The sequence below is a fragment of the Taudactylus pleione genome, unplaced genomic scaffold (genome assembly GCF_031769625.1).
Source record: "Taudactylus pleione unplaced genomic scaffold, aTauple2 ptg001034l, whole genome shotgun sequence".
NCBI classification, from domain to species: Eukaryota; Metazoa; Chordata; class Amphibia; order Anura; family Myobatrachidae; genus Taudactylus; species Taudactylus pleione.
Genome location: NW_028285435.1, coordinates 17,026 through 89,114, shown reverse-complemented (window position 1 = coordinate 89,114; position 72,089 = coordinate 17,026). Strand labels below are relative to the sequence as shown.

Sequence of the window (72,089 nt, the reverse complement as noted above, 5' to 3'; positions counted from 1 at the left end):
GGGACAAAAGATTTGTTGCTCCAAGGGTAAATGCCACTCAGTTATTGATGGTAGGGACTCTGGACCTCATTCAGAGGCGGTCGCTAGGGCACGATCGATCACAACGAGCGATTTTCTGTCATGTGCGCATGCGCAAGCCAGTTCTTGCGAGCTATATGGAGTCAGTCATCAGTCACTACTTGTTGTAGCTCTGATTGACAGATAGTTCCTTTTGTTGGTGATAACAGGGGAAGCTGCATGTGAACGCAGGCGTGTCGGTCGTAAAAAGAGAGATTTAAAGGCGTGCATAAATTACTGAGCGGGTCATCGCACACGTCATACCGCAGCCTTTGAGATGTTACTTCTCGTAGTGCTTGAGTGAGCCCAGGGTCTACCTCAAGCACTGTGACTGCAGGCCATGGTTTCTGCCTCTGCCGATGTCTGGAGTCAATGAACAAAGTAACAGGTGTTTGTCACTGCAATGTATATTAGCAAAGTGATTGCGTTAATTGGCTTTTTTTTCTTTTTAAAAGGACATTACATTTGTTTGCTCTCGGTATGTGATATTTATATTACATTTGTTTGCAAAACCATTTAAAATACATTTAATAATCATAATTCCCTTTTTTTGGTTCAAATGCTAAATACATGTTTTGTAGAAGTGTTTTTATATTTTTTTAGGTTTGTGGTACTGCACATCCCAGCATGCTTTGTTTTTGTTTTTTTAAATAATAAAGCCCATGGTCAGATTTCTTAAACCAAACATCAAAACACATCCAAAATTTACATGAGAAGAATAGACAAAAAATAAACCAAAGCGATTACGCGCTGCTCGCATCCGCATCGAGATAGGCAGAAGAACCATCGAAAGTGCAGATGTGGAAACTTGACTCTGCCAAAAAACCACGACGGTTTTGGCGCCAGTGACCGACAAATTTCTGCGACTGTAGTCCTCGCTTACCCCTTTACGAGACTCAGGAGGTGTGTTTTCATTGTGATGGGAGTTTCCTTGCCTACGAAGTGCGCTGCAATTTTGCACTTGATTTGTATTTTCTCGCTCATTTATGATACGATCGATCGCGCCCTAGCGACCGCCTCTGAATGAGGGCCACTATTCATAAGAACCTGTATGTTTAAATATCTATCTTCTCTAAACAATCCTAAGCTAGAAGGACAATTGAAGGTGGATTATAATACCAGAGAGTGGTTTATAGGGTAAGATAAACCTAGACCAATTCCACCCCTTCACATTTAATTATCTACTCTTTGTATAGTAAGTGCCCCTTCCTCTCCTGATATTAGGCGATGTGACAAAGGGTCTCACGTGCTCACCACTCCTGGCTGATAGGGCTTTATCAGGGTTACTTCATGTGGCTGTGATGGTAGGCTGGCTGCTATCAGTAGTGCTGCTTCTATACAGTCACCAGACATAGCTCCACCTGGCAGGCAGATCTCACAGCAATCTGCACCTCCTGTCTCACACTCTGGGTCACGGATCAGCCCCTGCCCTGAATTCTATAGCTGACTGCAGCCGAGGTTTACACTACCTCCGTCACCACCGCTCACCGCCGCCAGCCGAGGTTTACACTACCTCCATCACAGCCGCCATCCGAGGTTTACACTACCTCCATCACCACCGCTCACAGCCGCCAGGCAAGGTTTACACTACCTCCATCACCACCGCTCACAGCCACCAGCCGAGGTTTACACTACCTCCGTCACCACCGCTCACAGCCGCCAGCCGAGGTTTACACTACCTCCGTCACCACTGCTCACAGCCGACAGCCGAGGTTTACACTACCTCCGTCACCACCGCTCACAGCCGCCAGGCAAGGTTTCCACTACCTCCGTCACCACCGCTCACAGCCGCCAGCCGAGGTTTACACTACCTCCATCACCACCGCTCACAGCCGCCAGGCAAGGTTTACACTACCTCCGTCACCACCGCTCACAGCCGCCAGCCGAGGTTTACACTACCTCCGTCACCACCGCTCACAGCCGCCAGCCGAGGTTTACACTACCTCCGTCACCACCGCTCACAGCTGCCAGCCGAGGTTTACACTACCTCCGTCACCACCGCTCACAGCCGCCAGCCGAGGTTTACACTACCTCCGTAACCACCGCTCACAGCCGCCAGCCGAGGTTTACACTACCTCCGTCACCACCGCTCACCGCCGCCAGCCGAGGTTTACACTACCTCCATCACAGCCGCTAGCCGAGGTTTACACTACCTCCATCACCACCGCTCACAGCCGCCAGGCAAGGTTTACACTACCTCCATCACCACCGCTCACAGCCGCCAGCCGAGGTTTACACTACCTCCGTCACCACCGCTCACAGCCGCCAGCCGAGGTTTACACTACCTCCGTCACCACCGCTCACAGCCGCCAGCCGAGGTTTACACTACACCTCCGTCACCGCCGCTCACAGCCGCCAGCCGAGGTTTACACTACCTCCGTCACCACCGCTCACAGCCGCCAGCCGAGGTTCACACTACCTCCGTCACCACCGCTCACAGCCGCCAGCCGAGGTTTACACTTCCTCCGTCACCACCGCTCACAGCCGCCAGCCGAGGTTTACACTACCTCCATCTCCACCGCTCACAGCCGCCAGCCGAGGTTTACACTACCTCCGTCACCACCGCTCACAGCCGCCAGCCGAGGTTTACACTACACCTCCGTCACCGCCGCTCACAGCCGCCAGCCGAGGTTTACACTACCTCCGTCACCACCGCTCACAGCCGCCAGCCGAGGTTTGCACTACCTCCATCTCCACCGCTCACAGCCGCCAGCCGAGGTTTGTATTTCTTCCGTCTCCACCGCTCACAGCCGCCAGCCGAGGTTTGTATTTCTTCCGTCACCACCGCTCACAGCCGCCAGCCGAGGTTTACACTACCTCCGTCACCACCGCTCACAGCCACCAGCCGAGGTTTACACTACCTCCGTCACCACCGCTCACAGCCACCAGCCGAGGTCCACACTACCTCCATCACCACCGCCAGCCGAGGTTTACACTACCTCCATCACCACCGCCAGCCAAGGTTTACACTACCTCCATCACCACCGCTCACAGCCGCCAGCCGAGGTTTACACTACCTCCGTCACCACCGCTCACAGCCGCCAGCCGAGGTTTACACTACCTCCGTCACCACCGCTCACAGCCGCCAGCCGAGGTTTACACTACACCTCCGTCACCGCCGCTCACAGCCGCCAGCCGAGGTTTACACTACCTCCGTCACCACCGCTCACAGCCGCCAGCCGAGGTTCACACTACCTCCGTCACCACCGCTCACAGCCGCCAGCCGAGGTTTACACTTCCTCCGTCACCACCGCTCACAGCCGCCAGCCGAGGTTTACACTACCTCCGTCACCACCGCTCACAGCCGCCAGCCGAGGTTTACACTACCTCCGTCACCACCGCTCACAGCCACCAGCCGAGGTCCACACTACCTCCATCACCACCGCCAGCCGAGGTTTACACTACCTCCATCACCACCGCCAGCCAAGGTTTACACTACCTCCATAACCACCGCTCAGAGCCGCCAGCCGAGGTTTACACTACCTCCGTCACCACCGCTCACAGCCGCCAGCCGAGGTTTACACTACCTCCGTCACCACCGCTCACAGCCGCCAGCCGAGGTTTACACTACCTCCATCACCACCGCTCACAGCCGCCAGCCGAGGTTTATACTACCTCCGTCACCACCGCTCACAGCCGCCAGCCGAGGTTTACACTACCTCCGTCACCACCGCTCACAGCCGCCAGCCGAGGTTTACACTACCTCCATCTCCACTGCTCACAGCCGCCAGCCGAGGTTTGTATTTCTTCCGTCTCCACCACTCACAGCCGCCAGCCGAGGTTTGTATTTCTTCCGTCACCACCGCTCACAGCCGCCAGCCAAGGTTTGTATTTCTTCCGTCACCACCGCTCACAGCCATCCTGGGCTTTATAGGTGGGTTAATCCCAGTCTCCCATGCGCCCCTTCTAGAATATTCCCATTGAAATGAATTGAATGGGGGAATTTTTAATCACCCTCTCTAGGGATACAATCCACCCTCTTACATAGAGTATGATGCACATAAGGAGATATATATATATATATATATACACACACACACACACACACACACACACACACACACACATACCTGGGTTACAAAAATAAAAAAATATTTTCCATGTCTCGAACCCCCGGGACAGGCACTGTAATAAGGCGATCACCTATCACTAGCCCACAAGCCAGCCATATCAAGAGCTGTACATGTGTATGTGATGTGACATCTGCAAATTACAGCAGGCAATGTGTACTATGAGCCTCCATACGTCACAGAATAGTGCGACAGGCATATGGAATGGCTCCACTGGGCATGCACCAGATATCCAATTGCAACCCCCAGAGCTGGCAACCACCACATCGCCGACGTGCCGACAGTGCCACAAGTGTGCGGATTAAAACCCCACTTTCAAACAGCTCATTGCTAGTTTTTAAAGTCATGAAATCACTATCACAGCGCCGGCAGTGCTGACATTGGCGCAAGTGTGTCAGTTGGTCATATAGAGACCCCTCTTTCAAATAGAGCCCACTACTAGTTCCTAAAGTCATGAAATCACAGTCTGGGACAGCACCAACATTGACACAAGTGTGCAGCTTTAAACGCACAGTCAGGGTGTTATACAGAGCTGTGCGTGCGTGTGAAATATTTTTATATAAAAGTATAGAACCCGCACACTTAATGTAATGATTTAAAACTTTATTACACATTATTCTATAGCTCCGATTCCATGAGGAAAATGCTGTACTATAGTGTACCAAATCACAGATTCTGTTAGTCAATCAGCAGGCGGTGATACAGAACATGCATTGGAAATCTGAAGCATGCGCTGTGTAGTTTAGGAAAAATTACATGTGGTGGACAAAAAGTTGCAATACATGCTATGACTTTTTTCCATTGCTACGCTATGTTCCATTACGAAACATTCTGTGTGGCGCGACTCAAGGCGTAGTGTGTGGCGCTAGATGCATGGAGCGCTACATGGCGTATGGAGCAACAAACTACCTGGGCCCATCTGTACTGCTGCTGAGTTACTGTTACGATTCCTTGGCGGAATCAAAGCTGAATATAATAGAGTGGAGATTTGTGCAGGGATGATGGTTGTGGTACCCTGTGAGTATAGAAGAATAGATGAGGTCACTGGCTGAAGGAGGAATTGATTGTTGATTATTGGTGTAGTCACTGGCTGAAGAAAGAATTGATAATTGATAGTTAATAGATAGTTGATAATTGATGGTTGATAGTAAATATTGATAACAGTCACCCCTTCAGCCATGAGATTGTTCCCATACAGCAGTACATTTCACATATAAAAGGGGATTGTTTATGTCTGAATGTATGGTGGATAGGAAGATATTTCAGATACAGGATGTAGGGGTCCAATTGGTCAATTCGGTCAGGGAATGGTGGGTTCTGCTAAACATTACACGGGACTGTAGTGATACCCCAGACATGATGCAATTAACACCTGATCCAGAGAAGAGCAGAGATCTTTTGGCCAATGTATACACTGTGGTGGCTAATTTCCATATATTCTTCCTGATGATGTTTATTACCTTTGTGGGAGAAAATCCTAAAAATTGTTGCCCTATGGGGGATTTGGTAATTGTACATTGGGATGTTTGATCCCCACCACATTATTTACTGATGGGAATCAAGTTAATACTAAACAGATATAATTTGTTAACCAAGAGAGTAGTGCGGCCTTTATTTGATGTGCCTTTGGTGAACAGATGTTGCATTAAGAAGGTATTTTCATTTATAATTGATTTGCCTATTGGATAACATCACTCAAATATATGATGAAACATTTCACTTAATGCTCAAGGAAATGCAACTGTTAAAGCGGAAATTACAGGTTCATCGTTTGGTTCTCATTTACCTCACTGCAAAAGAAGTAGGTATGTGTATGGTAGTGGGCACTGCCTGCTGTAATTATATAAATCAGAATTATGCTATTGAAGAGGCTATAGAAGATCATTTAACTCAAGTCCAAAGTTGGAAGGATAATTTTGCTAAACATCATGAGGACAATTGGTTACGATGGTTCAACCCTGCAAATTGTTTTTTAGGAATAGGGGGTTGGTTTACTGGTTTACTGCACATGCTCATCTATGGAATCATAATCATAGTATGCATGTATTTTGGGATCAAGGGACTATTTGTTTGTGCAGGGAAATGTTGTAACATGTTAGATTCAGCTAAGCTAATGCCAATTAGGAGGATTCATATGAGAACATGATATACATGTCTTCCACACCATAAATCCAAGGGTGGACTGTAATGGGAGAACAAAATGGCTATTTACAGCCCTGTCTATTCATTGTCTTTATGTCTATGTCAGATATTAGGTGTTTTATCAGGCATGAAATGGTAAAGGAGTGTGGAAAGTAAATTAAGGCATTGTCTTTAGCTATATACGTCTGTGTTAGGTTTAGAGGGTCTTTTTCAGCAATTTAATTTATGTTTATAATGTTGTTTGGTAATTATGTATATGTTTTGTATATAATAAAAGTTGAAGAATGGTGGTTTGTGATTCAAATACAAATGGTGTATTTTAAGCGACAGTTATGGTGAAATATATGTGTATATATAAAATGTTATGTCAGAGTAAGGTTAGGAATGGACAAGGTTCACTGTTTAATCCCAAGTAAATATTGTCTTATCTTCAGTTAAATCTGAAAATACACCTTATAAATCATTGTTCCAACTTTTATAATTGAGGAAACAGTGACCCCTACTGACTATTAATATTATGTATATTTCCAAAAAATGACCTTTATTATACCTATTAAAATGCTTATTCGGGAGTTTCCAGCCTATATAAACTGTAATTTGTCAGCGTACAAGTAGCCTTTGCATTTACCTGGACCTGATCTGCAGTTGGTAACCAGAAAGAGCTGACTTTGAAATCCAGCTCCATTTTATGGGGATCGAGGCTCCTGGATAGAGAGTGCCAAACTATTTATATCCCGAAGCTATGTAACATATTTTCTATTTGTTAATATAGTTAGGCAATGTGTATATCTCTAGAGAGTTTTAGTCCCACATAAGTCATGAGGGCTGGAATACTTGGCTGGCTGCGGCCGTAGAGCAGCTTTGGGAGCTGGTAAACCTTGGCTTGATGTAGCCAGCGGGCCATATAACAAGGTGTGGCTTTTGGGCCATGCAGCAGCCTTGGGGGTCAGTATGTCTTGGCTAGATGTGGCCTGTGGGCTGTAGGACAAGATGCAGCCTTTGAGCCATGCAGCAGCCTTGAGGCCTGGTATGCCTTGGCTAGTTGTAGCTGATGTAAGACTTGTGCCACTGGATTGACACTGGCATTGGTATGCAGGATTGCGTACATAGCATGCTAGGTTGTGACCTGTGCCACCAGGTTGACACAAGCAGCTGACGCTGGAGTGCGACCTGTGCCGTTGGGTTGACACAAGCAGCTGACACTGGAGTGCGGCCTGTGCCACCGGGTTGACACAAACAGCTGATGCTGGAGTGTGACCTGTGCCGTCGGGTTGACACAAGCAGCTGATGCTGGAGTGCGGCCTGTGCCACCGGGTTGACACAAGCGGCAGAGGACTGGTATGCGGACCATGCCGCCTAGATGACACAAATGGCAGTATAACAAGATAGGCAGGAGAACTAGGTACTTGACTGGATAACAAGAGACAATGCCAGAGCCGGAAACATGTGAAATGCTATCACCGAGCAGCGTTCACACCAGAAGGAAATAGCTGCAGGAACCAATCCAGAACAGAGCAGGGATGATGGACAGTAGATGGGAGGAGTTCAGCAAATGGTTCCCTAGCGTTCGCATGAGCAACTCGTGACAGTACCCCCCCCTTGATGAGGGCTTAAGGAACCCCTAAACTCTGGCTTCCCAGGAAAGTTCTCAAAAAACTTTCTTCAGGATAGGAGCATGTAAGGCTCTTTTGGGAACCCAAGAGCGCTCCTCTGGTTCATAGCCCTTCCAATGGACTAAGAATTGTAGGTTGCCCCATGAGAGTCTGGAATCAAGAATCTTCTCCACCACAAACTCCTGGCAACCCTGGATGAGTACTGGTGGTGGCCTGACTGAACCTCTAGGAGAGAACCTGGAGAAAAAGAAAACCGGTTTAAGAAGTGATGAATGAAATGTATTATTAATCATGAGTGTCCTTAGTAACTGTAAACAAAATGCAACTGGATTGATCTGTGAAATGATCCTGAATGGGCCAATGAATTTTGAACCCAGTTTTTGTGATCTCTGATGAAAATTAATGTTCCTGGAGGACAGCCACACAAAGTCTCCCACTTGAGACAGATGAAGATGAAGGCGCTCCAGTTGATGTGATTTTGAAAGAGTTACTTCTAGGATGAGTCCCAAGATTACAGAGAAACTAAGAAACTGAAGAAGCAGAATGGCAGGATTTGTTGAAGGAAAATTCAGCAAATGGCAACAGAGGAACCCAATCGTTTTGATATTTCGAGAATAAACAGCAGAGGTACTGTTCCAAGGACTGATTGGCCCGCTCTGTCTGTCCATTGATTTTTGTAGATGATAACCTGAGGAAATACTCATGTTAATACCCAGGTCAGTACAAAAACATCTCTAAAAATGGGCAACAAACTGAGACCCCCGATCTGAGACAATGTCTGATGGAAGCCCATGAAGTATGAAGAAATGCTGTAGAAATAATGCAGATAATTCCTTAGGTGATGGTAATTTGTTAAAAGGCACAAAATTAATCATTTTGGAGAATCGGTTGACAATTGTCCATATGACAGAACAGCGGGAAGACAATGGAAGGTCAACGACAAAGTCCATAGCAATATGGGTCCAAGGCTTAGGTAAAGGACATAACAGACCGGAAGGAGTAGTCCAGAGAGTCTTATTCCTGGAATGGACATCATATGCCAAGACAAACTCACTGTTAAGCCTGGGGTAAGACTTTATAGGGTATTGTCCCACAACCACCTTGAGAGCTGGTATAACCTTGGCTTGATGTGGCTGTGTAGTAGCATAAACCACTGATAGGGCTAGGGTGGCTGAAGCCTGGACCAGTGGGATGAGAGAAGTGCCTTGGCTGGCTGTGGCCTGTTGGGCCTGAAGATGAGATGTGGCCTGTGGGCTGGTAGCAGCCTTGAGGGCTGGAAGTGCCTTGGCCTGTGGGCCTGAAGATGAGATGCGGCCTATGAGCCGGTAGCAACCTTGAGGGCTGGAATTATCTTGACTGGCGGCTGTAACAAATGACTGGAGGAAGTATGCTGGATTACGACTTGTGCTTCTGGGTTGATACAAGCACGAGTACACTGGCTTGTGCACTGAGAACGTTGGATTGCGGCCTGTGCCACCAAGTTGACACAGATGCAAGTACACTGACTTGTGTACATAGGACGCAGGAGTGTGACCTGTGCCGCCTGGATGACACAGATGGCAAGTCAACCATGCCACCCATATGACACCAACAGCAAGTATACAAGATAACAGTGTCACGGCCAGGGTATTTCAGCATGGCGCTAGGCGGGTGTTACCTGTGAGGTCGTTGTGGCGAGGGCTGTCTGGTGGCGGAGCTGGTGTCTGGCAGGGGGCTTTGGCTGCGCGCGTTGTTGTGCGGCCCTGTTGTCACTCTGCGCTGGTGAGGCCTGGTGGCGTCTCCGTTCCGTTTGGCATGGGCGCCGCCATCTTGCCTTCTGGCCATGTGATGCGGCTGGCCAATCCTGGTGAGTCACATGTTCCCTCCGGCCAGTAACAGCACGGCATGGGGTATTTAGGAAGGATCAGTGCCTTCCTTCTTTGCCAGTGCAACGTGTATCTCAGCCTAGCTGAGAGGGAGTTCTCTGTGCTTTCCTGTTCCTGTGAATTCGCTGTCTGCCAGTCTGCCTGTCAGCTCCTAGCTCCCACTGGACTACCCCGCTTCCTCCATCACCCTTGCCCATACCCGAGTGCCTGAGCCTGCTGACATCCTGCGCTTCAGTTCACTACCTGTATACCTTGGTTGTTTATTTTCAGTTCACTACCTGCAAACCTGGCTTGATTATTTTCAGTTTCAGTACCTGCACACCTGGACAGCTCTAATTGTTTCTACTTGGACATTAACCCTTTTACTCCCACCACAGAACTCCTGTGCACATTATATATTCCTGGACTTTTATTTACTGCCATTATATGTCTACTCAAGCACTTATTAAAAATTCTAGTTTTATTTTTAAATCTGCTTCTGTGATCGCTCCTGCTACCACCCCGGGTCCACAAATAACCCAGAACATCACAAACAGGAGGGCTGGATACTCTACTGGATACAGGAGACAATGCCAGAACTGGAACCACGTGAAACTATCACCGGCATGGAGTGAAGGGCTGGCTGTAATTTAGCAGATACAGGGTCCAATCAGAGCAAGCTCTGCAACCTCCCTAATGACAGAACAGTGGGCACCTGGCCTGTGCACACAGACAAGACTGATACTGCACACAGACAGACAGTTAATTAATGAACACATGAGATCAGCACACAGACAGACAGGACTGACAGGCTATGAGCTAACACAGACAAGACAGGATAAAATGCAACCAAGATGATCTGCCAACCGCAGATCCAAACACTCATGAGTAACCAGAGACATGAACTACCACCAGGCAGAATGAGACTTAAGTTCCAAAGTTCTAGAAATGCCTGGATGACCCACCGCCTGAGAAGAGTGAAAATCCTTCAACACTGCTTTGTGAAGTCTCTCAGGGACAAAGAGCACACCTCACGGTTTTCAAGAGGAGCTTCAGTTTGGCAAGCCCTGAGAGAATCTGCCTGGGATCTGGTCAAGGCTAAATGGATACTGGAAGGTGGAATGATGGTTTCTTCTGGTTTCTTCTGGAGGATGATTGATGGAGAAACTTCGAGAAAGGGCATCCGCCTTAATATTCTTAGACCCTGGTCGGAAAGAGATCACATAATTAAACCAGGTGAAGAATAGGGCCCAGGAAGCCTGCCTTGCATTCAACCACTTGGCTGTTTCAATGTAGGCCAGATTTTTGTGATCTGTGAGAACAGTCACTACATGATTAGCCCCCTCTAACCAATGCCTCCAGTCCTCAAAGGCCCATTTAATGGCCAAAGGTTCCCGATTGACAACATCATAGTTCCTCTCCGCCAAATCGAAATTCTGGGAAAAGAAAGCACACGGATGAAAATTGCCATCTTTGATATCCTTCTGTGAAAGGATAGTGCCCACTCCAATCTCAGACGCATCCACCTCAACGATAAATGGAAATTCTGGGTTGGGATGCCAGAGGACAGGAGCACACACAAAAGCTGCCTTAAGAGTGTTAAAGGCTTGAATGGCCCCAGATGACCAATTAGCAACCTCAGCTCCTTTTTTTAGTGAATTCAATGATAGGCGAGAGGATGGAAGAGAATGATTTAATGTATCGGCGATAGAAATTCGCAAAACCCCAAAAATGCTGGATGGCCTTCAGCGTAGTGGGTTGTTCCCAGTCCAAGATGGCCTTCACCTCACCAGGGTCCATGAGGAAACCTTGCAAAGAAATAATGTAGCCCAAGATTGAGACCTCTTTCACGTCAAATTCACATTTCTCCAGCTTGGCATACAAGTTGTTATCCAATAATCTTCACAAGACCTGCCTCACATGTCCACGATGTTCCTCCATCAACTTAGAATAGATGAGGATGTCATTTAAATAGACCACTGCAAAGACTCCCAAGAAATCCCTTAACACCTCATTAATAAAATCTTGAAAGACGGCTGGGGCATTGGCAAGGCCAAATGGCATAACAAGATACTCAAAATGTCCACAATGGGTGTTAAATGCAGTCTTCCACTCATCTCCTTCTCTGATGCGAATGAGGTTATATGCGCCTCTAAAATCAATTTTAGAAAAAATGGAAGCCTCACGCAGTTGGTCAAAGAGAACGGAGATGAGCGTCAAGGGATATGCATTCTTGACTGTGATCTTTTTCAGTCCATGGAAGTCAATGCAGGGTCAGAGGGATCCATCCTTCTTCTGGACAAATAAAAACCCCACTCCAACTGGGGATTTAGAAGGATGAATGAAACCCTTATCCAGAGCCTCTTGATTATATTCCTGCATGGCTTTATCCTCCGGGATAGACAATGCATATAATCTGTGATTAGGGAGCTTGGCACCTGGTAACAAATCAATGGCGCAATCAAAAGAACGGTGAGGCGGCAGAACATCAGCTTTTTAAAAAAAAAAAACCTCTGCTAGATCATAAGGAGCAGGAATTGATGAGGATTTGGATGAGATGGCAGCAGCAAGACGAATAGATCGAGACAGACACTGGGAAAAGAAAGTTGATCCCCATTCAAGGATTTCACTGGTTTGCCACTGGATCATGGGGTTATGTTTTTTCAGCCAAGGTACCCCCAATACAACCAGAGCCAGTGGACACTGAAGAAGGAGGAATGACAACTCTTCCCAATGCAGAGCTTCCAATGGGGTCCGGAAGACAACTGGAACTTTGGAAAGACTTGTCCCGTCCAGACCAATAACCTACACAGGAGTGGATAAGGACTTGGGATTCAAACACAAGGTCTCGAAGAAAAACATGTCCATAAAATTATCCGCAGCTCCGCAGGAATGGAAACTTGAGTATTGGGCAAGTTAATCACTGTGGTGATAAGGACAGAATTTTCTGGAGAGATGGATGCAAGGCCTAGATGTATCTCCCCTAGCTCATCCAGACCTTGCCTTTTCCCGACTTTACTGGACAAAGCTGGGATACATGTCCTCTACTGCCACAGTAAAGGCAAAGACCCAATGACTGTCTCCTAAGTTTCTCTTCGCCCGGAAGATGAAACGCTCCCAGTTGCATCGGCTCTTCAGGCTCAGATGAAGTCATCCATACTGGAGATCTCGGAGGCAAAGAAGGTAGATTCTTTTCTACTCTGCGCTCCTGCAGTTGCCAGTCGGTGCAGATGGTCAAATTCTTGAGAATTCAGAGAAGGATACTGGACTAGGATACCCTTTATTTGATCTGACAATCCCCAACGAAACTGGCTTCATAAGGCCGGGTCATTCCAACCAGCATCGACAGCCCATTTACGGAACTCCATACAATAGTCATTGGCCGCTCTGTTCTCCTGTTTCAAGGACCTGAGACTCGTCTCTGCCATAGCCGCTTTTTCTGGGTCATCGTAGAGCAGACCCAATGTGGCAAAAACTGAGGCCACAGTCTGTAATGCCGTACTAGTGGAGGGAAGACCAAAAGGCCCAGGTCTGAGGATCTCCCTGTAATAGAGAAATAATTATCCCAACTTGTTGGGCCTCTGTGCCCAAGGATCTGGGTCGGAGCCTAAAATAGAGCTTACAGCTCTCTTTGAAATTCAAAAATTCCTTATGGTTCCCTGAGAACCGATCAGGCAGATTCAATTTAGGTTCTAACACTGCAGGGGCCAAAGCACTTCAAGCCTCCTCAAACCGAGGGGAAAGTTCTTGCACTTTGTGTCAGAACCTGGATCTGCACGGCCAGAATTTGAAGAGAATTCTGAGCAGGCTCCATAATACATGATCACAAAAATACCCTTTAAATATATAAGGCCGGTGATACAGTTAGGCAACTTTACAGGACTAGAGAGTTTTAGTCCTGTAACAGCCTTGAGGACTGGAATACTTGGCTAGCTGTGGCTGTGGAGCAGCTCTGAGAGCTGGTAAACCTTGGCTTGATGTGGTAGGTGGACCGTAGAACAAGGTGTGGCCTTTTGGTCTTGCAGCAGCCTTCGGGGTTGGTATGTCTTGGCAGGATGTGGCCTTTGGGCTGTAGGACAAGATGCAGCCTTTGGGCCGTGCAACAGCCTTTAGGGCTGGTATGCCTTGGCTAAATGTAGCCTTTTGGCCATGCAGCAGCCTTTAGGGTTGGCATGCCTTGGCTAGATGTGGCCTGTGGCCCATAGGACCTTTGGGCTGTGCAGCAGCCTTGAGGGCTGGTATGCCTTGGCTAGTTGTAGCTGATTTAAGACATGTGTTGCCAGATTGACACTGGCATTGGTACATAGGATAGCGTACTTAGGGCCTGATTCAGAGTTGGGAATAGAGAAGGAGAGATAGCACTTAACTGTGTACCTGGACAAACCATGTTGCAATGCAGGGGGTGTAAATACATATATATTTTTTTGCATGTAGGGAAAATACTGGCTGCTTTTACATGTAGCCCACAAATACTGCACAGCTTTATTATTACTCTACAATGTAGTTGTCAGTTTGGACACCTCCCTCCCAAATCTAAATCTCTCTGCACATTTTAAATCTGCCCCACCTGCAGTGCAGCATGGTTTCATCAAGATGATCAGTTGAGAGAGATATCTCTCTCTATTCCCAACTCTGAATAAGGCCCTTAGGACAGTGGGTTGCGACCTGTGCCACCAGGTTGACACAAGCCGCTGACGCTGGAATGAGGCCTGTGCTGCCGGGTTGACACAAACGGCAGAGGACTGGTATGCGGACCGTGCTGCCTAGATGACACAAACGGCAGGTAGATGGTATGCCAACTTTCTGCCTAGATGACACAAATGGCAGTATAACAAGATAGGCAAGAGAACTAGGTACTCGACTGGATAACATGAGACAATGCCAGAACCAGAAACACGTGAAATGCTATCACCGGCATAGGAGCAGCGTTCGCACCAGAAGGAAATAGCCGCAGGAACCAATCCAGAACAGAGCAGGGATGATGGATAGTAGATGGGAGGAGTTCAGCAAATGGTTCCCCGGCATTTGCATGAGCAGCTTGTGACAGTTATTTTGTAATAAATAAAAAATGTCTAAGATATTGTTTTGTGTAGCTTTATTAACTCATTATATCCAAGAATCTTATTTTGTTACACCAAGAACAACTAGTAACATCATGACTGGTGGCACTGGCAGCAGCTCCAGTACTAGTATGTGGTTCCTGCTCTCCTCTCAACTGATCGTTCTGCATATCAACAAACACGAATGAAGTTGGGTACAGCACACACGCCAATTTGTACAAATTTATATATTACACTGCAGTATCAATGACTTTGAGTGTCACAAGATTTTTCATGAATAAGAAAATAATAACACACTGCGCTACCACTTAGTGTCAGAAGATTATTTATGAATAAGAATCACACACTGCGCTATGACTTAGTGTCACAATACGTGGATGATAAACTGCGGTCTGGCCAACAGCATTCCCACCGATGTCACCACATGTTAATTGTCCTGATATACAGCGTCTGAAGCAGACAGGGCTTATTTATTTGTTGCAGAAATTAGGATGATGAGTGAGGATTGGGGCATGGTTGGGAATATAAATGGTCTGGCGTCATGATAACTAACCTTCTGCCTGGTAACTGGTGCGTGACTGGTTATCATCACAATAAATAACACATCATGTCTTCTGATTTCTTATAAATACATTTATTGGTGTGTGTACAATTCCTGTGGCAGTGCTTCTAGAGACAGACTACATACATTCAGCCATCACACAATCATCCCCAGGGACCATCCATATTGCACTACACCATGTTCTCCTCGGTGGTCGCTGCCTTATAGATAACATTCGATTTCTTTTCAGTTGATCTGGGGGAGTAATAAATCCAATGTCAGTAATCAGTACCAACAGGCAACACTATACACTATACCAAGGGTGGGGAACCTTTTTTCTGCAGAGGATCATTTTGATATATATATAAAAAATGTTGGGGCCCTGGTGCAGACCACGCCCCATCCATGTGATGTCACACAAGGGTGAAGCCACAACCGCCGGTGATTACAGCAATGCCTGGAGCATCCTAAGGACACCCCAGGAGGCATTGCTGCATAGATTCTGGCTGCAGGGGCCATTCTAGGCACCATGTCAGCCAGATGAGGCTAGCAGAAAAAAGCTCTGAGGGTCAGACCAAATGATTCCACGAGTCTTATAAGGCCCCCGGGCCTGAGGTTCCCCATCCCTGCATTATACAAAAGGTCATTCTGTATCCGTGATGCTATTACCATTGGAAATTAAAACATTTTAGTTTATCTGCAAAAAAAAAAACAATGAGTGACAGGTACCATAATACACATTATAGAAAAGTGGCAGATGCAAAACATATGTATAGAAAAAGAAATATGGGTGATTCCACTGGCGCTGTCCTTTTGAAGGGTTCACATCTAGATGTGACCCTTAAATTGTAGTAGACCCATAGAGAAAACAAATGGTTAATCGTAACCAAGTCTATATTTCATCACATAGGTGAAGGTAGTATTCTCCGCTCACCTAGTCCCAATTATATACGTTCCCTGAAAGGTATCTTTTATAAATCCACCCTCACGATTCAGGTAAACTTCTGTCACTAAAGACAACAATAGAAACCAGGCTCACCTTGATATAAATATAGACGTTCCTATAAAGGTTTCTTTCGGCTTCAGTATGGAGAAAATGCACCATGCAAAAACGATCTCCTTTGTATATATTTATTCCAAAAAAAGTCTCATAAAAACAGACCTAAAAATACCAGCACAGTATAAAAAAAAGAGGGAAACACTTCCAGCATATAGGAGTAATCCCACAATCACATATTCATATCTCACCCGGACTGAGCATAAACAAATGATTGGTCCAAAAAGTATAGAAAATTGGATTGAGATCCCCAAATAATGCAGTGTTACACTCCCCTCCTCCAGCACCAACGCGTTTCCGACCACCTAGGGCCTTCCTCAGGGTGTGTGGAGGTTGTTCCATCTAAGGGTATTTATACCCTAACAGTACATCTGGGGCTTGAAACTAATCAAAGCCACCACAAAAACATGGATAATATTTAAAAACTTTTCTAGTATTATAACTGGTCTAAAATCCTCTGTCCCAGACATATACATATAAACTGATGTTTTGTATGTATATCTCCCCATATAAAGTGCATCACAAGTTAAAACATATGTACATATACAGAGTACATCCAGTAATAATTCCAGTCCATAGTTTGATTAATGTCATCCTTTAGCGCTACATACTGAATTCCACACAGCTGTTATTAATCGCGCATATTGCTGGAACACATCCCATGACTTCCGTTTCCGGTCTTTGAACCGCACCTAACATCCTCTTTGTGCGTCATCGGCCTCTATTGTTTGGTCGGCGGCCATTTTGGGTAAGTCCAGAATATATATTGCCAATCGGTCTCTATTGTATGTCGTCGGCCATTTTGGGTGAGTCCAGGATGTATGGTGACAATCGTGCTCTAGTGTGTGGAACGTCAGCCATGTTGGATAGTTTAATCTCCATATACGATAGTGGCTCACTCGCAGAAAATGAAAATAAATATGATATCCCGATCACTAATTGTTTCTATTTATATGTAATCTGAATCAACAATACATATATAAAGACACCATCCCTATTAATGAGGATATAGTAGGTGCCTTATTTAACTACTCTATTGCAGCTGCCCTTATGTCTAATAATCATCCATCCCACAATACTTAAAAACAACAATAAATAAAAGTAAAACTCCATATAATTTATATAAACTATTAAGAAAAAACAATTCATAAGAACCACTTAGTTTCAAAATCAACGTTAGGTCCTTTAGGTGTAAGTGTTTTTAATAAATATATCATTCTCACCTTCTCTCTGGCTAATCTTAGTATCTCTATCATTACTTCGCCAGTTTGGTTTGATCGATTTAATACCACAGAAGGACACTAACGTTACAAGCATGTACATTCTTAAAATGAAGGGAAACATTATGTGACTCTAACCCCTTTCTTATGTTTCTTACATGTTCTGCGAGTCTTTCCTTTATCAATCTAGTGGTTTTACCCACATACTGACTCCCACAGGAACATTGCAATAAATACACACAATATTTAGAGTTACAAGTAATAAAATCATCTATAATAAAAGATTTATGTGTTTGAGTGGACATGAACTGAGTAATCTTACGTTCATCATTTTTACAGGTTCACACATACTACATGTTCCACACCTGTAAAAGCCCTTAGATTTAATACTACTCATACTAATCGGGGTATTTATAACACTCCTCACCACATTATCCTTAATACTACGAGCTTTTCTATATACAAACTTAGGTCGATTCTCTACACGTTCTTTTAATAGGGGATCATTTGTTAAAATTTTCCAATGTTTATTAATTATACCCTCCAATTCTTTATGCTGGTTGTTATATTGTGTTATAAAAGGAATACATTTATTCCTTACTAACCCCCTATTGGATTTGGTCTTAAAAATAATGTCCTTTCAATCCAACTCTTCACCTTTATTCTTTGCTATATCGACCCATTCAGTACTATAACCTTTGGAAGTGAAGTGGTCTTTTAGAATTTCCGATTGTTGTTTGTACATCCCCATCTCTGTACAATTCTGTCTAATCCATAAGAACTGCCTACTGGGGATACTTTTCAATCAATTATGGTGATGATTACTGTGAAATTTAATAAATGAGTTACAATCGGTGGGTTTAACAAAATTCATAGTTTTTAATTGTTCCCCATCTACATATATAGTGAGATCTAGGAAATCTACTTTAATCACATCACTGATGAATACAATATTAATCTCACATTCATTACTATTCAAGTATGTGCAAAAAGATTCTAGAGAGGTCTGATCTCCACTCCAAATAAAAAGGACAGTCAATATAGCATCGCCATGTCACCAGGTTGGTACCAGAAGGATGACCACTCCACACAAAGTGTGTCTCCCACCACGCCATAAACAAGTTGGCGTAGCTTGGTGCCAACCTGGTGCCCATGGCTGTGCCCTTCAATTGCAAGTAAAATTCCTGATCATACCAAAAGAAATTGTTATGTAGGATCATATCGATCCCTCCCAACACTAATTTTTATAATCTACTGATACATCCTCCATATCCAAAAAGAAACCAACAGCCTGCAAACCCAATTGGTGGTCAATAATGGTATATAAAGGACATAGCATCCGTGGTTACCAATATATACCCTGTTTTCCACTCTATCGAAAAGTTCTTTAATAACAGAAACCGTATCTTTTAAATATGATCGTGTTTTTTGTACCACGATGTAAAAGATTGTAAAAGATGATCTATATAATGTGAAAGATTTGACAACACTGAGTTGGGTTCCCGCTACAATGAGTCGGCCCGGTGGTTTCTGCCTATTCTTGTGGATTTTGGGTAGGATATATATCACAGGTATAGATGGAGTGTCTATCTGAATATATTCTTGGACTGTTTCTGTGATAACACTCTTTGATGTATATAATTTTAAAAAAACATAGTTTTTGAGTTATCATCTTAGTGCAGTTACCTCTTAATTTTTTTGTATGTAGAGGTATCTGCCAACTGCCTTATAATCTCAGCATTATATTCATCTGCAGTTAATATCACTACACTACCCCCTTTATCTGCGGGTTTAATCACTATCTACTTATTCTCTCTCAGGGTTTTTATGGCATTCCTTTCCTCTTTTGTCATATTCATATTTTTAATTTTTTTTAAATCCATCCTTTCCAAATCATCTTTCACTAGACGTTCAAAAGATTCAATAAAACAACCTTTCTTATGAATAGGATAATATGTTGATTTTTTCTTAAATATAGAGAAGTTGTCATTAACTTCATCAGATATAGTTGCTGAACCTTCACTGAAATATCTTTTGAGGGTCAGCCTCCCTATGAATTTATTAAGATCCACATATACATCAAAATCATTTATACGGCTGGATGGAGCAAACTTCAAACCTCTTTCTAAAATATTTTGCTTATGCTCATTCAGGTTATACTGACTTAAATTATATTATATATTATATACCTTAGTTATACCTTTTTTGTCATCATTCTCTTTATATTTATTAAAAACACTTACACCTAAAGGACCTAACGTCGATTTTGAAACTAAGTGGTTCTTATGAATTGTTTTTTCTTAATAGTTTATATAAATTATATGGAGTTTTACTTTTATTTATTGTTGTTTTTAAGTATTGTGGGATGGATGATTATTAGACATAAGGGCCGCTGCAATAGAGTAGTTAAATAAGGCACCTACTATATCCTCATTAATAGGGATGGTGTCTTTATATATGTATTGTTGATTCAGATTACATATGATATCCCGATCACTAATTGTTTCTATTTATATTTATTTAAATTTTCTGCGAGTGAGCCACTATCGTATATAGAGATTAAACTATCCAAAATGGCTGCCGTTCCACACACTAGAGCACGATTGTCACCATACATCCTGGACTCATCCAAAATGGCTGACGACATACAATAGAGACCGATTGGCAATGTATATTCTGGACTTACCCAAAATGGCCACCGACCAAACAATAGAGGCCGATGACGCACAAAGAGGATGTTAGGTGCGGTTCAAAGACCGGAAACGGAAGTCATGGGATGTGTTCCAGCAATATGCGCGATTAATAACAGCTGTGTGGAATTCAGTATGTAGCGCTAAGGGATGACATTAATCAAACTATGGACTGGAATTATTACTGGATGTACTCTGTATATGTACATATGTTTTAACTTGTGATGCACTTTATATGGGGAGATATATATATATAAACTGATGTTTTGTATGTATATGTCTGGGACAGAGGATTTTAGACCAGTTATAATACTAGAAAAGTTTTTAAATATTATCCATGTTTTTGTGGTGGCTTTGATTAGTTTCAAGCCCCAGATGTACTGTTAGGGTATAAATACCCTTAGTTGGAACAACCTCCATACACCCTGAGGAAGGCCCTAGGTGGTCGGAAACGCATTGGTGCTGGAGGAGGGGAGTGTAACACTGCATTATTTGGGGATCTCAATCCAATTTTCTATACTTTTTGGACCAATCATTTGTTTATGCTCAGTCCGGGTGAGATATGAATATGTGATTGTGGGATTACTCCTATATGCTGGAAGTGTTTCCCTCTTTTTTTTATACTGTGCTGGTATTTTTAGGTCTGTTTTTATGAGACTTTTTTTGGAATAAATATATACAAAGGAGATCGTTTTTGCATGGTGCATTTTCTCCATACTGAAGCCGAAAGAAACCTTTATAGGAACGTCTATATTTATATCAAGGTGAGCCTGGTTTCTATTGTTGTCTTTAGTGACAGAAGTTTACCTGAATCGTGAGGGTGGATTTATAAAAGATACCTTTCAGGGAACGTATATAATTGGGACTAGGTGAGCGGAGAATACTACCTTCACCTATGTGATGAAATATAGACTTGGTTACGATTAACCATTTGTTTTCTCTATGGGTCTACTACAATTTAAGGGCCACATCTAGACGTGATCCTTTCAAAAGGACAGCGCCAGTGGAATCGCCCATATTTCTTTTCCTATGTGTTTGAAGGTGTGGTGCTCCAGAGCATGAACTAGGCTGCAGTCCAGGAGCGCAGGAGACTTGAACACTTTGTTACTTGGCAAAACATATGTATACTATATATTAATACAATTATTACATACTGTGTATACCACAAACACTTCCTATAGCATTAAGGTACAAAGAAGTAGATGGGTCATCAGATGTAGTCTGGCAAGGACAGAGGAACAATAAGATACTGGTAGATTTCGGCAGGGACGGTAACCTTGTCCTGTACAGTAATCGCCTGTTACGCTTTCCCCTGATTGGTAAATAAGCCCTTAGATCCCCTCTCACTAATAAATACTGTACGGTCACTATCCAAGCGAATCCCCTCTGTATATTCTGTATCTCATTATGTTATAGTTAATAATCTCAGAGAATCCCGTTGATACTTTGTGTCATTAATCAGACTGACCTGGTAAATATTAGGAATGAATTTGTGGTTACAGTACTTTGTGTGCACTTACTTCTGGTTCCTGCCTCGATCTTTTCTTACATATACATAGAACGCCACAGCCGTTATGGCAAAGAGAACTCCAAATATTATTGCCAACATATCTCCTGTGAATGAGACATATATACATATTATAATTTATTTATATGGCACCACAAGTGTTCCCCAGCGCCTTACACAGCACATAAACACATAGGTGACCGGTGACTTACAGTACAGTACAGTACAGGACATGGATAATATATAATGCTACATTAGTGACCAGTGACTTACAGTACAGTACAATACAATACAGGACATGGATAATATACATTGCTACATAAGTGACCATAACACCCAGATAAGCAGCAGAGCATAAACAGCTAAGTGTTAGGTGCCTGGAGGGGGGTAAGAAGCAGATGAAAGTAGAGAACAGAGAAGCACAAGAGGGTAGAGGACCCTGCTCGTAAGATAAATATATGTATATAAAAACATCCAGGGTTGGACTAGCCCACAGGTGTACAGGGGAAAACCCTGGTGGGTCCTTCATGCCCCAGTCCAACACTAAAAATATCTAATATACTGTACAACTAATACACATCAAATATATAACATTATTAAACAAAAGTACATTTAAACAATATCACTCTTTCCCCAGTGCTCTGGCCAAAATTTCCAACTTACTCAATTCTTTAGTGGTGCTCCTCACAGTGACTGTAGCAGGAGGAACTTCTCATTGTTGTCTATGTGTATGCTATATTAATAATTTCTTTAGTGGTGCTCCTCACAGTGACTGTAGCAGGAGGAACTTCTCATTGTTGTCTATGTGTATGCTATATTAATAATTTCTTTAGTGGTGCTCCTCACAGTGACTGTAGCAGGAGGAACTTGTCATTGTCTATGTGTATGCTATATCACTTATTTAGCGGTGCTCCTCACAGTGACAGGAGGAACAACTTGCTGTGTGTTTTAGGGGCTGGCTGTTGTCACTTGTCAGGGGCTGGCTGCTTATATACATACTGCATAGGGGCTGTCTGTCTGTTGTCACTTGTCATAGGGGCTGTCTGTTGTCACGTGTCATAGGGGCTGGCTGCTTAATGTACATACTGCATAGGGGCTGGTTGGCTGGCTCTCTTGTCATAGGGGCTCAATATTGTGAGCTGTGAGGTGGTCAAAATTGACTGGAAATTAGTGGAAATAAATGTTATTGAGGTTAATAATACTGTAGGAACCAAAACAGGCCCATTTTATATGATTTTAGCTGTTTTTATGATTTTTTTTTAAAGAAAAAATCCAGATCCAAAACCAGGGAAGATATAGATCCAAAACCAAAACACGGGGGTCGGCACACATCCCTAGTTTAAAAATCATTTTGTGTGGGGTGTATAAATTAGGGATGTGCAGGCTCAAATTAGATTAGATTTTCCCACCAAATTCTGATTTTTTCCTGCCAAAAATCGCGTTTTAGAAAGAGGCAAAAATTCATCTTTCATGGACAATCATCATTCCTGGACAAAAGTCCATGAAAGGTGATGTTGTCCATGAAATATAACATTTTACCTCTGAGATTTTTGCCGGGAAAAATCTGAATTTGGTGGGAAAATCCAAACTAATCCGAGCCTGCACATCCCTAGCATAAATTAGCCATTGCAATCTCCTGCACAGTATGAGAGCACTGTACGTGCCAGGAGATCTGCAGTGTTGTGGCTGCTCAGATTGTCGTACATGCTGTGTGATTACCTGAAGTGCGTCCATGGTACCAATGTTTACACTGTTACACGTAGTCAGAAGGATATGAGGAGGCAGCAGTGGGTGTCCCTATGCTGGGCTGTGATTACACTGTACGGATATGAGGAGGCAGCAGTGGGCGTCCCTATGCTGGGCTGTGATTACACTGTATGGATATGAGGAGGCAGCAGTAGGCGTCCCTATGCTGGGCTGTGATTACACTGTACGGATATGAGGAGGCAGCAGGGGGCGTCCCTATGCTGGGCTGTGATTACACTGTACGGATATGAGGAGGCAGCAGTGGGCGTCCCTATGCTGGGCTGTGCTTACACTGTATGGATATGAGGAGGCAGCAGTGGGCGTCCCTATGCTGGGCTGTGATTACACTGTACGGATATGAGGAGGCAGCAGTGGGCGTCCCTATGCTGGGCTGTGCTTACACTGTATGGATATGAGGAGGCAGCAGTGGGCGTCCCTATGCTGGGCTGTGATTACACTGTACGGATATGAGGAGGCAGCAGTGGGCGTCCCTATGCTGGGCTGTGCTTACACTGTATGGATATGAGGAGGCAGCAGTGGGCGTCCCTATGCTGGGCTGTGATTACACTGTATGGATATGAGGAGGCAGCAGTGGGCATCCCTATGCTGGGCTGTGCTTACACTGTATGGATATGAGGAGGCAGCAGTGGGCATCCCTATGCTGGGCTGTGATTACACTGTACAGATATGAGAAGGCAGCAGGGGGCGTCCCTATGCTGGGCTGTGATTACACTGTACGGATATGAGGAGGCAGCAGTGGGCGTCCCTATGCTGGGCTGTGCTTACACTGTATGGATATGAGGAGGCAGCAGTGGGCGTCCCTATGCTGGGCTGTGCTTACACTGTATGGATATGAGGAGGCAGCAGTGGCGTCCCTATGCTGGGCTGTGATTACACTGTACGGATATGAGGAGGCAGCAGTGGGCGTCCCTATGCTGGGCTGTGATTACACTGTACAGATATGAGAAGGCAGCAGTGGGTGTCCCTATGCTGGGCTGTGCTTACACTGTACGGATATGAGGAGGCAGCAGTGGCGTCCCTATGCTGGGCTGTGCTTATACTGTACAGATATGAGAAGGCAGCAGTGAGCATCCCTATGCTGGGCTGTGATTACACTGTACAGATATGAGGAGGCAGCAGTGGTGTCCCTATGCTGGGCTGTGATTACACTGTACAGATATGAGAAGGCAGCAGTGAGCGTCCCTATGCTGGGCTGTGCTTACACTGTACAGATATGAGAAGGCAGCAGTGGGCGTCCCTATGCTGGGCTGTGCTTACACTGTACAGATATGAGGAGGCAGCAGTGGGCGTCCCTATGCTGGGCTGTGATTACACTGTACGCATATGAGGAGGCAGAAGTGAGCGTCCCTATGCTGGGCTGTGCTTACACTGTACAGATATGAGGAGGCAGCAGTGGGCGTCCCTATGCTGGGCTGTGATTACACTGTACGGATATGAGAAGGCAGCAGTGGGCGTCCCTATGCTGGGCTGTGGTTACACTGTACAGATATGAGAAGGCAGCAGTGGGCGTCCCTATGCTGGGCTGTGCTTACACTGTACAGATATGAGAAGGCAGCAGTGGGTGTCAGTATGCTGGGCTGTGATTACACTGTATGGATATGAGAAGGCAGCAGTGGGCGTCCCTATGCTGGGCTGTGATTACACTGTACAGATATGAGAAGGCAGCAGTGGGTGTCCCTATGCTGGGCTGTGATTACACTGTACGGATATGAGAAGGCAGCAGTGGGCGTCCCTATGCTGGGCTGTGATTACACTGTACGGATATGAGGAGGCAGCAGTGGGTGTCCCTATGCTGGGCTGTGATTACACTGTACATATATGAGGAGGCAGCAGTGGGTGTCCCTATGCTGGGCTGTGATTACACTGTACATATATGAGGAGGCAGCAGTGGGTGTCCCTATGCTGGGCTGTGATTACACTGTACATATATGAGAAGGCAGCAGTGAGCGTCCCTATGCTGGGCTGTGCTTACACTGTACAGATATGAGAAGGCAGCAGTGGGCGTCCCTATGCTGGGCTGTGATTACACTGTACAGATATGAGGAGGCAGCAGAGGGCGTCCCTATACTGGGCTGTGATTACACTGTACAGATATGAGGAGGCAGCAGTGGGTGTCCCTATGCTGGGCTGTGCTTACACTGTATGGATATGAGAAGGCAGCAGTTGGCATCCCTATGCTGGGCTGTGATTACACTGTACGTATATGAGGAGGCAGCAGTGGGTGTCCCTATGCTGGGCTGTGCTTACACTGTACAGATATGAGAAGGCAGCAGTTGGCGTCCCTATGCTGGGCTGTGATTACACTGTACAGATATGAGAAGGCAGCAGTTGGCATCCCTATGCTGGGCTGTACTTACACTGTACGGATATGAGAAGGCAGCAGAGGGCGTCCCTATGCTGGGCTGTGATTACACTGTACGGATATGAGAAGGCAGCAGTAGGAGTCCCTATGCTGGGCTGTGATTACACTGTACAGATATGAGGAGGCAGCAGTGGTGTCCCTATGCTGGGCTGTGCTTACACTGTACAGATATGAGAAGGCAGCAGTGGGTGTGCCTATGCTGGGCTGTGCTTACACTGTACGGATATGAGGAGGCAGCAGTGGGTGTCCCTATGCTGGGCTGTACTGACACTGTACAGATGTGAGAAGGCAGCAGTGGGCGTCCCTATGCTGGGCTGTGATTACACTGTACAGATATGAGGAGGCAGCAGTGGGCGTCCCTATGCTGGTCTGTGCTTTGGAAGGTATTAGCATATATTGCGTTCCATCAGTGAGTGCCGTTGCATTACTGTCTCTCTGAACCAAATCCTGTGTTTAAGACATTTTTGCTGAAAAGCAGAAACTATTCATTTTTACGCTGCCAACAGCCAGAATCTGATGGTAATGGATTTATGGGTAGAATACCCCATACTATCTTATATACTGAACGTCTTTACCATTTAACATTAGGCCATTTCCATTACTGCCCTTCCGAGATGATATATCTGTGGGAAAGCTTTCTGCCATGTATAGAACAAGCTTTGTGTACAAATCCCCTGGGAAACTGGCCCTTTAGAAGATTTTTATTTGCTTACTAGGTGCCACAAAGGGCCACAGTGCAGTACCAGGAGCGTACAGCAAAGCTCTACATAAGAAGGAAGAGTAAGGATAACAGAGTTACTAACAGCAGAACAATGGCATTCCCAAAGGAATAAGTACAGGGAGAAGGATCAGGGACACAAACAGACCTTGTAGGAGGAGAGGGTGGTCCACAGTGTCTAAGGCAACTGAAAGGTTCATAAGGAGAATACCCTTAGACATGGCAGAGGGGAAACCATTGGTGATCTAGTTATAACCATTTCTGTAGAGTAGTGGTAGAGAAAGTCAGACTGAAGGAGGGAGTGGGAGGAAATGAAGGGCATGAGGTAGTTGCAGATAAGCCATTTAAGAAACTCATGTGAAACTTCTGGGTCTAATAAGAGCCAATGGACTCTAATGTGAGAGACTGGCACTAGGTGGAGCTGCACAGTGCCAGAAAGGAACAAGCTGGCAAAAAGAGGACTTATGTCTTACCTGGTTTAGTCCTTTTCTTCAAACTCTATAGGGGTCACAGGCTTAGACCATGGTATAGGTGGAGCAGGAGGAGTCCAGGCACCAAATAGTTAAGCTTCCTCTCCCTGCAGCCCTGGCTTCACCCCTATACCCCACCCCCAGCAAGGCCAGTTTATTTAGCAAGCCCAAGGCAGAAGCGAGGAAGAGGAGACGGAAGACCAACCTACACAGACTAGTCCAAAACACCCAGAAACACTAATGGAGGACTGGAAGTAGAGTAGAAAAAACCTCCCAGCCCGGTGTATCAGGGTGAGTGGCCTGTGTCCCCTATGGAGTTTGAAGAAAAGGACTAAACCAGGTAAGACATAAGTCTCCATTTTTCTTCACACTTCCATAGGGGACACAGGCCAAAGCTATCCCATTATGGGAGGGGACACTCCGGAGCAGTGCTGAGAACCTCTTCAGCAAAAAGCTGTAAAATGAACTGAACCAGAGTAAAGCATGGGCGGAATACCATAGGGCCTCTCTATGAAGCTACTCAGCCAAGGCATCTCTGGCAAGCCGTGGAAATCCGGCTGCAAAGACGGAACAGAAAGAACTGCCATCGCGTAAGTGTGGGAAAGTCCCGCATGGTATCCGGCCAGCCCCAATTCATTTAGGAAATTCATATAGGACAAAAGGGAGTTCATCCAGGGAGAACCCAAGTCCAAACCATAAAGATCCGAAGTGCTGGCACAATCCAAAGAGGCCTCCTTTGTAGAAAAATAGGTGACTGAGCACAGGACTGGTGACAAGAGACCAAGGGACTACCAAAGAAAGAAAGCCTAAGTAAATTCAAAGGACAGCCCGGTCCCAGCAAAAAAGCCCCATGGGGAGGGACAGGACAACACGCTCCAGAGAAACACTTGGTGGGAGAAAGAAAGCGGTCATCCATGTTAGCCAATGAATGTCAGCAGAGCCCAAGGGCTCAAAGGGCAACGACTCGAAGCACCAAAGAAAATCCAAGGAACAATGTACAAGGAGAACACCTTGAAAGAAAGTTCCAACGTAATGTATCAGAGCAAACTGCCTCTGAAGAGGACAGAAAGTGTAGAAACCTGCAACTTCTAAGAATATTGGCGGAGGGACAAATCCAGCACCACCAGCTGAAGGGAGAGGACCCAAAAGAGGGAAACCTTCAGGGGAAAAAATTCCAGTCGGAACCCCAAGCAAAGTAAATTCGCCCAAGCAGTGACAAAGTCTTGCAGAGGAGAACTTATGGGTATACAGCACAGTATGAATGACCAACCTGGAGAACCGAGAAGTGCTCAAGAGCAATGCGATGGGCCAGAGTCAGATAGAAGCATGGGCCCTGAGACAGAAGATCTGGCCAGAAGGATCGGCATACCATGCTCCCCAAGGCCCATAGGAGGCAGACAGGTAATGGGAGTGCAGAGAATGGCTGCTGAAAGCCGTAGTGTGTGCAGTGATTTTATGAATGTATCAGGCATTAGAGAATGGTCAGACATTGCATTAGGTGTTATGGATGTATCAGGCATTAGAGAATGGTCAGACATTGCATTAGGTGTTATGAATGTATCAGGTATTAGAGAATGCTCAGACATTGCATTAGGTGTTATGAATGTATCAGGTATTAGATAATGGTCAGACATTGCATTAGGTGCTATGGATGTATCAGGCATTAGAGAATGGTCAGACATCACATTAGGTGTTATGAATGTATCAGGCATTAGACAATGGTCAGACATTGCATTAGGTGTTATGAATGTATCAGGCATTAGATAATGGTCAGACACTGCATTAGGTGTTATGAATGTATCAGGTATTAGAGAATGGTCAGACATTGCATTAGGTGTTATGAATGTATCAGGCATTAGAGAATGGTCAGACATTGCATTAGGTGTTATGAATGTATCAGGTATTAGAGAATGCTCAGACATTGCATTAGGTGTTATGGATGTATCAGGCATTAGATAATGGTCAGACATTGCATTAGGTGTTATGAATGTATCAGGCATTAGAGAATGGTCAGACATTGCATTAGGTGTTATGAATGTATCAGGCATTAGAGAATGGTCAGACATTGCATTAGGTGTTTTTGACAGAGAGAAGCTAAGAAAGGACAAAGATCACTGTTTAGTTATGTGACCAGACATTCTTAATCCAAAATCAACATTGTGTTATCTAAGATTCACACCATAAATAAGTTGTTATTGAGATTTCCAACATTCATAATTGAGGCAACAGTGCCCCCAACTGTGTATTAATATTTATGTATATTTCAAGAAATGACCTTTATACCTGTTAAAATGCTTATGTAGGAGTTTTTATCTTAGAGAGCAGCCTATATAAGCTGTAATTTGTCAGTATAGAATCAGCCTATGCCATTCTCTTGATGTATGAGATTCCAGCTCCAAGTGTTGGAGGGGCTCCTGGGAATGAAACCATTTATGCCCTGAGTAGATGATCTGATAAGCAAGTTAAGGGTTTATAATTTACTTTTTCTTTACTTTGTAATATATGTATTTAACTGATATGTTTGTGTGGCTTGATTAACGTCTTTGTATCCAAGAATCATATCTTGTTCCATCGAGAACATTAATGGTGTTAGAAGTGGGATACAAAAGGTAAATAGTCATAAATCTATTTAGAATGTGTAGTTCATGGTTTCAATTGTAAATTGCTTTCATGGTTCAGTGGTTACGGTTGTCCTGAAGGAATGTTCATCAGTCTCATTCTGATGAGGGAGGTGTGACCTGATCAGTCACAGAGTGTATATGTTGCATGTTATATGTGTATGTTGTCTGTTTACTGTCTTTATTTTACTAAAAAATATAAGGAAAAATGTATTTAACGTTTAAGAAATATTGTAAAACAGAAATTGGAGACTCAGCTGGCTGGTTGTCAGAGAAATGTGAACAAACAATATGTTGATTGCAAGTTGAGACAGAACAATGAAATGTTGACGTCTATAGGGATGCCCTCCATTGATGCTGTGAAGGGGGGATGGAGTATAATCTTTGCAGAAGAATGCAGCAGTGATAAGAAAATCTGTCTCACAGGCAGAGAGAGGAAACCTGAATCCAAATTGTCCTTCAGCACGGAGGGGCAGTGAGGGGGTCCATTACGCAGCTGCTAGTGAGAGAGAAACAGAGCACTTTATAAACACAGCTCTAATAGAGAGAAGTATTGATATTGCAGCAGATCTTGATAGTTACGCATTGTTAGAACAAGAGTATGATTCTGAAGTGAATGGAAACTAATGTGTGTAAGAAGTAGTAGGAAATGAGGCTCTTAACATGTCATTGGTTTGTGAGATTAATGATGGACACCTGAATTACCAAGTACTGTCCAGTTTGCTGTGCGTGGTGAATTGAAGGAGACTAAGGAAGTGCCCGAGTGCTCATTAGAAAAGGTTGGGCTAAGTGATGATGGGAGAGTGGTTATGATGCCCAGTGAGGAATGGGAGTTACCAAGAGCCAGGGGGAGGGAGATAGACAGGATTGTACACAAAGTCCATACCCCTGAGACAGAAGACTGTTCCATGAGGCTATTTCTTCCCAGAGAGTGACTGAAGTATCACAATGATGAATGCTTTGCTAATTCTATTTATGGGTTATCAGCTATTGAGGAGACAGCAGTGGTGGGAAACACACTGATAACCAGTGAGCCATCACATATGGCAATGCACAATGGTCTCGAACCCACAACATACAAACTGAATGGGGAAATGCTGTTTGATAACAGAGAGCAACAGAGAAAAATATGGGATGTAAACACTGTTTTGTATTGCAGAAAGGCTGATTGGGAATGGTAAGAAAGATCAGACCCCAGTGTATTCCCTGATAAGACCCTATCAGTCAACAGTTTTAAATCAGCTGAAAGATGCACAGTCACCAACAGCAACTACCAGAGCCGACATGTCGATTGCTGAGGAGTTCAAAGCAGAGGAATGGATTGTGCATAACAGGGGCAAGATCAGACTCTGATACATGGACGATGGTACTTACAACATAAGGGCCTTGTAGTTTCATGCGTATCCTTTCCTGTACCAGTTATATCACAGCCGTTTGCTGGGCTTGTCAAGTTTAAACCATTGTTGCCAACAATACCAGGACTGGACTATAGTGCTGCTTGCATCAATACAGAACTTTTATAGCCTCTTTCTGTAGCAATGCAGCCATCTTTTCAGACTGTCAGACAAGCACATGAAGAAAAGGACCTACCCCTACTGCAAATAGGTGGGAGACCAGTGCAGGTGGCAGGGTCATATGCCAAATTAAAAGAAGACCAGCTGCAACTTGTGTGGTTCACAGATGGATCAGCCACACTGACAATACAAGGACACTGCTGGACAGCAGCTGCATTCCTGCCAGTTATCAAGGGTGGCACTGCCCTGTGCAACCATAGGCCTGTGTCCATGGGCCATGTCATTACCAACACTGGACTAGATGACAATGAAGTTGCAGATATACTGGTTCAAGGCAGAACACTGGCGCTTACCCCTGAAGAGCAAAGAGAACTGTACAATGGGGCAGCATGGGCTCATGTGCAAAGTGGCCACAGAGAAGCGGAAGGCCTGTATGCCTGGGCCCAGAGAAAAGGAATTCCCATGACAGTTGATGGTAAGAAACATTGTGGAGAAATGCAAAACAGATCAGCTATTGAACTACAAGGAAAGGCCAGCTGAAGACATGGGCTCTATATACAGAGGAAAACGAGCAGGACAGGTGTAGCAGATAGCTTTTATTGACCCTCTGCCTACTGGACATGGGGTAGTAAAATTCTGCTGCACTGCGGTTGACACTTGCTCTTTGGTGCTTATTGCTCGCCCTCTGTACATGCTAATACACACGCCCATAGCCTGAATAGTGTACAATTCATTGCAGACATTTAACTGATATTTGTGTGACTTGATTAACGACTTTGTATCAAAGTATCTTATCTCGTTCCACTGAAAACACCAAGATTACCATGCTTCCTCCCACTCCAGCCCACGGAGGACCTGAAGATCCATGAAATTGGAAAGGAAGACATACAAGAGAAGGAACTCCTGCTGGACTGGAAAGACATCCACCCGAAGGGCTCCCAGGAACCATGGTATGAGAGAAGTACCTGGATAGTCTGTTTTCATGCCGAGATGGCACCAAGGCGAAGTCTGGATACCATCAGCAAAGAACTAGGATCTGAAAGGCATCTGGACAAAGCTCCCATTCTCCTGGGTAGATGCCCAGGTGGCTGAGGAAGTTCTCTTCCCGAACCCAGACTCTGGGAAGGAAGACTACCATCAGAGCCGGAAGTTGACAGATGAGAACACTATTCACTTTCTTCAAAGCACGGTGACTGCGAGTGCCACTGGTTTATGTAGGTGATGGAAATCATGCTATAGGAAGAACCTAACTTCCCAGGAAGGTGTGAGCTAATGGTGGGACCTGTATGGGGCTAGCATCTCTGCTACAGCTTGAGGTGGATAAAGCTTGTGGAGTCATAGCCAGAGAAGGAAGATCCTCTGGAGCGACCATCTCAGCTGTAGAGGTACCATTTACACCTAACTAATCTGTACACACCTGGGGTTCCACACTAGGAGTGATGTAAAAGAAATAGGAATGTATCTAGAAAGAGTGAGACAGTGGCATGCATGATAGAGGGAAATGGTGCAGGAGGAGAGGGTGAGGTGGAAGAGGGAGGCAGGATGGGAGCAGGTATCATGGGAGGATGGGAGCAGGTATCATGAGAGATTGAGTGGAGAAGACACTAGGGTATTGGTTAGCATAGGAAAAGAGAAGGGCATAGACTTACTCTTTAGAGATAGTTACAATGAGAGCAAGGTGTCATTCTGTATGATGAGGGTGGATTTGGTTGAGTGGAGCTTTATGGGAGATGTCCATATGGATGATTTCATTTTGGATGTAAAGTTAGTGTGAAAGAGGGAGGATAGCAAAGCAAAGGAGAGGCGTGCAGAGCAAAGGAGAGGATAGCAAAGCAAAGGAGAGGCGTGCAGAGCAAAGGAGAGGCGTGCAGAGCAAAGGAGAGGATAGCAAAGCAAAGGAGAGGCGTGCAGAGCAAAGGAGAGGAGTGCAGAGCAAAGGAGAGGAGTGCAGAGCAAAGCAAAGCAGAGGAAAGGAGTGCAGAGCAGAGATAGAGAGAAGATGAGAGGAATATGTAGCAGAGAAGGAGAAGAGATGAAGAGGAGAGCAAAGGAGAGGCATACAGGAGAGGCATACAGAGCAGGGGAGAGGAGATGAGAGGCATACAGAGCAGGGGAGAGGAGATGAGAGGCATACAGAGCAGGGGAGAGGAGATGAGAGGCATACAGAGCAGGGGAGAGGAGATGAGAGGCATACAGAGCAGGGGAGAGGAGATGAGAGGCATACAGAGCAGGGGAGAGGAGATGAGAGGCATACAGAGCAGGGGAGAGGAGATGAGAGGCATACAGAGCAGGGGAGAGGAGATGAGAGGCATACAGAGCAGGGGAGAGGAGATGAGAGGCATACAGAGCAGAGGAGAGGAGATGAGAGGCATACAGAGCAGAGGAGAGGAGATGAGAGGCATACAGAGCAGAGGAGAGGAGATGAGAGGCATACAGAGCAGGGGAGAGGAGAGGAGAGGCATACAGAGCAGAGGAGAGGAGATGAGAGGCATACAGAGCAGGGGAGAGGAGATGAGAGGCATACAGAGCAGGGGAGAGGAGATGAGAGGCATACAGAGCAGGGGAGAGGAGATGAGAGGCATACAGAGCAGGGGAGAGGAGATGAGAGGCATACAGAGCAGAGGAGAAGAGAGGAGAGGCATACAGAGGAGAGGAGAAGAGAGGCATACAGAGCAGGGGAGAGGAGATGAGAGGCATACAGAGCAGGGGAGAGGAGAGGCATACAGAGGAGAGGAGATGAGAGGCATACAGAGCAGGGGAGATGAGATGAGAGGCATACAGAGCAGAGATGAAGAGAGGAGAGGCATACAGAGCAGAGATGAAGAGAGGTTGTATCAGGCGTTTTCAAGCCATTTTGCTGTTCAGTGCTCAGTCAGGTTTCCATCATATACAGATTGTGACAAAGTCCAGTATATGTCAATGTTCTAGAATGCCAACTAGTTAGCTATTGCAAATGTTTAGTTGTGACCAAACATACTGTAGTTAATCCAAACAAACATCATGTTACCTTCAAACTAAATACATACCATAAATATTGTTATTGAGATATGAACTCCAATATTCATAATTGAGGCCACAGTGCCCCCTGCTGTCTATTGATATTTATGTAGGTTTCTAAAAATGACCTTTATACCTGTTAAAATGCCTACTCAGGAGTTTATCTCTTAGGACAGCCTATATAAGCTATAATGTGTCAGTATAGAATTAGCCTTATTCCTGAACAATACTGACTGCAGAAGTGCTAGGACATTTGAACATAATCCAGTCTCTAGATGCTGAGAGAAGGGCTCCTGGATTTGCTGATGTGATTGCTGGATCTACTGAATTAATCAATGACTGTAGCTAAGTATTCTAATAAATTTACACTTTTATATTCAATTTGTTGGTTAAAGTATCTTTTCTGGGAATCCACGCATCTGGTATCTTTTAGTTTGAACCCACTAGAAACAGGAGTGCAGAGCAGAGCAGAAGAGAGGATAGAAGAGCAGAGGAAAGAAATGCAGAGCAGGTGAGAGGAAGATAGCGCAAAGATTAGGAGAGAATTGGAGAGGAGAGCAGATGAGACAAATATAGAGCAAAGATGAGGAGAGGAGTGCAGAGCAGAAGAGAGGATAGAAGAGGAGGTGAGAGCAGAAGGGAGGAGGGCAGAAAAAAAGAAAGGAGTGGAAACTGGAGAAATGGAGAAGAGAGGAATTGAGAGCTGAGATGAGGAGAAAAGTGGAAAGGAGAGTAGATGAGAAGATAGAAGAGGAGGGGAGAGGAGTGCAGAAAAGAGGAAAGGAGTGGAGAAATGGAGAGGAGAGAACTGGAGAACAGAGATGAGAGGAGAGCAGAGGACAATATAGAAAAGGAAAGAAGAGAAGAGGATAGAAGAGGAGAGGATAGAAGAGGAGAGGATAGAAGAGGAGAGGATAGAAGAGGAGGGGAGAGGAGGGGAGAGGAGAGGAGTGTAGAAAAGAGGAAAGGAGTGGAGGTGGAGAAAGAGAGGAGAGAAGATGAAAGGGGAGCAGACAAGAGGAGATGATAGAAGATGAGAGCAAAGCAGAGGATGAGTGCAGAACAGGGAAGAGGAGAGGAATGGATAGGAAAGAAACAGAGCAGAGATGAGGAGAGGAGTTGAGAGCAGAAGAAGATAGAAGAGCAGAGATGAGGAGAGAATAGATGAGGAGAGGAGTTGAGAGCAGAAGAAGATAGAAGAGCAGAGTAGAGGATAGAAGAGGAGAGAGTGAGAGCATAGTAAAGCAGTGGAGAAGATTGGAGAGCAGAGGATAGAAGAGGAGAGAGTGAGAGCATAGTAAAGCAGTGGAGAAGATTGGAGAGCAGAGTAGAGGATAGAAGAGGAGAGAGTGAGAGCATAGTAAAGCAGTGGAGAAGATTGGAGAGCAGAGTAGAGGATAGAAGAGGAGTGGAGTGTAGAGGAGAGAAGATAAGAGGATAGAAAAGGAGAAGAAAGACTGTAATAGAGGAACTATAGTAAAGAACGCATTTTTAGGATCCGGATCTTCAGGCTTTATGAGATCCTATCTAATTTTATCATCCTCTAAACATGTATAACATCTGCCCCATGTACAAACTAATGAGATATCATCTATAAATTACCTGTGCCAAGTGCTGGATCATCAGCTCCCTGTGCACCTGCAAAATAAACAGACGGATGTTATTCACTACAAGATAAACTGAAGGGGAATGAGAGGACAAAGGGCCTGATTCAGAACCGCATGCAAACGCCATCGCAGTTGTGATATCTCCAGGATCGCAAAAATATGCTAATGACTCACCTGACGTCCAGAGCTTAGAGACGCCCACTAACAGCATCTCACATCGACCGCTCGCGCACAAAACCGGAAACATGGAACGCAGATCTGGTGTGGACACAGCCTGTCTCCAGACACACAGAGGGGTCTCCTGCTACAAGCAAGGATGCAGGGGCTAGTTTATGCACGCCTTAAGAACAGCGTTTAAACAGTCCGGCACACCTGTGTTTCTCTAACCACCCCCATTACCCCCCCAAACACTGACCACCTGTCATTCACTTTGCGAGTTAATTCTCTGTGTGTGATCGCAAAACAATTGCTGTGCGTACGCAAAGTGGTTTTCATGCATGCACAATAGCTAACAATCGCTCAAACTGCGCAAGTATCGGCATTGTGTCAACATCTAAATCAGGCAGAATGTCATAAACAAAACTCCTAGGACGTGTATTTTTTTATCCCTCAGCGCACTTATCAGGACGTGTGTTTATCCCTCAGTGCACACTAGGAGGTCCCCTGTGTGTGTGTGTCTGTGTAACATGTACAGCAGGTATTGGGGGTAGGTATATGAGGTGTACACTAGGGGGTCTCCTGTGTGTCTGTGTGTAACATGTACAGCAGGTATTGGGGGTAGGTATATGAGCTGTACACTAGGGGGTCTCCTGTGTGTAACATGTACAGCAGGTATTGGGGGTAGGTATATGAGATATACACTAGGGGGTCTCCTGTGTGTCTGTGTGTAACATGTACAGCAGGTATTGGGGGTAGGTATATGAGATGTACACTAGGGGGGTCTCCTGTGTGTAACATGTACAGCAGGTATTGGGGGTAGGTATATGAGATGTACACTAGGTGGTCTCCTGTGTGTAACATGTACAGCAGGTATTGGGGGTAGGTATATGAGATATACACTAGGGGGTCTCCTGTGTGTCTGTGTGTAACATGTACAGCAGGTATTGGGGGTAGGTATATGAGATGTACACTAGGGGGTCTCCTGTGTGTAACATGTACAGCAGGTATTTGGGGTAGGTATATGAAATATACACTAGGGGTCTCCTGCCTATATTATATAACTGACTTTATACCTTGATCGGTCTGATTAGAAGATGAATCATCGGACTGAGAGGTGACAGTAGATTCTGGAGCTGTTGGGAGAATGGTGAAGACATATATAAAGGGTAACAACCTCTACCCCAAACAGTTAATTAGGAATATTCTATAAAAGAGGAGGAAATTAATGATGGCGTAAAATAGGATAGCTGTCACTGTTCTACGTATTTATATAAAATGCTATGATGGTGGTTCAATAAATGAGGTAACAAGACCTCTCACTGCGTAAATGTATTCATCTCATACAAATACTAATCAATAGTATGCCCATGGTACTAATTCCACATAGTCCCCATACTCGTACTACATGTACATCAAGGCATCTATCCCGGTATAGTAGAAATCAGTGTCAACTGCCTGAAGCCAGGACATGGCTGTTGCTCAATTTCACAGTCGGTTGTGAATCATCTTCCACCCAGGAGCTTCTTCAATGGTCCAGAGATGGAAATCACTCGGTGCCAGGTCAGGGCTGTAGGAAGGATGGTCCAGGACCTCATAATGGTAGCACCGTAACAACTCACGTGCTTGGCCGGCCGGATCACTGCTTATCTTGAACACCCATCCCGTCATTATCAAAGGCCATGCAACAAACCCAAACCCTGACATGATGCTATCACCGTACACCTCAATAAGTTAGCAATGAATTTCAGCTGCTAATATGCCCTTTAGATGCAGAAATCTGATCACATTACGCACAATAATGTGTGACCATGTGTCCGCCAGCACCGCCATCTTACAGCTGATGTGGGTACAGTATGACTGATATGAGGCGCAGTGTAATGGCCGTGAGGGGAAGCAGTGATCGCCCTGCTCTGGCAATTAGCATAAAATATAGAACATTACACACGTGAAATATCTTGTTACCTTACTTATTGAACCACCCTCGTATATCGCCATTTCTCTCATTCTAATGAGTGCAGAATGTAAACTAATTTTATCGCTATATGGTAAACTATGCACAGTGAGGTCTCATGATTATGGGACCAGGCTCCAGGAATAGTTCTACTATACCAAACACATAAGTGTTCTCTTCAAGGGTCACATACAGTAGAGTGTTTTGGCGATACACTTGGAACTTATGGATATCGCGGTGTGAGACATGGATATCGCGGTGTGAGACATGGATATCGCGGTGTGAGACATGGAGATAGTGAGTTATGGAGATAAAAGGTGTGAGATATGGATACGATGGAGTGAGATATGGATACGATGGAGTGAGATATGGATACGATGGAGTGAGATATGGATACGATGGAGTGAGATATGGATACGATGGAGTGAGATATGGATAAGATGGAGTGAGATATGGAGATAGAGGTGTGAGGTCTCGACACAAAGGTGTGAGGTCTCGACACAATGGTGTGAGGTCTCGACACAATGGTGTGAGGTCTCGACACAATGGTGTGAGGTCTCGACACAATGGTGTGAGGTCTCGACACAATGGTGTGAGATAGAGATAAAGGTGTGAGTTATGGATACAATGGTGTGAGTTATGGACACAATGGTGTGAGATATGGACACAATGGTGTGAGTTATGGACACAATGGTGTGAGATATGGACACAATGGTGTGAGATATGGACACAATGGTGTGAGATATGGACACAATGGTGTGAGATATAGATACAAGGGTGTGAGATATAGACACAAGGGTGTGAGTTATGGACACAAGGGTGTGAGTTATGGACACAAGGGTGTGAGTTATGGACACAAGGGTGTGAGTTATGGACACAAGGGTATGAGATATGGAGATAAAGGTGTGAGATATGGAGATACAGTGGTGTGAGATATGGATACAGTGGTGTGAGATATGGATACAGTGGTGTGAGATATGGATACAGTGGTGTGAGATATGGATACAGTGGTGTGAGTTATGGTGATAATGGTGTGAGTTATGGTGATAATGGTGTGAGTTATGGTGATAATGGTGTGAGATATGGATACAGTGGTGTGATATATGGAGATAAAGGTAAGAGATATGGATACGATGGAGTAAGATATGGATATAGATGTGAGATATGGATAAAATGGTGTGATACATGGAGATAGAAGTGTGAGATATGAATATAAAGGTGTGAGATATGAATATAGGTATAAATACAATAGTGTAAAATATGGAGATATAACTGACATATGGATATAAAGTTGTGAGATATAGGTGTAAGATACAGAGATATAGGGATGAGATACAGAGATATAGGGATGAGATACAGAGATATAGACATGAGATATAGACATGAGATACAGAGATATAGACATGAGATACAGATATATAGACATGAGAGACAGATAGGTACCTCCCTCAGGACCTTTCCTTCCTCCCACTGGTGCTTTGAAACTAGACAGCACTAGACGGCCATTCAGACTCTGCGGTTCACGGAAATTCATCTGCAGCACACTGCCATGGTCATGGTGAATGGTCTCCTCCAGAATGGCCAGCTTAGAGAGAAAGGGAGGGTGGTGAGTGTGAGTGAGCTGTACAGAACAGACTCGTCTATTAACGCTAACATGTATACAATCATTAGTATCACTTTATACGTATTGTAATGACTGTTTCTATGGGAAAACAGGAGCTAAACTTTGAAAAACAAAATAAGACAGGTACATCTTATGGGAGTACTCTCATTCATCTCTCCATCTAGTTTTTATTCAGCCAAAGTCAGTAGAAGAGCAAGGAATGCATTGTTGTGTGGGGTTGTATATAAACCATTTGCTTGTCCTGCATTGTACTGTACTGTTAGTCACTGGTTTCTTGTTCACTTATTTGTTAATGTACTATGTAAAGGTGCTTCAGAACACTTGTGGCATCATATAAATACAGGACAATAATAATGGAATTACAGACTAGGAAGCAGAAAATGGAGATACAGAGCGAGAATAGAGAGGAAGCAGAGAATGGAGTACAGAGAGAAAGCAGAGAATGGAGATACAGAGCAGAGAATGAAGTACAGAGAGGAAGCAGAGAATGGAGATACAGAGCAGAGAATAGAGAGGAAGCAGAGAATGGAGATACAGAGCAGAGAATAGAGAGGAAGCAGAGAATGAAGATACAGAGCAGAGAATAGAGAGGAAGCAGAGAATGGAGACACAGAGAGGGAATAGAGAGGAAGCAGAGAATGGAGTACAGAGAGGAAGCAGAGAATGGTGATACAGAGCGAGAATAGAGAGGAAGAAGAAAATGGTGATACAGAGCGAGAATAGAGAGGAAGCAGAGAATGGAGTACAGAGAGAAAGCAGAGAATGGAGATACAGAGCAGAGAATGGAGTACAGAGAGGAAGCAGAGAATGGAGATACAGAGCAGAGAATAGAGAGGAAGCAGAGAATGGAGATACAGAGCAGAGAATAGAGAGGAAGCAGAGAATGAAGATACAGAGCAGAGAATAGAGAGGAAGCAGAGAATGGAGACACAGAGAGGGAATAGAGAGGAAGCAGAGAATGGAGATACAGAGAGGAAGCAGAGAATGGTGATACAGAGCGAGAATAGAGAGAAAGAAGAAAATGGTGATACAGAGCGAGAATAGAGAGAAAGCAGAGAATGGTGATACAGAGCGAGAATAGAGAGGAAGCAGAGAATGGAGATACAGAGCAGAGAATAGAGAGGAAGCAGAGAATGGTGATACAGAGCGAGAATAGAGAGGAAGCAGAGAATGGAGATACAGAGCGGGAATAGAGAGGAAGCAGAGAATGGAGTACAGAGAGGAAGCAGAGAATGGTGATACAGAGCGAGAATAGAGAGGAAGCAGAGAATGGAGTACAGAGAGGAAGCAGAGAATGGTGATACAGCGAGAATAGAGAGGAAGCAGAGAATGGGGTACAGAGAGGAAGCAGAGAATGGTGATACAGAGCGAGAATAGAGAGATAGCAGAGAATGGAGTACAGAGAGGAAGCAGAGAATGGTGATACAGAGCGAGAATAGAGAGGAAGTAGAGAATGGTGATACAGAGCGAGAATAGAGAGGAAGCAGAAAACGGCGATACAGAGAGGGAATAGAGAGGAAGCAGAGAATAAAGATACAGAACGAGAATAGAGAGGAAGCAGAGAATGGAGTACAGAGAGGAAGCAGAGAATAAAGATACAGAACGAGAATAGAGAGGAAGCAGAGAATGGAGATACAGAGCGAGAATAGAGAGGTAGCAGAGAATGGAGATACAGAGCGAGAATAGAGAGGAAGCAGAGAATGGAGATACAGAGCAGAGAATAGAGAGGAAGCAGAGAATGGAGATACAGAGCAGAGAATAGAGAGGAAGCAGAGAATGGAGATACAGAGCAGGAATAGAGAGGAAGCAGAGAATGGAGATACAGAGCGGGAATAGAGAGGAAGCAGAGAATGGAGATACAGAGCAAGAATAGAGAGGAAGCAGAGAATGGAGATACAGAGCGAGAATAGAGAGGAAGCAGAGAATGGAGATACAGAGAGGGAATAGAGAGGAAGCATAGAATGGAGATACAGAGCGAGAATAGAGAGGAAGCATAGAAAGGAGATACAGAGCAGAGAATAGAGAGGAAGCAGAGAATAGAGATACAGAGCAAGAATAGAGAGGAAGCAGAGAATGGAGATACAGAGCAAGAATAGAGAGGTAGCAGAGAATGGAGATACAGAGCGAGAATAGAGAGGAAGCAAAGAATGGAGATACAGAGAGGGAATAGAGAGGGAGCAGAGAATGGAGATACAGAGCAGAGAATAGAGAGGAAGCAGAGAATGGAGATACAGAGAGGGAATAGAGAGGAAGCAGAGAATGGAGATACAGAGCGATAAAAGAGAGAAAGCAGATAATGGTGATACAGAGCGAGAATAGAGAGGTAGCAGAGAATGGAGATACAGAGCGAGAATAGAGAGGAAGCAGAGAATGGTGATACAGAGCGAGAATAGAGAGGAAGCAGAGAATGGTGATACAGAGAGGGAATAGAGAGGAAGCATAGAATGGAGATACAGAGCGAGAATAGAGAGGAAGCATAGAATGGAGATACAGAGCAGAGAATAGAGAGGAAGCAGAGAATGGAGATACAGAGCGGGAATATAGAGGAAGCAGAGAATGGAGATACAGAGCGAGAAAAGAGAGAAAGCAGAGAATGGTGATACAGAGCGACAATAGAGAGGTAGCAGAGAATGGTGATACAGAGCAAGAATAGAGAGGAAGCAGAGAATGGAGATACAGAGCGAGAATAGAGAGGAAGCAGAGAATGGAGATACAGAGCGAGAATAGAGAGGAAGCAGAGAATGGAGATACAGAGAGGGAAAAGAGATAAAGCAGAGAATGGAGTACAGAGAGGAAGCAGAGAATGGTGATACAGAGCGAGAATAGAGAGGAAGCAGAGAATGGAGTACAGAGAGGAAGCAGAGAATGGAGATACAGAGCAGAGAATAGAGAGGAAGCAGAGAATGGAGATACAGAGCAGAGAATAGAGAGGAAGCAGAGAATGGAGATACAGAGCGGGAATAGAGAGGAAGCAGAGAATGGAGATACAGAGCTAGAATAGAGAGGTAGCAGAGAATGGAGATACAGAGCGAGAATAGAGAGGAAGCAGATAATGGAGATACAGAGAGGGAATAGAGAGGAAGCAGAGAATGGAGATACAGAGCGAGAATAGAGAGGAAGCAGAGAATGGAGATACAGAGCGAGAATAGAGAGGAAGCAGAGAATGGAGATACAGAGCGAGAATAGAGAGGTAGCAGAGAATGGAGATACAGAGCGGGAATAGAGAGGAAGCAGAGAATGGAGATACAGAGCAAGAATAGAGAGGAAGCATAGAATGGAGATACAGAGCTAGAATAGAGAGGTAGCAGAGAATGGAGATACAGAGCGAGAATAGAGAGGAAGCAGATAATGGAGATACAGAGAGGGAATAGAGAGGAAGCAGAGAATGGAGATACAGAGCAAGAATAGAGAGGAAGCAGAGAATGGAGATACAGAGCGAGAATAGAGAGGTAGCAGAGATTGGAGATACAGAGCGAGAATAGAGAGGAAGCAGAGAATGGAGATACAGAGCAGAGAATAGAGAGGAAGCAGAGAATGGAGTACAGAGAGAAAGCAGAGAATGGAGATACAGAGCAGAGAATGGAGTACAGAGAGGAAGCAGAGAATGGAGATACAGAGCAGAGAATAGAGAGGAAGCAGAGAATGGAGATACAGAGCAGAGAATAGAGAGGAAGCAGAGAATGGAGATACAGAGCAGAGAATAGAGAGGAAGAAGAAAATGGTGATTCAGAGCGAGAATAGAGAGGAAGCAGAGAATGGAGTACAGAGAGAAAGCAGAGAATGGAGATACAGAGCAGAGAATGAAGTACAGAGAGGAAGCAGAGAATGGAGATACAGAGCAGAGAATAGAGAGGAAGCAGAGAATGGAGATACAGAGCAGAGAATAGAGAGGAAGCAGAGAATGGAGATACAGAGCAGAGAATAGAGAGGAAGCAGAGAATGGAGATACAGAGAGGGAATAGAGAGGAAGCAGAGAATGGAGTACAGAGAGGAAGCAGAGAATGGTGATACAGAGCGAGAATAGAGAGGAAGAAGAAAATGGTGATACAGAGCGAGAATAGAGAGGAAGCAGAGAATGGAGTACAGAGAGAAAGCAGAGAATGGAGATACAGAGCAGAGAATGGAGTACAGAGAGGAAGCAGAGAATGGAGATACAGAGCAGAGAATAGAGAGGAAGCAGAGAATGGAGATACAGAGCAGAGAATAGAGAGGAAGCAGAGAATGGAGATACAGAGCAGAGAATAGAGAGGAAGCAGAGAATGGAGATACAGAGAGGGAATAGAGAGGAAGCAGAGAATGGAGTACAGAGAGGAAGCAGAGAATGGTGATACAGAGCGAGAATAGAGAGGAAGAAGAAAATGGAGATACAGAGCGAGAATAGAGAGGAAGCAGAGAATGGTGATACAGAGCGAGAATAGAGAGGAAGCAGAGAATGGAGATACAGAGCAGAGAATAGAGAGGAAGCAGAGAATGGTGATACAGAGCGAGAATAGAGAGGAAGCAGAGAATGGAGATACAGAGCGGGAATAGAGAGGACGCAGAGAATGGAGTACAGAGAGGAAGCAGAGAATGGTGATACAGAGCGAGAATAGAGAGGAAGCAGAGAATGGAGTACAGAGAGGAAGCAGAGAATGGTGATACAGAGCGAGAATAGAGAGGAAGCAGAGAATGGGGTACAGAGAGGAAGCAGAGAATGGTGATACAGAGCGAGAATAGAGAGATAGCAGAGAATGGAGTACAGAGAGGAAGCAGAGAATGGTGATACAGAGCGAGAATAGAGAGGAAGCAGAGAATGGTGATACAGAGCGAGAATAGAGAGGAAGCAGAAAACGGCGATACAGAGAGGGAATAGAGAGGAAGCAGAGAATAAAGATACAGAACGAGAATAGAGAGGAAGCAGAGAATGGAGTACAGAGAGGAAGCAGAGAATAAAGATACAGAACGAGAATAGAGAGGAAGCAGAGAATGGAGATACAGAGCAGAGAATAGAGAGGAAGCAGAGAATGGAGATACAGAGCAGAGAATAGAGAGGAAGCAGAGAATGGAGATACAGAGCAGGAATAGAGAGGAAGCAGAGAATGGAGATACAGAGCGGGAATAGAGAGGAAGCAGAGAATGGAGATACAGAGCGAGAATAGAGAGGAAGCAGAGAATGGTGATACAGAGCGAGAATAGAGAGGAAGCAGAGAATGGTGATACAGAGAGGGAATAGAGAGGAAGCATAGAATGGAGATACAGAGCGAGAATAGAGAGGAAGCATAGAATGGAGATACAGAGCAGAGAATAGAGAGGAAGCAGAGAATGGAGATACAGAGCGGGAATATAGAGGAAGCAGAGAATGGAGATACAGAGCGAGAAAAGAGAGAAAGCAGAGAATGGTGATACAGAGCGACAATAGAGAGGTAGCAGAGAATGGTGATACAGAGCAAGAATAGAGAGGAAGCAGAGAATGGAGATACAGAGCGAGAATAGAGAGATAGCAGAGAATGGAGTACAGAGAGGAAGCAGAGAATGGTGATACAGAGCGAGAATAGAGAGGAAGCAGAGAATGGTGATACAGAGCGAGAATAGAGAGGAAGCAGAAAACGGCGATACAGAGAGGGAATAGAGAGGAAGCAGAGAATAAAGATACAGAACGAGAATAGAGAGGAAGCAGAGAATGGAGTACAGAGAGGAAGCAGAGAATAAAGATACAGAACGAGAATAGAGAGGAAGCAGAGAATGGAGATACAGAGCAGAGAATAGAGAGGAAGCAGAGAATGGAGATGCAGAGAATAGAGAGGAAGCAGAGAATGGAGATACAGAGCAGGAATAGAGAGGAAGCAGAGAATGGAGATACAGAGCGGGAATAGAGAGGAAGCAGAGAATGGAGATACAGAGCGAGAATAGAGAGGAAGCAGAGAATGGTGATACAGAGCGAGAATAGAGAGGAAGCAGAGAATGGTGATACAGAGAGGGAATAGAGAGGAAGCATAGAATGGAGATACAGAGCGAGAATAGAGAGGAAGCATAGAATGGAGATACAGAGCAGAGAATAGAGAGGAAGCAGAGAATGGAGATACAGAGCGGGAATATAGAGGAAGCAGAGAATGGAGATACAGAGCGAGAAAAGAGAGAAAGCAGAGAATGGTGATACAGAGCGACAATAGAGAGGTAGCAGAGAATGGTGATACAGAGCAAGAATAGAGAGGAAGCAGAGAATGGAGATACAGAGCGAGAATAGAGAGGAAGCAGAGAATGGAGATACAGAGCGAGAATAGAGAGGAAGCAGAGAATGGAGATACAGAGAGGGAAAAGAGATGAAGCAGAGAATGGAGTACAGAGAGGAAGCAGAGAATGGTGATAGAGAGCGAGAATAGAGAGGAAGCAGAGAATGGAGTACAGAGAGGAAGCAGAGAATGGAGATACAGAGCAGAGAATAGAGAGGAAGCAGAGAATGGAGATACAGAGCAGAGAATAGAGAGGAAGCAGAGAATGGAGATACAGAGCAGGAATAGAGAGGAAGCAGAGAATGGAGATACAGAGCTAGAATAGAGAGGTAGCAGAGAATGGAGATACAGAGCGAGAATAGAGAGGAAGCAGATAATGGAGATACAGAGAGGGAATAGAGAGGAAGCAGAGAATGGAGATACAGAGCGAGAATAGAGAGGAAGCAGAGAATGGAGATACAGAGCGAGAATAGAGAGGAAGCAGAGAATGGAGATACAGAGCGAGAATAGAGAGGTAGCAGAGAATGGAGATACAGAGCGGGAATAGAGAGGAAGCAGAGAATGGAGATACAGAGCAAGAATAGAGAGGAAGCATAGAATGGAGATACAGAGCTAGAATAGAGAGGTAGCAGAGAATGGAGATACAGAGCGAGAATAGAGAGGAAGCAGATAATGGAGATACAGAGAGGGAATAGAGAGGAAGCAGAGAATGGAGATACAGAGCAAGAATAGAGAGGAAGCAGAGAATGGAGATACAGAGCGAGAATAGAGAGGTAGCAGAGATTGGAGATACAGAGCGAGAATAGAGAGGAAGCAGAGAATGGAGATACAGAGCAGAGAATAGAGAGGAAGCAGAGAATGGAGTACAGAGAGAAAGCAGAGAATGGAGATACAGAGCAGAGAATGGAGTACAGAGAGGAAGCAGAGAATGGAGATACAGAGCAGAGAATAGAGAGGAAGCAGAGAATGGAGATACAGAGCAGAGAATAGAGAGGAAGCAGAGAATGGAGATACAGAGCAGAGAATAGAGAGGAAGAAGAAAATGGTGATTCAGAGCGAGAATAGAGAGGAAGCAGAGAATGGAGTACAGAGAGAAAGCAGAGAATGGAGATACAGAGCAGAGAATGAAGTACAGAGAGGAAGCAGAGAATGGAGATACAGAGCAGAGAATAGAGAGGAAGCAGAGAATGGAGATACAGAGCAGAGAATAGAGAGGAAGCAGAGAATGGAGATACAGAGCAGAGAATAGAGAGGAAGCAGAGAATGGAGATACAGAGAGGGAATAGAGAGGAAGCAGAGAATGGAGTACAGAGAGGAAGCAGAGAATGGTGATACAGAGCGAGAATAGAGAGGAAGAAGAAAATGGTGATACAGAGCGAGAATAGAGAGGAAGCAGAGAATGGAGTACAGAGAGAAAGCAGAGAATGGAGATACAGAGCAGAGAATGGAGTACAGAGAGGAAGCAGAGAATGGAGATACAGAGCAGAGAATAGAGAGGAAGCAGAGAATGGAGATACAGAGCAGAGAATAGAGAGGAAGCAGAGAATGGAGATACAGAGCAGAGAATAGAGAGGAAGCAGAGAATGGAGATACAGAGAGGGAATAGAGAGGAAGCAGAGAATGGAGTACAGAGAGGAAGCAGAGAATGGTGATACAGAGCGAGAATAGAGAGGAAGAAGAAAATGGAGATACAGAGCGAGAATAGAGAGGAAGCAGAGAATGGTGATACAGAGCGAGAATAGAGAGGAAGCAGAGAATGGAGATACAGAGCAGAGAATAGAGAGGAAGCAGAGAATGGTGATACAGAGCGAGAATAGAGAGGAAGCAGAGAATGGAGATACAGAGCGGGAATAGAGAGGACGCAGAGAATGGAGTACAGAGAGGAAGCAGAGAATGGTGATACAGAGCGAGAATAGAGAGGAAGCAGAGAATGGAGTACAGAGAGGAAGCAGAGAATGGTGATACAGAGCGAGAATAGAGAGGAAGCAGAGAATGGGGTACAGAGAGGAAGCAGAGAATGGTGATACAGAGCGAGAATAGAGAGATAGCAGAGAATGGAGTACAGAGAGGAAGCAGAGAATGGTGATACAGAGCGAGAATAGAGAGGAAGCAGAGAATGGTGATACAGAGCGAGAATAGAGAGGAAGCAGAAAACGGCGATACAGAGAGGGAATAGAGAGGAAGCAGAGAATAAAGATACAGAACGAGAATAGAGAGGAAGCAGAGAATGGAGTACAGAGAGGAAGCAGAGAATAAAGATACAGAACGAAAATAGAGAGGAAGCAGAGAATGGAGATACAGAGCAGAGAATAGAGAGGAAGCAGAGAATGGAGATACAGAGCAGAGAATAGAGAGGAAGCAGATAATGGAGATACAGAGAGGGAATAGAGAGGAAGCAGAGAATGGAGATACAGAGCAGGAATAGAGAGGAAGCAGAGAATGGAGATACAGAGCGGGAATAGAGAGGAAGCAGCGAATGGAGATACAGAGCAAGAATATAGAGGAAGCAGAGAATGGAGATACAGAGCAAGAATAGAGAGGTAGCAGAGAATGGAGATACAGAGCGAGAATAGAGAGGAAGCAGAGAATGGAGATACAGTGAGGGAATAGAGAGGGAGCAGAGAATGGAGATACAGAGCAGAGAATAGAGAGGAAGCAGAGAATGGAGATACAGAGAGGGAATAGAGAGGAAGCAGAGAATGGAGATACAGAGCGAGAAAAGAGAGAAAGCAGATAATGGTGATACAGAGCGAGAATAGAGAGGTAGCAGAGAATGGAGATACAGAGCGAGAATAGAGAGGAAGCAGAGAATGGTGATACAGAGCGAGAATAGAGAGGAAGCAGAGAATGGAGATACAGAGCAGAGAATAGAGAGGAAGCAGAGAATGGAGTACAGAGAGGAAGCAGATAATGGTGATACAGAGCGAGAATAGAGAGGAAGCAGAGAATGGAGTACAGAGAGGAAGCAGAGAATGGTGATACAGAGCGAGAATAGAGAGGAAGCAGAGAATGGGGTACAGAGAGGAAGCAGAGAATGGTGATACAGAGCGAGAATAGAGAGGAAGCAGAGAATGGAGTACAGAGAGGAAGCAGAGAATGGTGATACAGAGCGAGAATAGAGAGGAAGCAGAGAATGGAGATACAGAGAGGGAATAGAGAGGAAGCAGAGAATGGAGTACAGAGAGTAAGCAGATAATGGTGATACAGAGCAAGAATAGAGAGGAAGCAGAGAATGGAGTACAGAGAGGAAGCAGAGAATGGTGATACAGAGCGAGAATAGAGAGGAAGCAGAGAATGGGGTACAGAGAGGAAGCAGAGAATGGTGATATAAGAGCGACAATAGAGAGGTAGCAGAGAATGGTGATACAGAGCAAGAATAGAGAGGAAGCAGAGAATGGAGATACAGAGCAAGAATAGAGAGGAAGCAGAGAATGGAGATACAGAGCGAGAATAGAGAGGTAGCAGAGATTGGAGATACAGAGCGAGAATAGAGAGGAAGCAGAGAATGGAGATACAGAGCGAGAATAGAGAGGAAGCAGAGAATGGAGATACAGAGCGAGAATTGAGAGGAAGCAGAGAATGGAGATACAGAGCGAGAATAGAGAGGAAGCAGAGAATGGAGATACAGAGCGAGAACAGAGAGAAAGCAGAGAATGGAGATACAGAGAGGGAATAGAGAGGAAGCAGAGAATGGAGATACAGAGCGAGAATAGAGAGGTAGCAGAGAATGGAGATACAGAGCGAGAATAGAGAGGAAGCAGAGAATGGAGATACAGAGCGAGAACAGAGAGGAAGCAGAGAATGGTGATACAGAGCGAGAATAGAACTGTATCTGTATAGGAAATGCTACGTTACAGTGTGTGCTCTGTGTGTGACTGCAGCTGTACCTGTATAGGAAATGCTACGTTGCAGTGTGTGCTCTGTGTGTGACTGCAGCTGTAGCTGTATAGGAAATGCTATGTTACAGTGTATGCTATATGTGTGTACTCTGTGTGTGACTGCAGCTGTATCTGTACAGGAAATGCTACGTTACAGTGTATGTTCTGTGTAGCTGTACCTGTATAGGAAATGCTACATTACAGTGTATGCGGCATGTGTGTTCTCTGTGTGTGACTGTAACGTAGCATTTCCTATACAGGTACAGTGTATGCTCTGTGTGTGTGACTGCAGCTGTACCTGTATAGGAAATGCTACGTTACAGTGTATGCTCTGTGTGTGTGATTGCAGCTGTACCTGTATAGGAAATGCTACGTTACAGTGTATGCTCTGTGTGTGTGACTGCAGCTGTACCTGTATAGGAAATGCTACGTTACAGTGTATGCTCTGTGTGTGTGATTGCAGCTGTACCTGTATAGGAAATGCTACATTACAGTGTATGCTCTGTGTGTGACTGTATAGGAAATGCTACGTTACAGTGTATGCTCTGTGTGTGACTGCAGCTGTACCTGTATAGGAAAGGTTACGTTACAGTGTATGCTCTGTGTGTGTGTAGCTGTACCTGAATAGGAAATGCTACATTACAGTGTATGCCCTGTGTGTGTGACTGCAGCTGTACCTGAATAGGAAATGCTACGTTACAGTGTATGTTCTGTGTGTGACTGCAGCTGTACCTGTATAGGAAATGCTATGTTACAGTGTATGCTCTGTGTGTGACTGCAGCTGTACCTGTATAGGAAATGCTACGTTACAGTGTATGCTCTGTGTGTGACTGCAGCTGTACCTGTATAGGAAATGCTACATTACAGTGGATGCTCGGTGTGTGTGACTGTACCTGTATAGGAAATGCTACGTTACAGTGTATGCTCTGTGTGTGTGACTGCAGCTGTACCTGTATAGGAAATGCTACGTTACAGTGTATGCTCTGTGTGTGTGACTGCAGCTGTACCTGTATAGGAAATGCTACGTTACAGTGTATGTTCTGTGTGTGTGACTGCAGCTGTACCTGAATAGGAAATGCTACGTTACAGTGTATGTTCTGTGTGTGACTGCAGCTTTATCTGTATAGGAAATGCTACGTTACAGTGTATGCTGTGTTTGTGACTGCAGCTGTACCTGTATAGGAAATGCTACATTACAGTGTATGCTCTGTGTGTAGCTGCGGCTGTACAGGAAATGCTACGTTACAGTGTATGCTCTGTGTGTGACTGTATAGGAAATGCTATGTTACAGTGTATGCTCTGTGTGTAGCTGTATAGGAAATGCTACGTTACAGTGTATGCTCTGTGTGTGACTGTATAGGAAATGCTACATTATAGTGTATGCTCTGGGTGTAGCTGCGACTGTATAGGAAATGCTACGTTACAGTGTATGCTCTGTGTGTGACTGTATAGGAAATGCTACATTGCAGTGTATGCTCTGTGTGTAGCTGTATAGGAAATGCTATGTTACAGTGTATGCTCTGTGTGTGACTGTATAGGAAATGCTACGTTGCAGTGTATGCTCTGTGTGTAGCTGTATAGGAAATGCTATGTTACAGTGTATACTCTGTGTGTGACTGTATAGGAAATGCTACGTTGCAGTGTATGCTCTGTCTGTACCTGTATAGGAATTGCTACGTTACAGTGTATGCTCTGTGTGTGACTGTATAGGAAATGCTACGTTATAGTGTATGTTCTGTGTGTAGCTGTATAGGAAATGCTACGTTATAGTGTATGCTCTGTGTGTGACTGTATAGGAAATGCTACGTTATAGTGTATGCTCTGTGTGTAGCTGCGACTGTATAGGAAATGCTACGTTACAGTGTATGCTCTGTGTGTAGCTGTATAGGAAATGCTACGTTACAGTGTATGCTCTGTGTGTAGCTGCGACTGTATAGGAAATGCTACATTACAGTGTATGCTCTGTGTGTAGCTGCGACTGTATAGGAAATGCTACGTTACAGTGTATGCTCTGTGTGTGACTGTATAGGAAATGCTACATTATAGTGTATGCTCTGTGTGTAGCTGCGGCTGTATAGGAAATGCTCCGTTACAGTGTATGCTCTGTGTGTGACTGCAGCTGTACCTGTATAGGAAATGCTACATTATAGTGTATGCTCTGTGTGTGACTGTATTGGAAATGCTACGATACAGTGTATGCTCTGTGTGCGACTGTATAGGAAATGCTACGTTACAGTGTATGCTCTGTGTGTAGCTGCGACTGTATGGGAAATACTACGTTACAGTGTATGCTCTGTGTGTAGCTGCGACTGTATAGGAAATGCTACGTTGCAGTGTATGCTCTGTGTGTAGCTGTATAAGAAATGCTACGTTACAGTGTATGCTCTGTGTGTAGCTGCGACTGTATAGGAAATGCTACGTTACAGTGTATGCTCTGTGTGTGACAGCAGCTGTACCTGTATAGGAAATGCTACGTTATAGTGTATGCTCTGTGTGTGACTGTATAGGAAATGCTACGTTACAGTGTATGCTCTGTGTGTGACTGTATAGGAAATGCTACGTTACAGTGTATGCTCTGTGTGTAGCTGCGACTGTATGGGAAATACTACGTTACAGTGTATGCTCTGTGTGTAGCTGCGACTGTATAGGAAATGCTACGTTGCAGTGTATGCTCTGTGTGTAGCTGTATAAGAAATGCTACGTTACAGTGTATGCTCTGTGTGTAGCTGTATAGGAAATGCTACGTTATAGTGTATGCTCTGTGTGTGACTGTATAGGAAATGCTACATTACAGTGTATGCTCTGTGTGTAGCTGCAGCTGTATAGGAAATGGTCCGTTACAGTGTATGCTCTGTGTGTGACTGCAGCTGTTCCTGTATAGGAAATGCTACATTATAGTGTATGCTCTGTGTGTGGCTGTATAGGAAATGCTACATTATAGTGTATGCTCTGTGTGTAGCTGCGACTGTATGGGAAATACTACGTTACAGTGTATGCTCTGTGTGTAGCTGCGACTGTATGGGAAATACTACGTTACAGTGTATGCTCTGTGTGTAGCTGCGACTGTATGGGAAATACTACGTTATAGTGTATGCTCTGTGTGTAGCTGTATAGGAAATGCTACGTTACAGTGTATGCTCTGTGTGTGACAGCAGCTGTACCTGTATAGGAAATGCTACGTTATAGTGTATGCTCTGTGTGTGACTGTATAGGAAATGCTACGTTACAGTGTATGCTCTGAGTGTAGCTGCGACTGTATAGGAAATGCTACGTTGCAGTGTATGCTCTGTGTGTAGCTGTATAAGAAATGCTACGTTACAGTGTATGCTCTGTGTGTAGCTGTGACTGTATAGGAAATGCTACGTTACAGTGTATGCTCTGTGTGTGACTGTATTGGAAATGCTACGATACAGTGTATGCTCTGTGTGCGACTGTATAGGAAATGCTACGTTACAGTGTATGCTCTGTGTGTAGCTGCGACTGTATAGGAAATGCTACGTTACAGTGTATGCTCTGTGTGTAGCTGTATAGGAAATGCTACGTTACAGTGTATGCTCTGTGTGTAGCTGTGACTGTATAGGAAATGCTACATTACAGTGTATGCTCTGTGTGTAGCTGCGACTGTATAGGAAATGCTACGTTACAGTGTATGCTCTGTGTGTGACTGTATAGGAAATGCTATGTTATAGTGTATGCTCTGTGTGTAGCTGCGACTGTATGGGAAATACTACGTTACAGTGTATGCTCTGTGTGTGACTGTATAGGAAATGCTACGTTACAGTGTATGCTCTGTGTGTGACTGCAGCTGTACCTGTATAGGAAATGCTACGTTACAGTGTATGCTCAGTGTGTGACTGCAGCTGTACCTGTATAGGAAATGATACATTACAGTGTATGCTCTGCGTGTGTGACTGCAGCTGTACCTGTATAGGAAATGCTACGTTACAGTGTATGCTCAGTGTGTGACTGCAGCTGTACCTGTATAGGAAATGCTACGTTACAGTGTATGCTCTGTGTGTGTGATTGCAGCTGTACCTGTATAGGAAATGCTACGTTACAGTGTATGCTCTGTGTGTGACTGTATAGGAAATGCTACGTTACAGTGTATGCTCTGTGTGTGACTGTATAGGAAATGCTACATTACAGTGTATGCTCTGTGTGTGACTGCAGCTGTACCTGTATAGGAAAGGCTACGTTACAGTGTATGCTCTGTGTGTGTGTAGCTGTACCTGTATAGGAAATGCTACATTACAGTGTATGCCCTGTGTGTGTGACTGCAGCTGTACCTGTATAGGAAATGCTACGTTACATTGTATGCTCTGTGTGTGACTGCAGCTGTACCTGTATAGGAAATGCTACGTTACAGTGTATGCACTGTGTGTGACTGCAGCTGTACCTGTATAGGAAATGCTACGTTACAGTGTATGCTCTGTGTGTGACTGCAGCTGTACCTGTATAGGAAATGCTACGTTACAGTGGATGCTCTGTGTGTGTGATTGCAGCTGTACCTGTATAGGAAATGCTACGTTACAGTGTATGCTCTGTGTGTGACTGTATAGGAAATGCTACGTTACAGTGTATGCTTTGCGTGTGTGACTGCAGCTGTACCTGTATAGGAAATGCTACGTGACAGTGTAAGTTCTGTGTGTGACTGCAGCTGTACCTCTAAAGGAAATGATACGTTACAGTGTATGCTCTGTGTAGCTGTACCTGTATAGGAAATGCTACGTTACAGTGTATGTTCTGTGTGTGTGACTGCAGCTGTACCTGAATAGGAAATGCTACGTTACAGTGTATGTTCTGTGTGTGACTGCAGCTTTATCTGTATAGGAAATGCTACGTTACAGTGTATGCGGTGTGTGTGACTGCAGCTGTACCTGTATAGGAAATGCTACGTTACAGTGTATGCTGTGTTTGTGACTGCAGCTGTACCTGTATAGGAAATGCTTCGTTACAGTGTATGTTCTGTGTGTGTGACTGTACCTGTATAGTAAATGCTACATTACAGTGTATGCTTTGCGTGTGTGACTGCAGCTGTACCTGTATAGGAAATGCTACGTTACAGTGTATGCTCTGTGTGTGACTGCAGCTGTACCTCTATAGGAAATGATACGTTACAGTGTATGTTCTGTGTGTGACTGCAGCTTTATCTGTATAGGAAATGCTACGTTACAGTGTATGTTCTGTGTGTGACTGCAGCTTTATCTGTATAGGAAATGCTACGTTACAGTGTATGCTGTGTGTGTGACTGCAGCTGTACCTGTACAGGAAATGCTACGTTACAGTGTATGCTGTGTTTGTGACTGCAGCTGTACCTGTATAGGAAATGCTATGTTACAGTGTATGTTCTGTGTGTGACTGCAGCTTTATCTGTATAGGAAATGCTACGTTACAGTGTATGCTTTGTGTGTGACTGCAGCTGTACCTGTATAGGAAATGCTACGTTACAGTGTATGCTGTGTGTGTGACTGCAGCTGTACCTGTATAGGAAATGCTACGTTACAGTGTATGCTCTGTGTGTGACTGCAGCTGTATCTGTATAGGAAATGCTACGTTACAGTGTATGCTCTGTGTGTGACTGCAGCTGTACCTTTATAGGAAATGGTACGTTACAGTGTATGCTCTGTGTGTGTGACTGCAGCTGTACCTGTATAGGAAATGATACGTTACAGTGTATGTTCTTTGTGTGACTGCAGCTGTATAGGAAATGCTACGTTACAGTGTATGCTCTGTGTGTGACTGCAGCTGTACCTGTATAGGAAATGCTATGTTACAATATATGCTCTGTGTGTAGCTGTATAGGAAATGCTATGTTGCAATGTATGCTCTGTGTGTAGCTGCGGCTGTACAGGAAATGCTACGTTACAGTGTATGCTCTGTGTGTAGCTGCGGCTGTACAGGAAATGCTACGTTACAGTGTATTCTCTGTGTGTGACTGTATAGGAAATGCTACATTACAGTGTATGCTCTGTGTGTAGCTGTATAGGAAATGCTACGTTATAGTGTATGCTCTGTGTGTGACTGTATAGGAAATGCTACGTTATAGTGTATGCTCTGTGTGTAGCTGCGACTGTATAGGAAATGCTACGTTACAGTGTATGCTCTGTGTGTGACTGTATAGGAAATGCTACGTTACAGTGTATGCTCTGTGTGTAGCTGCGACTGTATAGGAAATGCTACGTTACAGTGTATGCTCAGTGTGTGGCTGCGGCTGTATAGTAAATGCTACGTTACAGTGTGTGCTCTGTGTGTAACTGTATAGGAAATGGTATGTTATAGTGTATGCTCTGTGTGTGACTGTATAGGAAATGCTACGTTGCAGTGTATGCTCTGTGTGTAGCTGTATAAGAAATGCTACGTTGCAGTGTATGCTCTGTGTGTAGCTGTATAGGAAATGCTACATTACAGTGTATGCTCTTTGTGTAGCTGCAGCTGTATAGGAAATGCTCCGTTACAGTGTATGCTCTGTGTGTGACTGCAGCTGTTCCTGTATAGGAAATGCTACATTATAGTGTATGCTCTGTGTGTGGCTGTATAGGAAATGCTACGTTACAGTGTATGCTCTGTGTGTGGCTGTATAGGAAATGCTACATTATAGTGTATGCTCTGTGTGTGACTGTATAGGAAATGCTACATTACAGTGTATGCTCTGTGTGTAGCTGCGGCTGTATAGGAAATGCTCCGTTACAGTGTATGCTCTGTGTGTGACTGCAGCTGTTCCTGTATAGGAAATGCTACATTATAGTGTATGCTCTGTGTGTGACTGTATTGGAAATTCTACGATACAGTGTATGCTCTGTGTGCGACTGTATAGGAAATGCTACGTTACAGTGTATGCTCTGTGTGTAGCTGCGACTGTATGGGAAATACTACGTTACAGTGTATGCTCTGTGTGTAGCTGCGACTGTATGGGAAATACTACGTTACAGTGTATGCTCTGTGTGTAGCTGCGACTCTATGGGAAATACTACGTTACAGTGTATGCTCTGTGTGTAGCTGCGACTCTATGGGAAATACTACGTTATAGTGTATGCTCTGTGTGTAGCTGTATAGGAAATGCTACGTTACAGTGTATGCTCTGTGTGTGACTGTATAGGAAATGCTACGTTACAGTGTATGCTCTGTGTGTAGCTGCGACTGTATAGGAAATGCTACGTTGCAGTGTATGCTCTGTGTGTAGCTGTATAAGAAATGCTACGTTACAGTGTATGCTCTGTGTGTAGCTGCGACTGTATAGGAAATGCTACGTTACAGTGTATGCTCTGTGTGTAGCGGTATAGGAAATGCTACGTTACAGTGTATGCTCTGTGTGTAACTGCGACTGTATAGGAAATGCTACGTTACAGTGTATGCTCTGTGTGTGACTGTATAGGAAATGCTACGTTATAGTGTATGCTCTGTGTGTAGCTGCGACTGTATGGGAAATACTACGTTACAGTGTTTGCTCTGTGTGTAGCTGTATAGGAAATGCTACGTTATAGTGTATGCTCTGTGTGTAGCTGCGACTGTATAGGAAATGCTACGTTACAGTGTATGCTCTGTGTGTAGCGGTATAGGAAATGCTACGTTACAGTGTATGCTCTGTGTGTAGCTGCGACTGTATAGGAAATGCTACGTTACAGTGTATGCTCTGTGTGTAGCTGCGACTGTATAGGAAATGCTACGTTAGTGTATGCTCTGTGTTTGACTGTATAGGAAATGCTACGTTATAGTGTATGCTCTGTGTGTGACTGTATAGGAAATGCTACATTACAGTGTATGCTCTGTGTGTAGCTGCGGCTGTATAGGAAATGCTCCATTACAGTGTATGCTCTGTGTGTGACTGTATAGGAAATGCTACATTATAGTGTATGCTCTGTGTGTAGCTGCGACTGTATAGGAAATGCTACGTTACAGTGTATGCTCTGTGTGTGTGACTGCAGCTGTACCTGTATAGGAAATGCTATGTTACAGTGTATGTTCTGTGTGTGACTGCAGCTGTACCTGTATAGGAAATGATACATTACAGTGTATGCTCTGCGTGTGTGACTGCAGCTGTACCTGTATAGGAAATGCTACGTTACAGTGTATGCTCTGTGTGTGACTGCAGCTGTACCTGTATAGGAAATGCTACGTTATAGTGTATACTCTGTGTGTGTGATTGCAGCTGTACCTGTATAGGAAATGCTACGTTACAGTGTATGCTCTGTGTGTGACTGTATAGGAAATGCTACGTTACAGTGTATGCTCTGTGTGTGACTGCAGCTGTACCTGTATAGGAAAGGCTACGTTACAGTGTATGTTCTGTGTGTGACTGCAGCTGTACCTGTATAGGAAATGCTACATTACAGTGTATGCCCTGTGTGTGTGACTGCAGCTGTACCTGTATAGGAAATGCTACGTTACAGTGTATGTTCTGTGTGTGACTGCAGCTGTACCTGTATAGGAAATGATACGTTACAGTGTATGTTCTGTGTGTGACTGCAGCTGTACCTGTATAGGAAATGGTACGTTACAGTGTATGTTCTGTGTGTGTGACTGCAGCTGTACCTGTATAGGAAATGCTACGTTACAGTGTATGCTCTGTGTGTGATTGCAGCTGTACCTGTATAGGAAATGCTACGTTACAGTGTATGCTCTGTGTGTGACTGTATAGGAAATGCTACGTTACAGTGTATGCTCTGTGTGTGACTGCAGCTGTACCTGTATAGGAAATGCTACGTTACAGTGTATGTTCTGTGTGTGTGACTGTACCTGTATAGGAAATGCTACGTTACAGTGTATGCTTTGCGTGTGTGACTGCAGCTGTACCTGTATAGGAAATGCTACGTTACAGTGTATGCTCTGTGTAGCTGTACCTGTATAGGAAATGCTACGTTACAGTGTATGTTCTGTGTGTGTGACTGCAGCTTTATCTGTATAGGAAATGCTACGTTACAGTGTATGTTCTGTGTGTGACTGCAGCTTTATCTGTATAGGAAATGCTACGTTACAGTGTATGTTCTGTGTGTGACTGCAGCTTTATCTGTATAGGAAATGCTACGTTACAGTGTATGTTCTGTGTGTGACTGCAGCTTTATCTGTATAGGAAATGCTACGTTACAGTGTATGCTGTGTGTGTGACTGCAGCTGTACCTGTATAGGAAATGCTACGTTACAGTGTATGCTGTGTTGGTGACTGCAGCTGTACCTATATAGGAAATGCTACATTACAGTGTATGCTCTGTGTGTGACTGCAGCTGTACCTGTATAGGAAATGCTACGTTACAGTGTATGCTCTGTGTGTGACTGCAGCTGTACCTGTATAGGAAATGGTACGTTACAGTGTATGTTCTGTGTGTGTGACTGCAGCTGTACCTGTATAGGAAATGCTACGTTACAGTGTATGCTCTGTGTGTGATTGCAGCTGTACCTGTATAGGAAATGCTACGTTACAGTGTATGCTCTGTGTGTGACTGTATAGGAAATGCTACGTTACAGTGTATGCTCTGTGTGTGACTGCAGCTGTACCTGTATAGGAAATGCTACGTTACAGTGTATGTTCTGTGTGTGTGACTGTACCTGTATAGGAAATGCTATTTTACAGTGTATGCTTTGCGTGTGTGACTGCAGCTGTACCTGTATAGGAAATGCTACGTTACAGTGTATGCTCTGTGTAGCTGTACCTGTATAGGAAATGCTACGTTACAGTGTATGTTCTGTGTGTGTGACTGCAGCTTTATCTGTATAGGAAATGCTACGTTACAGTGTATGTTCTGTGTGTGACTGCAGCTTTATCTGTATAGGAAATGCTACGTTACAGTGTATGTTCTGTGTAGCTGTACCTGAATAGGAAATGCTACGTTAGAGTGTATGTTCTGTGTGTGACTGCAGCTTTATCTGTATAGGAAATGCTACGTTACAGTGTATGTTCTGTGTGTGACTGCAGCTTTATCTGTATAGGAAATGCTACGTTACAGTGTATGTTCTGTGTGTGACTGCAGCTTTATCTGTATAGGAAATGCTACGTTACAGTGTATGTTCTGTGTGTGACTGCAGCTTTATCTGTATAGGAAATGCTACGTTACAGTGTATGCTGTGTGTGTGACTGCAGCTGTACCTGTATAGGAAATGCTACGTTACAGTGTATGCTGTGTTGGTGACTGCAGCTGTACCTATATAGGAAATGCTACATTACAGTGTATGCTCTGTGTGTCACTGCAGCTGTATCTGTATAGGAAATGCTACGTTACAGTGTATGCTCTGTGTGTGACTGCAGCTGTACCTGTTTAGGAAATGATACGTTACAGTGTATGCTCTGTGTGTGTGACTGCAGCTGTACCTGTATAGGAAATGCTACGTTACAGTGTATGCTCTGTGTGTGACTGCAGCTGTACCTGTATAGGAAATGATACGTTACAGTGTATGTTCTGTGTGTGACTGCAGCTGTATAGGAAATGCTACGTTACAGTGTAGGCTCTGTGTGTGACTGCAGCTGTACCTGTATAGGAAATGCTATGTTACAATATATGCTCTGTGTGTAGCTGTATAGGAAATGCTATGTTACAATGTATGCTCTGTGTGTAGCTGCGGCTGTACAGGAAATGCTACGTTACAGTGTATGCTCTGTGTGTGACTGTATAGGAAATGCTACGTTACAGTGTATGCTCTGTGTGTAGCTGTATAGGAAATGCTACGTTATAGTGTATGCTCTGTGTGTGACTGTATAGGAAATGCTACGTTATAGTGTATGCTCTGTGTGTAGCTGCGACTGTATAGGAAATGCTACGTTACAGTGTATGCTCTGTGTGTGACTGTATAGGAAATGCTACGTTGCAGTGTATGCTCTGTGTGTAGCTGCGACTGTATAGGAAATGCTACGTTACAGTGTATGCTCAGTGTGTGGCTGCGGCTGTATAATAAATGCTACGTTACAGTGTGTGCTCTGTGTGTGACTGTATAGGAAATGGTACGTTACAGTGTATGCTCTGTGTGTGACTGTATAGGAAATGCTATGTTACAGTGTATGCTCTGTGTGTGACTGTATAGGAAATGCTACTTTGCAGTGTATGCTCTGTGTGTAGCTGTATAAGAAATGCTACGTTGCAGTGTATGCTCTGTGTGTAGCTGTATAAGAAATGCTCTGTTACAGTGTATGCTCTGTCTGTACCTGTATAGGAAATGCTACGTTACAGTGTATGCTCTGTGTGTGGCTGCGGCTGTATAATAAATGCTACGTTACAGTGTGTGCTCTGTGTGTGACTGTATAGGAAATGGTACGTTACAGTGTATGCTCTGTGTGTGACTGTATAGGAAATACTACGTTACAGTGTATGCTCTGTGTGTGGCTTTATAGGAAATGCTACATTACAGTGTATGCTCTGTGTGTGGCTGTATAGGAAATGCTACATTATAGTGTATGCTCTGTGTGTGACTGTATAGGAAATGCTACGATACAGTGTATGCTCTGTGTGTGACTGCAGCTGTACCTGTATAGGAAATGCTACATTATAGTGTATGCTCTGTGTGTGACTGTATTGGAAATGCTACGATACAGTGTATGCTCTGTGTGCGACTGTATAGGAAATGCTACGTTTCAGTGTATGCTCTGTGTGTAGCTGCGACTGTATGGGAAATACTACGTTACAGTGTATGCTCTGTGTGTAGCTGCGACTGCATGGGAAATACTACGTTATAGTGTATGCTCTGTGTGTAGCTGTATAGGAAATGCTACGTTACAGTGTATGCTCTGTGTGTGACTGTATAGGAAATGCTACGTTACAGTGTATGCTCTGTGTGTGACTGTATAGGAAATGCTACGTTACAGTGTATGCTCTGTGTGTGACTGTATAGGAAATGCTACATTATAGTGTATGCTCTGTGTGTAGCTGCGACTGTATGGGAAATACTACATTACAGTGTACGCTCTGTGTGTAGCTGCGACTGTATAGGAAATGCTACGTTACAGTGTATGCTCTGTGTGTAGCTGTATAGGAAATGCTACGTTACAGTGTATGCTCTGTGTGTAGCTGCGACTGTATAGGAAATGCTACGTTGCAGTGTATGCTCTGTGTGTAGCTGTGTAGGAAATGCTACGTTACAGTGTATGCTCTGTGTGTGACTGAAGCTGTACCTGTATAGGAAATGCTACGTTACAGTGTATGCTCTGTGTGTGACTGTATTGGAAATGCTATGTTATAGTGTATGCTCTGTGTGTAGCTGCGACTGTGTCGGAAATACTACGTTACAGTGTATGCTCTGTGTGTAGCTGTATAGGAAATGCTACGTTACAGTGTATGCTCTGTGTGTGTGACTGCAGCTGTACCTGTATAGGAAATGCTACGTTATAGTGTATGCTCTGTGTGTGACTGTATAGGAAATGCTACGTTACAGTGTATGCTCTGTGTGTAGCTGCGACTGTATGGGAAATACTACATTACAGTGTATGCTCTGTGTGTAGCTGTATAGGAAATGCTACGTTACAGTGTATGCTCTGTGTGTAGCTGCGACTGTATAGGAAATGCTACGTTGCAGTGTATGCTCTGTGTGTAGCTGTATAAGAAATGCTACGTTACAGTGTATGCTCTGTGTGTGACTGCAGCTGTACCTGTATAGGAAATGCTACGTTACAGTGTATGCTCTGTGTGTGACTGTATAGGAAATGCTACATTACAGTGTATGCTCAGTGTGTAGCTGTATAGGAAATGCTACGTTATAGTGTATGCTCTGTGTGTAGCTGCGACTGTATGGGAAATACTACGTTACAGTGTATGCTCTGTGTGTGACTGTATGGGAAATACTACGTTACAGTGTATGCTCTGTGTGTGACTGTATAGGAAATGCTACGTTACAGTGTATGCTCTGTGTGTAGCTGCGGCTGTATAGGAAATGCTACGTTACTCAGCCCATCATTACCAGCTCCGGTTATAGAATTATTTCTCTCTTACCTGTTTTGCAGACAGAGATATTGTCTGGTTGAAAATGGTCCAGTTAACAGTTTGGAAACATGGTGGGGTTGTGAGAGATCCATTATAACGGTAATATCTGTCCAGCCGTTGTGGTAATAATCCACGAATATCAAATCCTGGTATCTCTGTGGTTTCTCCTATGAAACAAAACACATGAATGCATCTGAATACTTGAATAAGTTTGAGGATAGATAAGCACCCTGTTTGATATGTAATTTTGTTAGGTAAGTTAAGGGTTAAAAGCTGGAGGGGGTGTGGTTAGTATTCATCACTAGGAGTATAAGCCTATGGTAGGATTTAGGGGAGGGCTTAGAGTCCCATATAAATAGCCTGGTGAGTGGAGCAGTCTTCCTCTTTCCAGTTTATTTCAACCATGCTGGCTACGTGTCACATATATATTATATTTACTCTGTCTTTCCCTGGTACATTTGCATCTCACACCTCATTTATCCTCCTTTTCTTACACCCTCTCTAGCTCCTGTCAGTATTTCTTTTACCATTTTTACATTTATCTATATTTTGTTTCCTTTCAGATTCTGTCCCACATTTTTCTCAACCCTCCTCTGCTGTTGTGTTCATCCATCCCCTCCCAGTACCCCCTCAGTTATGCCCAGCCTATCAGCCGCCCCCCCCACCCACTTATGGAAGCTTCCATGCCTCTCACCTCCATGGCTCCCCCATCCCCTCCCAGTACCCACTCAGTTATGCCCAGCCTTTCAGCCACCTCCCCCACCCCCTTATGGAAGCTTCCAGGCCTCTCACCTCCATGGCTCCCCCATCCCCTCCCAGTACCCTCTCAGTTATGCCCAGCCTTTCAGCCACCTCCCCCAGCCCACCGCCTTATGGAAGCTTCCATGCCTCTCACCTCCATGGCTCCCCCGTCCTCTCCCAGTACCCTCTCAGTTATGCCCAGCCTTTCAGCTGCCCCCCCCCACCCCCTTATGGAAGCTTCCAGGCATCTCACCTCCGTGGCTCCCCCATCCCCTCCCAGTACCCTCTCAGTTATGCCCAGCCTTTCAGCCGCCCCCCCACCCCCTTATGGAAGCTTCCAGGCCTCTCAGCTCTGTGGCTCCCCGTCCCCTCCCAGTACCCTCTCAGTTATGCCCAGCCTTTCAGCCGCCCCCCCACCCACTTATGGAAGCTTCCATGCCTCTCACCTCCATGGCTCCCCCATCCCCTCCCAGTACCCCCTCAGTTATGCCCAGCCTATCAGCCACCCCCCCCACCCACTTATGGAAGCTTCCATGCCTCTCACCTCCATGGCTCCCCCATCCCCTCCCAGTACCCACTCAGTTATGCCCAGCCTTTCAGCCACCTCCCCCACCCCCTTATGGAAGCTTCCAGGCCTCTCACCTCCATGGCTCCCCCATCCCCTCCCAGTACCCTCTCAGTTATGCCCAGCCTTTCAGCCACCTCCCCCAGCCCACCGCCTTATGGAAGCTTCCATGCCTCTCACCTCCATGGCTCCCCCGTCCCCTCCCAGTACCCTCTCAGTTATGCCCAGCCTTTCAGCTGCCCCCCCCACCCCCTTATGGAAGCTTCCAGGCATCTCACCTCCGTGGCTCCCCCATCCCCTCCCAGTACCCTCTCAGTTATGCCCAGCCTTTCAGCCGCCCCCCCACCCCCTTATGGAAGCTTCCAGGCCTCTCAGCTCTGTGGCTCCCCGTCCCCTCCCAGTACCCTCTCAGTTATGCCCAGCCTTTCAGCCGCCCCCCCACCCACTTATGGAAGCTTCCATGCCTCTCACCTCCATGGCTCCCCCATCCCCTCCCAGTACCCACTCAGTTATGCCCAGCCTTTCAGCCACCTCCCCCACCCCCTTATGGAAGCTTCCAGGCCTCTCACCTCCATGGCTCCCCCATCCCCTCCCAGTACCCTCTCAGTTATGCCCAGCCTTTCAGCCACCTCCCCCAGCCCACCGCCTTATGGAAGCTTCCATGCCTCTCACCTCCATGGCTCCCCCGTCCCCTCCCAGTACCCTCTCAGTTATGCCCAGCCTTTCAGCTGCCCCCCCCACCCCCTTATGGAAGCTTCCAGGCCTCTCACCTCCGTGGCTCCCCCATCCCCTCCCAGTACCCTCTCAGTTATGCCCAGCCTTTCAGCCGCCCCCCCACCCCCTTATGGAAGCTTCCAGGCCTCTCAGCTCCGTGGCTCCCCCGTCCCCTCCCAGTACCCTCTCAGTTATGCCCAGCCTTTCAGCCGCCCCCCCACCCACTTATGGAAGCTTCCATGCCTCTCACCTCCATGGCTCCCCCATCCCCTCCCAGTACCCACTCAGTTATGCCCAGCCTTTCAGCCACCTCCCCCACCCCCTTATGGAAGCTTCCAGGCCTCTCACCTCCATGGCTCCCCCATCCTCTCCCAGTACCCTCTCAGTTATGCCCAGCCTTTCAGCCACCTCCCCCGGCCCACCGCCTTATGGAAGCTTCCAGGCCTCTCACCTCCGTGGCTCCCCCCATCTCCTGCCAGTACCCCCCTCAGTTATGTCCAGGCACTGCCGTTCAGCCGCCCCCCCCCCCCCGCCTCGCACCTCCCTGCTATAGGCCGCGACTGCGTGCCAGTCCGTGCTCCTGCCCATGGCCCTCAAGCACCGGGCAGCCCTGTGGCTTCCCCACGATCATGACCATCTGGCTATCCAGCGGTGCGGCGAGTAGCACAGACGGCCACAGCTCTCCAGCCCCTGCACAGCAGATCACAGCCAGACATTTTATATGTTTCACCAAAATACACTCAAAAAATGGTCCTACTTCAATGCGCTTCTCAGCTGCGGCTCCTATGTACAATTTAACACATAACCCCTGTGTCTGATTAATCCTTATTTAAAAACACAATAAAAGTAGAATAATGAAGCGCTGTAGATATATAGTATAGCTTCCAAACACAGATAATACACAAAGTTACAGAAATGTAAATAATGTCCTTTAGATAGTGTCCATCTTTGAGAACATGAAGAAAGGGAAAAGCGCGTTTCGGAAATCTTTACCTAAATGAAAGGGAATATATAACAGTCTCATTTTTCACTTTAAAAACTGAATTCCACACGGTACATACAGATTTCCAATAAAAGATACAAATATCCCATAGGTCAGTCCCGTAATTAGTGCTCTTTTGAATATGTGATTCACCAGACAAAAGGAACTTTGTAGTTAAAAAACAAAGTTTTTATTATTACAGTCCTCAAAAGATTAAATTAAATCCTTTAAAATGTCATAATGTAGCAAACATGAGAGCAAAAAGAAACCATAAATAACCAGGGAGCTCACCGGACCCACGGAGGCAACAAACTGCTGTGTAGATCTCTCTTAAGGACTAATTTCTTCCCCACAGCTACCGGTCCTTATTCTTGGGCTGCCAGCTGTCCTGTGCTCGGTTACCTCAGCTGACTTCTACGTTTTAAAGGGCGTCTCACCGATCCTATTGTAGCGACATGTGAGCCCCGGCAAATCTCTCTCCGCTTGTAGCTTTCTCCTGCTCTCAATAATATTGCACTTATGCTCCAAAGAAAGGCGCACACTCTGCTTCTCTTCTTAAAGAAATAAAAGTCTTTAAAGCAAATACCGGATCCTCCTGCTGCCAATCCAATAACGGATCTTTGTCAAGGCCTTATTGGATTGAAACGCGTTGGCAGCAGGAGGATCCGGTATTTGCTTTAAAGACTTTTATTTCTTTAAGAAGAAAAGCAGAGTGCCCCCCCTGCCACCCATCGGCCTCCCTTGTCCCTCCTTCCGCAGGTGGAGTTGCTGTGCAGTCCGATTCACCAGTTATTGTTTCAAGCCTCTAGGTAGCAGTTTCTGAGCTTTCCAGTAACGTTGTCGAGGTCCAGCAGACGGATGATGCAGTGGTATCAGCGAGTCAAATTGTGGTGGGCACACCGCGCAGCGAGGGACAGTTGGCGAACGCTCAGGAGGAAATGTCTGGTCCTTCGGCGGCAGTTTTGGCGAGCATGGTTTTTCTACATTTTGCAGTGCACAGTCATCTTCCGATTCTAGCGATTCTTCCAATTCATCTGATAGGCTGCGAAATCTCAGGCATTACTTTGCGCACAAAATTAAGGAGAAGCGGGGGGAGCCCTAAGAGGTCTAACAGTGTCGGCAACTAAGGTACCGGATGCAGCGGGAGGTAAGGTTCACTGCACGAATATGGCTATTCTTAGGGGTTTAAGTTCTAAAGTTAGGGAGCAGATCAGGAAGGGTAAATTTGTGCATAGGTTTGCGGTTTCGGCTGACGCAAATAGGTCTTTGGATCAGGCTTAGTCAGCTGGGGTAGTTGCGGAGGAGACATGTCGTTCTTACCAGAGTTCGGTGGCATGTGTATATGTTTTTGCAGCGCACCCCTTGAGTCCAGGCCTGGGGAGTATATGAATGTGCTAAAATACATGCACATGATACACGGCATGCACTCAGCTAAAGGTACCGCTTGGCGGCAATACAACGGGACATTTAGAGCACAGCAGGAGGAGTAGGCAGTGTTTTAATTAGGTTTCAAGGACATCAAGGTTTGGCTTGCAGTCAATCAACTGCCTAGCGTGTCTGCGGCTTTCTCGGCTGGTCGGAAGCAGCCCATTCTGGCCTGCCCAGATCTGCGGACATCAGCCGCAGGTAGTGCTATGCATTTAATAATGCGCAGTGTCATGAAGGGCAGGCTGTGGATACAGACATATCTACATACTCTGCGGTAACGGCCTCCCAGCCAAGGTGTGCGGGCTGGTCTGCAAGCAGCGCAGAGGTGTTCAGAAATGCACCATCGCTGATTGTTTTGTGGTTTTGTTGAGTATCTGGTTGGGTCGTTACCCCCCTTTGGGAGGAAGCTGCCCTTTTTGTTGCAAGGTTTTGGCTTGGGTTTGCGTTTACCTTTGACATGGGCGATATCCGAGGTTTGAGTTATCCAGGTTTTTTAAGAGGAATCTGAAAGGGGCACATGACCATCCAGAAGTCGTTAGGAGTAAAGAGGCAGCGGAAGTCAGGTGGGGGTGCATATGCGGCCCCTTTTTGCTCCCCCCCTTTTTAGAGGGTTTTGGTGCATCGCCTTCTAAGGGGCGTCGTAGAAGGAATTGGGTAAATTTGGGTTAATACAGAGTCTTTCTTACCCAATGGAAAGGATGGGCAACCACGCAAAATATCTGTCAGATTACTGCGTCTTTTAACAATCTTGCAGACATTAGGGGTGAGCGGGTTCGGATTTCTGAAATCCGAACCCCCCCGAGCCCCCCCGATCCGAGTCCGATCCGAGTCAGGCTCGACTTTTCCCGCCTGACTCGGATCTGAAATCGAGGCAAAACGTCATCATCCCGCCTTCCGAGTCTCGCGGGTTTTGGATCCTATATAAGGTACCCGCGTCGGCGCCATTTTCTCACTCGGCTGTGGACAGTGAAGAGGGAGGGTGGGAGTTAGGGCTGTGTAGTGTAGTGTAGTGTAGTGTAGTGCTGCTGTTGTCCACTACTTCAAAGTCCATAGGGGCTGGCTGTGTTGTGCTGTGCTGCTGTTGTTAATAGGGGCTGTGTCCACTACTTCAAAGTCCATAGGGGCTGGCTGGACTGTGTTGTGCAGTCAGTTCTCCATAGGGGCTGTGTCCACTCCAAAGTCCTGTGCAGTGTCCCAGTCCTAAAGGAGTGCTGTAGTGTTGTCCAGGGGGTGCTCTGTCCATCAGGGGTGCTCCCCCCAAGTGCTAAAAAAATAATATATTTTCTGTGTTTGTGAATTGTGTGCGCAGTAGCCGCACGTGCATCAACAAAGTAGTGCCAAGCGTGCGCCTGTGTCATAAGTAAAGGGCCGGCTGGCTTGACCGTTAAAGGGTGCTGTAACCCCCGAAAGTACACTCCAGTCCAAACCAAAAAAAAATTATTTTCTGTGTTTGTGAATTGTGTGCGCAGTAGCGGCACGTGCATCAACAAAGTAGTGCCAAGCGTGCGCCTGTGTCATAAGTAAAGGGCCGGCTGGCTTGACCGTTAAGGGTGCTGTAACCCCCGAAAGTACACTCCAGTCCAAACCAAAAAAAAAATTATTTTCTGTGTTTGTGAATTGTGTGCGCAGTAGCCGCACGTGCATCAACAAAGTAGTGCCAAGCGTGCGCCTGTGTCATAAGTAAAGGGCCGGCTGGCTTGACCGTTAAGGGTGCTGTAACCCCCGAAAGTACACTCCAGTCCAAACCAAAAAAAAAATTATTTTCTGTGTTTGTGAATTGTGTGCGCAGTAGCCGCACGTGCATCAACAAAGTAGTGCCAAGCGTGCGCCTGTGTCATAAGTAAAGGGCCGGCTGGCTTGACCGTTAAGGGTGCTGTAACCCCCGAAAGTACACTCCAGTCCAAACCAAAAAAAAAATTATTTTCTGTGTTTGTGAATTGTGTGCGCAGTAGCCGCACGTGCATCAACAAAGTAGTGCCAAGAAGCGTGCGCCTGTGTCATAAGTAAAGGGCCGGCTGGCTTGACCGTTAAAGGGTGCTGTAACCCCCGAAAGTACACTCCAGTCCAAACCAAAAGAAAATTATTTTCTGTGTTTGTGAATTGTGTGCGCAGTAGCCGAACGTGCATCAACAAAGTAGTGCCAAGCGTGCGCCTGTGTCATAAGTAAAGGGCCGGCTGGCTTGACCGTTAAAGGGTGCTGTAACCCCCGAAAGTACACTCCAGTCCAAACCCCAAAAAAATTATTTTCTGTGTTTGTGAATTGTGTGCGCAGTAGCCGCACGTGCATCAACAAAGTAGTGCCAAGCGTGCGCCTGTGTCATAAGTAAAGGGCCGGCTGGCTTGACCGTTAAAGGGTGCTGTAACCCCCGAAAGTACACTCCAGTCCAAACCAAAAAAAAATTATTTTCTGTGTTTGTGAATTGTGTGCGCAGTAGCCGCACGTGCATCAACAAAGTAGTGCCAAGCGTGCGCCTGTGTCATAAGTAAAGGGCCGGCTGGCTTGACCGTTAAAGGGTGCTGTAACCCACAAAGTACACTCCAGTCCAAACCAAAAAAAAATTATTTTCTGTGTTTAGCCGCACGTATATATCAAATCGATATAACATAAATGGAGGACCAAACTTTCTCCGATAAAAATAAAATAGAGAAAGATCAAGAACCACTTCCTCCTAGTGCTGAAGCTGCTGCCACTAGTCATGACATAGACGATAACATGCCATCAACGTCGTCTGCCAAGGCCGATGCCCAATGTCATAGTAGAGGGCACATACAATCCCAAATGGCAAAGTTCAGGAAAATGACCTTGAAAAAGACATTTAAATCAGCTGAAGAGAAACGTAAACTTGCCAATATGCCATTTACGACACGGAGTGGCAAGGAACGGCTAAGGTCGATCCCCTAGTATGTTCATGACTAGTGGTTCAGCTTCACATGACGATGGAAGCCCTCCTCCCACTAAAAAAATCAAAAGAGTTAAGCTGGCAAAAGCACAGCGAAGAACTGTGCTTTCTAAGAAGATATCACAAATCCCCAAGGAGAGTCCAAGTGTGGTGGTGGTTGCGATGCCTGACCTTCCCAGCACTGGACGGGAAGAGGTGGCTCTTTCCACCATTTGCACGCCCCCTGCAAAGTGCTGAAAGGAGCACCCACAGTCCACTTGCTGATATGCAAATTGAAGATGTCACTGTTGAAGTACAACAGGATGAGGATACTGGTGTAGCTGGCGCTGAGGAGGAAGTTGGCGAGGAGGATTCTCATGGTGATGTGGTTTGTTTAAATCAGGCTCCGGGGAGACAGTTGTTGTCCGTGGGATGAAAAGCCCATCACGGTCATGCCTGGGCAGAAGACCAAACATTCCACCTCTTAGGTCTGGCAATATTTCTATCCAAATCCGGACAACAACTGTCTTGCCATATGTACCATATGTAAAGGTGAAATAAGTAGGGGTAGGGACGTCAACCACCTAGGAACATCCTCCCTTATACGGCACCTGCAGCGCATTCATAAAAAGTTACTGTCAAGTTCAGAAACTTTGGCTAAGACCGTAAGCAGTCCAGGGACACCTAAATCCCGTTGTCCTGTTGTATCCAAGCGCCTGCAAACCACACCGTCAACTCCCTCCTCGTCAATTTCCTCCTTAGTCAGGATCGGAAGTAGTCCTGCAGGCCATGTCACTGGCATGACTGACTCTCCTATCCGGGATTCCTCTGGAGGATCCTGCATTGCTACGCCTACTGCTGCCGCTGCTGCTGTTGCTGCTGCTGGGAGTCGTTCATCATCCCAGAGAGGAAGTAGGAACACCACTACTTTTACTAAACAATTGACCCTCCAACAGTCCTTAGCGAGGAGGATGAAGTACGACAGCAGTCATCCTGAAGCAAAACGTATAACTGAGGCCTTGACTGCTATGTTGGTGTTAGACGTGCGTCCGGTATCCGCCATTAGTGCAGTGGGATTTAGACAATTGATGGAGGTAGTGTGTCCCCGGTTCCAAATCCCGTCTAGATTCCACTTCACTAGGCAGGCGATACCGAGACTGTACAGAAACGTCAGAAAAAGTGTCCTCAGTGTCCTGAAAAATGCCGTTGTACACAATGTCCACTTAACCACGGACATGTGGACAAGTGGAACAGGGCAGACTAAGGACTATATGACTGTGACAGCCCACTGGGTAGATGTATCACCTTACGCAGCAACAGCAGCAGCGTCACCAGTAGCAGCATCTCAGAAATGCCAGCTCGTTACAAGGCAGGCTACGCTGTGTATCACCGGTTTCAGTAAGAGGCACACCGCCGACAACCTCTTAGAGAAACTGAGGGAAATCATCGCCCAGTGGCTTACCCCACTTAGACTCTCCTGGGATTTGTGATATCTGACAACGCCACCAATATTGTGTGGGCATTACATCTGGGCAAATTCCAGCACGTCCCATGTTTTGCTCACACAATAAACTTGGTGGTGCAGAATTTTCTGAAAAGCGACAGGGGCGTGCAGGAGACGCTTTGGGTGGCCCGAAAAATTTCTGGCCACTTTCGCCATTCAGCGACTGCGTGCTGAAGACTGGAGCGCCAGCAAACACTCTTGAACCTGCCCCGCCATCACCTGAAGCAAGAGGTTGTGACGCGGTGGAACTCAACCCTCTATATGCTTCAGAGGATGGAGGAGCAGCAAAAGGCCATACAAGCCTATACATCCACCTATGACATAGGCAAAGGAGGGGGTATGCACCTGACTCAAGCGCAGTGGAGAATGATTTCCGTGTTGTGCAAGGTTCTCCAGCCCTTCGAACTTGCCACACGTGAAGTCAGTTCAGACACTGCCAGCTTGAGTCAGGTCATTCCCCTCATCAGGCTTTTGCAGAAGCAGCTGGAGAAAGTGAAGGAGGAGCTAAGACGGAGCGATTCCGCTCGGCATGTTGGACTTGTGGATGAAGCCCTTCATTCGCTTTGCCAGGATTCCAGGGTGGTCAAGCTGCTGAAATCAGACCACTACGTTTTGGCCACCGTGCTCGATCCTAGGTTTAAAGCCTATGTGGTGTCTCTCTTTCCGGCCGACACAAGCCTGCAGAGGTGCAAAGACCTGCTGGTG

At 45.3% G+C, this 72,089-nt stretch overlaps 1 protein-coding gene across 1 annotated transcript; it reads right to left on the bottom strand.

Annotated features, from left to right (window-relative positions):
* Positions 1-15,438: 15,438 nt before the first annotated feature.
* LOC148454026 (carbonic anhydrase 9-like) lies at positions 15,439-62,738 on the bottom strand (the record flags this gene model as incomplete). The annotated part of the gene is made up of 6 exons (XM_088461333.1): positions 15,439-15,582; positions 21,815-21,908; positions 35,850-35,885; positions 37,087-37,146; positions 39,408-39,549; positions 62,581-62,738. Coding segments are annotated over 6 exons (554 nt in total), but the record flags the coding sequence as incomplete, so codon positions are not given.
* Between the last annotated feature and the right edge of the window lie 9,351 nt (positions 62,739-72,089).